Genomic DNA, 72089 nt, shown 5'->3' on the forward strand with positions numbered 1-72089 from the left:
TGAAGTTGCTTCTATTCCTCTTACTTCTTGAAGATCATCCAGCTCCAGCTCCAACTCAGAAATTTCTTCAATGTTAGCAATGATCAGATAGTCATCAGGATTTTCAGGTTCTTTTGGAGGTTTAGGAGGGTTAGCCATCCTCTTAGCCACAGACTTGACCTTCTTCTTTGGCTTGGAAGATTCTTGGACAAGAAAAGCTGGAATTGGAATATCTTCCAAGTCAATTGGCTCCTCCTTTGGCATTATTGGCTCATCATGGAAGTTGACATCTGGATGTACTACTGTGGTATCCTTGATTGGAGAAGAAGGCTTTGAGATAGGCTTTTCTGGCACTTCTTCTCTTCTCTTGGCTGCCTCAGGCATCTTAGTTTTAGATTTGACTCTCTTTTTCTTTGGAGAAGATTCAAGAGGCAATCCTTTCTCATTTAAAAGCTCAGCTGCCAACTCCTCTTCCAGCTCAATAGCAAACCTCTCATCCACCTCTATTTGATTTAAAGAGAGTTGGGATTCAAGCTCCTCTTTTTCACATTCTCTGGCCACCTCTTCAGCTTTTGCATATGAGTAATGAGGATGGCCAGTTCCAATAAACAGCTTCTGGCCTTCTCTGTAGATGATGGCAAAATGAGTCTTTAAGGCCACATCTGCACAATCTTTATAACTTTTGATTTCTTGGCCCAAAAGCTTGTATTCATTTTTGTCAGGCCTGGCTAATGGAAAGTAGATTGAGCTTGAGTCTTTTCCAGGCCTGGAGTAACCACAATTGTTTGGAAACAGAATTGGCTTGAACTCATTCAGAAATGATGGCTCACCCTTTTCTGTCTTGGAGGGAATAACAATCTCAGGTGTAATTACCCTGAGAATTGTGGTTGTGGTTGGAAAAGAGATTTGAGCTGTGGTGGCTGTAGAAGATGTAGATGATTTCTTGCCCAGTTGAGCCACTCTCTTTGCAATGGAGTCCAATTCTTTCATCCTTGCAATCTTCTGCTTTTCCCTTTCAGTGTGGAAAGGGGGAGGAATTTGACTGATCAATTCTGCAGGAGTTGGTAATTCTTTCTCCCCCTTTTTGTTAGCAGCAAGTGTAGATGGACTAGGAAGAGAAACACCAGAGGCAAGAAGAAGATGTTGAAGAAGTCCAGTCTGAATTCTTTGATGCTGCAACATCTCCTCCATTCTAGAGTTTAAGATATAGACATTTCCTTCCAGAGCATCCACTTGCTTCTCCAATTGTAGTTGTTTTTGCTCAGATGCAGAAAGAGCTGATTTGACCTGAGCTGGAAGCTTTTCATCAATTTGTTTGGTCAGATCAGTCTTAACAGAGCCAATAAGAAAACTGAGATGCTCTATCTCTTTCTGAAAGTGGAGAGATTGATATTTGTGAAGCTTGAGGTTTTCCAAAGCTTGACTGGCAATGGTGGCAGAGATGGCTTGAGAGGAGGATGAGCTTCCAGGTTGTGATTGAAGAATGGTGGAGGCTTGCCTTTCCAGCTCCATGCTGACAACCATTGCATTTGCAGACTGCATGGAGAGCCATGAAGGTAGAGAAGTGGTAGGTTGTTCACCAAGGGATTCCTCAAGAGCATCATTGAGGTCTTCATCACTATCATCATATTGAAAATCATCTCCAGCATTGGCAGGCAGAGCTGTAAATGCCTCCTTTGCTCTAAGCATAGAAGATGTAGTGTGAATTAGATTAAGGTGCCTCTCAGCTGCTTGATTGTCCAATCTGGCAAAATCTTGAATGGAAGACATTCCATGAGTAAAAGTCTCAGGGTCTAGTGAAACACCATCCAATATGGATCTGTATTCAGCTTGAAACTCTTGTTCACTAAACCCTTCACTGACACCTGCATTTCTCTCAATTTCTCTCTTTTCTTGCATCAAGGGCTCCCCTTGGCTCACCACACAACTCACCTCTCCCTCACTTACCCTTACTAAAGGGTCACTCTTATCCTCTCCTTTTTCCTGGCTAGAAGAAAATGCCAGACTCTCCACACCCTCTCCTTTTGCCAGCTCACTAGGCTGCCTCTCCACTCCATAGCTCACTCCACTCAACCCTAAAAGTGTTTGTGCTACCATGTGATCAACTGCTGTAGAAGAAGATAAAGTAATTGAAGTAGCAGCAGTTGTCAACTGATGAGAGACATCAGTTGAAACATGAGTAGAGGATGCATTCAACTGATGAGAGCTGTTAAGCAGATCAGTTGAAGGACAAACACTTGTCAACTGATGAGGAAGATCAGTTGAAGAAAATGAAGAAATAGGTTTAGAGGCTGTGATAGTTGAGTCTGTGGTGATTGATTTTAATGGTATATCCACAGAGCACACTGTCACAAAAGAAGGAATTGGAAGAGAAAGATCCAACAAATCATCAAAGTGATGATGATCAATCTCAGAGGGGGACTTCTCCATGAAATCTAAAGATGGAGAATTTACAAGTGTGGTGTGGATCAATTCCACATCCACAGAAGAGGTTGGGGATTGTGTTTGAGTTGTGGAAATAGTAAGATCATGAATATGGGTGATTGGTTGAGATGAAGAGAGGGGCTGTGACTCCACATTTATTGGAGTCACATCAATCTGACTTTGAGAAGTTAAAGGCATAAAATCCAGAATGGATGCCTATGTGTGTGCAGAGTGCTTCAGTTTGTCACTTCTTAGCTTCTTTCTCCCATAGGCTTTTATTGGTGAAGAAGTGGTGTCCCTCCCCCTTTTTGACTGTGTCCTTGGCTGAGGACTGTTTTCAATAACAACATCCTTTTGGGAGGATGCTGCTAGGGATGTGCTTAAATCCATATTAACATCTACAGTCTTTTGGGAGACTGCAGAGTGGCTAGGCTGGTTAGCACTCACCTCTCCATCCTTATCCTTAGGGTTTCTTTGATGATCACCCTTTCCCTCCCCCTCACTTCCTCCAATCACACTCCCCTCAGGCTTGTGTTTCTTAGTTTTTACAACAGATGCCTTTTGGGAGGCATCTGAGGTTGGTTTAGAGGACTTGTTTTTAGAAGGTTTTGCCACTTGTGTGGACTGTTGATGGGCCTCTTCAACAGCCCTGATGGCAGAAAGCAAAGAAGGTGAGGGTTGAGAAAGAGTAGTAGGAAAGCCATGTACCTCTTTGTGCTTTCCAGCCTCCATTATTGGCAGGTACACCACCTCCAAGGAGGGGTACAGATTCATCCTGAAGAGGTCTTTAAAGACTCTCTTTTCCTGCACAAAACTTGGAAGCTTGGCTTCCTTGTTAGTAATAACCAGCTTTTTGTTGAGATGCTTAGCTAACATCATAAGAAATCTGACATAATAAATATTCCTAGGTCTACCAGTTTTATCACCTAGTTTCTCCCCAATTTCTTGGATCATCAAACCACCAAAATTGTAATATTCATTAGTCAGATACATGTAAAGCATTTGTAAAATCTGGGAAGTGAGAGCATTGAAATTACTAATCTTACCAGAAAATGCCTTAATAAAAGCATCACATAAATAACTCCATTCTCTCCTAAGACCCCTTCTTTCTATTTTACCTAAGGCATCAGTTGGCAAAACATAATTCATGGCATAAAGTAAATTAACCAACTGATTATCACTAGGCAAAGATAAAACAGTATCTTCAGGAATCTTAAAGCATGCTTTCATAACATCAGCATTGACAGAATGAGTTTCATTTTTAATGGAGAAAGTTAGAGTTTCATGCTTACTATTAAACTCTGCAGAGGTCCACATTTCCTCCACTATTTCATGGTAGATGATAGGAGCTTCAGTCATAGCATAAGAGAGCTGGCTTGACTTGATGAACTCCATCATCCTGTGATACTCCTTTTCCTCCACCGCTTTAGTATCCACAAATGACGCAAAGTTGTTCTTCTCATAGATAAACCCACTTGGTGCAGTATACTTCTTCATGGGTGCCATTGTAGTTACAGAGAAAGCTTGAGGAAAAATTAGAGTTTGCTTTTGCACAGAGAGAGAGAAGAGAGCTTTGAGAATTCGAAAGAGTAAGATGAAAAGAAATGAAAATAGATTAAAACACTTAAATACTTTCTCAGAAAATTGCTGTGATTGGCTGAGAAATTACCGTTGAGAAGAAATTACTCTTATTTATCTCTACAAAAATTACACACACGATCGTGTGTATAAAGTAAGTGAGAGACAAAAGAAATTTCAACGGCTCAGATCTGATAATGCTTTCAACGGATGAGATAAGCGCCTCTTTAAACTTCCTATTCAACTGATGAAGATCAGTTGAAGGCGTCTTCAACTGGTGTCATCAGTTGAATGAAAAACAACGCAAGAGGATATTGTTTCAAGCATCAGTTGAAACAATTTCACTAGTTCATCAGTTGAAATATTATAGACTTTATCCAGAATTATAATTAATTCAATTTTGATAAATCAAAATTAATCAAATTCTGGCTGCCAAATTACAGAAAAATTCACTCTAAATTAGGAGAAATTTAACATACCTAATTTACTTACCAACCTTGTGAATGTGGATTCATCAAGAGGCTTTGTGAAAATATCTGCAATCTGTTCTTCACTTGGAACAAAATGCATTTCAACAGTACCAGCCATCACATGTTCTCTTATGAAGTGGTATTTGATGTCAATGTGCTTGGTTCTTGAGTGTTGTACTGGATTTTCAGTTATAGCAATAGCACTGGTGTTGTCACAAAATATTGGGATTTTTGAGAGATTTAATCCATAATCAAGTAATTGATTTCTCATCCACAATAATTGTGCACAACAGCTTCCAGCTGCAATGTACTCAGCCTCAGCTGTAGAGGTTGATACAGAGTTTTGCTTTTTGCTAAACCAAGAAATCAATCTGTCACCAAGAAATTGACAAGTGCCAGTTGTACTTTTTCTATCAATTTTGCATCCTACAAAATCAGCATCTGAATATCCAATTAGATCAAATCCAGAGTCTTTAGGGTACCAAATACCAAGATTTGGTGTTCCCTTAAGATATCTGAATATTCTTTTTATAGCAATAAGATGTGATTCTTTAGGATCAGATTGAAATCTAGCACAGAGGCATGTAGAAAACATAATATCTGGTCTACTAGCTGTCAAATACAAAAGAGAACCAACCATGCCTCTATAATTAGAGATGTCCACAGATTTCTCATTAGGACTTAACTCTAATTTGGTGGCTGTTGGCATGGGAGTCTTAGCTTCTTTGCAATCCAATAAATCAAACTTTTTAAGTAGATCATAGATGTACTTAGTTTGATTTATGAATATACCTTCCTTAACTTGTTTAACTTGTAAACCAAGAAAGTAGGTGAGCTCTCCCATCATGCTCATTTCATACTGACTTTTCATTAGATTAGCAAACTTCTTGCAAAGTTCCTCATCTGTAGAACCAAAAATTATATCATCTACATAAATTTGAACCAGAATAAAGGCACCATTTACATTTCTGTAAAATAGTGTTTTATCCACAGTTCCTCTGGAAAAATGATTATCTAACAAGAATTGAGATAGAGTGTCATACCATGCCCTTGGTGCTTGCTTTAGTCCATAGAGTGCTTTTAATAAAAAGTAAACATACTCTGGAAATTCTGGATCTTCAAAACCAGGAGGCTGACTGACATATACCTCCTCTTCCAGTTCACCATTTAGAAAAGCACTCTTGACATCCATTTGATAAACTTTAAAGTTTGCATGAGCAGCATAGGCCAGGAAGATTCTTATTGCTTCTAGTCTTGCAACTGGTGCAAAGGTCTCATCAAAATCAATTCCTTCAGATTGAGAATATCCTTTAGCAACAAGCCTTGCCTTGTTTCTGGTGACAACTCCATTCTCATCCACCTTGTTTCTGAATACCCACCTTGTTCCTACAATAGTTCTGTTTTTAGGTTTGGGTACCAGCTTCCATACATTGTTTCTCTCAAATTGATTTAATTCTTCTTGCATAGCAAGAACCCAATCAGCATCTTTGAGAGCATCTTCTATGACTTTAGGTTCATCCTGTGAAAGGAATGCACTGTACAAACACTCATCTTGAGTTGCTCTTCTTGTTTGTACAGATGCATTTGCATCTCCAATAATTAGCTCAAAAGGGTGATCCCTTGTCCACTTTCTTTGTGGTGGAAGTGATTGTCTTGATGATGTGGCTTCATTATTGAAGTTCAGGTTTCCATGTTGGAAAGCTCCCCCTAAATTTGACATCTCATTATTTCTAGACTGATTGAAACTTTGAGACATTCTTTCAACTGATGATCCTTGAGGTGTTTCAACTGATCCCTCCAATGTAGTTTCAACTGATGCTTCAGTTGAATTTCCAATTGCAGTTGTTTCTTGCACCAGAGAGTCATCAGTTGGAATATTAATTCCAGGATTAATTCCAACATTTTGAACAGTGTCATCATCATCATCACTATCATACAGATCACCTTCACCTTCATTCTCAAATCTGAGATTATCATGAAATCCTTCATCTGAGAATCCTTGAATCTTCTTATCATCAAAAACTACATGGATTGATTCCATAACAATGTTGGTTCTCAGATTATATACTCTAAATGATTTTCCATTAGAGTATCCAACAAAAATAGCTTCATCTGCCTTGGCCTCAAATTTTCCAAGATTTTCACCCTGATTTCTTAGAACATAACACTTGCATCCAAATACATGAAGAAAGCTAATTGTTGGCTTCTTTCCTTTGAAGAGTTGGAAGGGAGTTAGATTATGAGGTTTGGTAATTAGTGAAATGTTTTGAGTGAAGCAAGCAGTGTTCACAGCTTCAGCCCAAAAATAGGTTGGAAGTTGAGCTTCATTAATCATGGTTCTTGCAGCCTCAATAAGAGTTCTATTCTTCCTTTCAACAACACCATTTTGTTGTGGAGTTCTTGGTGCAGAGAACTCATGAGTAATTCCCTCTTCTTCACAAAATTCTTTCATCACAGAGTTCTTGAATTCTGTCCCATTGTCACTTCTTATCCTTCCAACTTTGACATCTGGATTGTTGTTTAATGCCTTGATATGATTGATGATGATTTTCCCAGCTTCATCCTTAGAATGCAGAAAGAAAGTCCAAGTGAATTTTGAAAAATCATCAACAATCACTAGGCAATATTTCTTCTTTGAAATAGACATGATGTTAACTGGTCCAAACAAATCCATATGCAAGAGCTGAAGGGGCTTCACAATTGATGAAAGAGTTTTGCTTTTGAAAGAGCTTCTCTTTTGCTTTCCTAGCTGACAAGCTCCACAAAGTCCATCTTTGGAGAATTCCAGCTTAGGTAGACCTCTTACCAAGTCCTTCTTTACTAACTCATTCAGGGTTTTGAAATTTAGATGAGACAATCTTTTATGCCATAGCCAACTGTCATCTGAGCTTGCTTTGCTGAGAAGGCAAGTGATAGATTCAGACTTTACAGAATTGAAGTCAGCTACATACACATTTCCTTTCCTTTGTCCAATCAGAACCACATTGTTGTCATCTTCTTTGGTGACAACACAGGCTGCAGGAGTGAAATTGACTTTGTAACCTTTGTCACAGAGCTGACTGATGCTAAGCAAGTTGTGCTTAAGACCAGACACCAATGCAACTTCATCAATGATGACATTCTCTTTTGCAATCAAGCCATATCCCATAGTATATCCTTTGCTGTCATCTCCAAAGGTAATGCTAGGGCCAGCTTTCTCCACAAACTTTGTGAGCAGGGAGGAATCACCAGTCATGTGCCTGGAGCATCCACTATCCAAGTACCACAAATTCTTCTTGTGGTTTCCCTGCACACATTTTACAAACAGATCAAGTTGATTTTGGTACCCAAATTGCTTTGGGTCCAGATTTGTTAGTCTTAGCAGCCTTTTCCACTTTCTCAACCTTTTCCTTGGATTGAATTGGTTCAATCTTTGGTTTTGGTTGAGAAATTGGAACATCAACTCTGTTTTCAAACACAGGTCTTTGAGACATGCATAAATTGTTCATTCCATGCAAGTTTGAATGAAATTGAGGCATGTTAAAGGCATTGAAATAAGGATTGAACATATGTGGCATGTTAGGCTGAGAATAAGGATTGTGAGGCAATAAACCAGGCATCATATTCATAGCAGATAAATTCATGTGAGGAACAGATGTCATAGGAATAGGCAAGGATAAATTAGGAGCAACCACAGTTTTACAATTAGCAGATAAATGATTTACACTACCACACTTACTGCAAGTTTTCCTAAGAGCACTAGCATTGGGAGTGTAATTGGTGTGCTTGTTAACTCCTATTTTGCCATTTCTATTTCCTTTCTTCTTTTTAGTCTCCTCAGATTTATGCTCACTAGTATCCAACTTCTTCTTGTTCTTGTTACTGGAATGAAGAGTGTTATTAACACTATTACTGGTCTCAGAAGAACTATTCTCACCTTTAACAAAATTCTTTTTAACAGAACCATATTTCTTGTTAAGCTTCTTGAGAACACTCTTGTCAACTGATAAGCTTTTGTTCAACTGATGACTCTTATCAGTTGAGACTTTGCCTTTCAACTGATGATCATCATCAGTATTCTCATCACCTGAACTGTTCTCAGATATCTCAAGCACTTTCTTATTCCTCTTCCATTCATTCTCCACAAAGGTTTCTCTGCCTTGCATGTTAATGATATTGGTGGAAACATCTCTACCAGATTTCCATTTGGCAATGATCTCTTGTTCCTTATCAAGCTGCTTTCTTATGATCTCTTCTCTCTTCAGAACAACCAAGAGATCATCCTTGGCTGTCTGACACTCAATCTTCAGCTTCTCAAATTCAATAAATTGAGCTTCTAAGGCACTGTTTCTATCACTAAGAAAGGTGTTAGCTTCCTTAATTCTACTGTTTTCCTTAGTAAGAGATTTTAAAGAAACATGCAAATGATACAGTTCAGTAGACATTTCATTAATGGTAGCATTGCATTCATCTTTAGTTAACTCAACTAGGTTTGTAGTGAATACCTGACTACTGCTTCCAGTGTTTTCTTCTTGATCTGTGGAGTTGGCCATTAGAGCTAGATTGACAAACTCCTCCTCTTCATCAGAATCATCTCCAGCTGCCCAATCATCCTTTGTGATGAATGCTCTTTCCTTTTGTTTGAGAAGTTCATAATATTTCTTTTTGTAGTCAATGTTTTCACTTGACTTCTTCTCAACTTTAGGCTTTCTGCACTCGTTTGCAAAGTGACCTGCATTCCCACAGTTGAAGCACTTGAATTTTGATCTGTCTACCATGCTTCTATCAGACTTGGGATTGCCTTTAAAAGATTTTGCAGAATTAAAATTCTTTTTGAATTTCAGTTTGGAGAATCTTCTTGACAGGAAGGCTAGATGCTCATCAATTCCATCACTTTCTTCACCAGAATCAGCTACTTCTTTCTCCTTTCTTCTTCCTTTGCTTGACTCTGAGCTCTCCTCTTTGACCAACTTCTCAGTTTCTTCAACTTGAGACTTTCCCTTGTCCTTGACAGTGTCCTCCAGAGATGCAACTAGAGCCACAGATGAATGCCCTTTCTTTTGGCTTTTCTCAATCTCTTCATCTTGTTCCATTTCAAGCTCATAAGTCTTTAAGGTTCCATACAGTCTCTCTAGAGTATAGTCTTTAAATTCTTGTGTATTTCTGAGAGAGACTGTCATGGGTTTCCAATCTTTAGGAAGAGCTCTTAAGAATTTCAGGTTTGAATCCTTAACTTGATATACTCTTCCAAAGAGCTTTAGACCATTTAACAGTTTTTGAAATCTGTTAAATGTATCACTCAAACTTTCACCAGCCTTGAAATGGAATGACTCATATTGTTGAATCAGAAGCTGCATCTTGTTTTCTCTCACTTGCTCATTCCCTTCACAGATAGTCCTGATGGTGTCCCAAACTTCTTTGGCACTTGTGCAGCTAATAACACTATCAATCATTTCTTGATCCAAACCATTGAACAGAAGGTTCATGGTTTTCTTGTCCTTGTGCACCTCCTCAGTATCTTCTTGAGAATATTCATGGACAGGTTTTGGAATCATCTTACCTACCATGTCTTCACCATCAGCTCCCATGCTTGTGCAGACCTTCATGGGGACATGAGGTCCTTTTTCAATGCAGTTCACATAGCTTTCATCAATGGACAACAGATGCAGATGCATTCTCACTTTCCAGTGAAAATAGTTGTCTTTGTCAAGAACAGGAATCTTCACTCCAGCATCCTTCTTTCCCATCTTTCTCTAGCAGTGTTGATCTTTTTCCCTGTTTGTTGGGAACCTGGCTCTGATACCAATTGTTATTTTACACCAACTATGAGAAAGATTGTAGAAGGGGGGGTTGAATACAATCTTTTACAAATTTAAAAGATTCAAGAATGATACACTAAAAACACAGTAAACAGAAAAACACCAAGTATTAAAAATACGGGTGGATTGAATGATCCACCCGTGAGATTTTATATAGAAGAATCTGTGGATTGTTTACAATTCGCACAGCTGCTGGTTCATCACTCAACAAGTTCTAACTCTCAGATTTTTCTCTCAAGTAATTTGAACAAGTTCAACTGATGCTACTAACTTGGTTATATACTCCAAGTTTTACAAAGCTTTTAGCTAGATTACAAAATGCACTCTAATCTAAAAACAATGCTGCACAACTTTGTCTTATGCATGCTTTCTGAGATGTCTTCATCTTTGACCATCATCTTGATTTGATCCAGATTGCACTGCATGAGATAAGTATGTTTCTGCTTCTTCTTTATTTTCCTAATTAGGCTTCCATGTCTATTTTAGTGTAATTCGATCCATGTGATTTGTCAGACTTAAGCTCTAGTCACTTTCAACTGCTCTTTGCTTCATCAGTTGAAAGTTCTGGTTACTTTCAACTGCTCTTGACTTCATCAGTTGAATGCCCGGCTCATCAGTTGAATGAATTACAAACTTCATCAGTTGAATGCTGTTCCAGTCTCATCAGTTGAATTCCTCAGCATCATCAGTTGAACACTTTGTCTTCAGTTGAATGCTTGATTTTCATCAGTTGAAACATCATCCAGTCTTCATCAGTTGAATAGTTACATCTCATCAGTTGAATATCCTTCACTTAGATAAAATTACATGGCATTGGATATTTACAATTAGCCATCCTATTCTACCCATCCGTTGATAATTCCCAAAGACAAGAAACATAACAATTACAACTGAAATTTGATAAAGGTTCTAAGTAAGACATGTTACAAAATGTTTATGTTATCATCAAAAATTATTGATTCCTAACAGTTTGGATTTGTCGACTCCCTGACAAACTCTTACTCTTATCAGTCAATCATATTTATTGTCATTCTTGCTAGATGTAACTCATTATTGTATTAGATGGAGAAGATAAATAGGCATAAAAAAATTGTTTATGTTAAATTTCATGATGTCCGACCTCAATTTATATGGGTTGATTTGAGAAAATACCAGCTTATCGAAAATATTTTTTGTTTTTGACATACACCTCCAAAAATATAGTCATAGTCTTGGAAGAAAAAAAAAGCTTTTTTCAGTATCAAGATAATTGAAAAGAAGATTCAAATTTTGTTGATATTTTTTTTTTTTGGATAAGCCTATATGTTAAGAAATAAACAAGGAAAATCTAGAAGGGAGGTGAGGTCGAGGACCCTCCCATACAGACTCTGAAAATAGAAAACAATGCATGCAACTCTTACCCAACTAACTGGAACTACAACTGCAATACCCACAACTACTGAAAATGACAAACAAACAACAACAGAATTAAATAAAAAATGACAAACAAACAACAGAACTACTACTAAATACCCACAACTACTGAAAATGACAAACAAACAACAACAAAACTTAATGAAAACTAAATCCCAAAGCTGCTCCCACATTCATACATTTTTCCTTTCCCCTTCCCCGAAGCTTTTGATTTGATATTTATTAATTACAGAAAATTAGAAAAATAGAACGGAGTTATCTGAGAGGCGCCAGGTACACGCCCCTCGCTTTTCTTTTATATAATTATATTAATGATTGTGCTTGACTAAAATAATTTTATTATTTGAAATTACGATCTTTTACTATTTTCAATTTTCAATTACTATATCTTTAAATATAAGTTTTATATTGTGGACAAATTTCATACATAAATTTTTATGAATTCTATCAAATAGAGATAACAAAGATATATATATTATTTAATTAATCAAAATACGTTTATTTATAATACAAATTAGACAATTTTTTCAATTAATGTTTTTCCCAAATTTACTAAAATATTCTGAGAACAAAATATTTTTCTAAAGTCTCATATGATTATAAGTCCAACTTAAATGTTTATCAATTTTTATTTTTGTTTTAAAATAAAAAAAAATTATATTTTCAGATAAAAGTAATATTTAAATTATTTTCACATCAGAAAATATAAATTTCAGATAGCTTAAAATGATGTAAATTCTACTAAAAGAAAATATGGATTATATCTAAAAATATAACATGTTTATATCTTTACATGTATATAATATATTATAATAAATAATAAAATATATTCTCTTTTATTATTTAATTTTAAAATAAAAATATAATTTTATAAAACTAAATTTTAGGTATTATTGGGCGGGAGATACATATAATATTGCCCGACAAATATAACGTTAGTGACAAACAATATATATCATAAACATAAAAGCAATATTGAGCTACTAAGTAAACCCATCCGAAGAATAGCGGCTGCGGGTTCCTACGTAAAATTAAAAAAAATATTGAGCTACTAATACATAACAAAAAATCAAAAATTTTAGTTATGCATTATATGATTCTGCAATAAAAGCAATACTATGAAAAAATATTTGCATGATAAAACTATATATTCAATAAAATTTTGGTTTTGATTTTCCAATAGAACAATAACAAATATCTACTTTATACTATAAACAACAAAATTGTCAAAATTATAAAGAAGACTATAAATAACAAATCAAAACGTAAAACTAAACATAATTCAAGCAACTTGTAACAACTCATATTAGTGCATCTATTAAGATTTTATTATACTCCCCCCGTCCCAATTTATTTGTCTTGTTTGACAGTAATTTATAACACGTTATATGGATTTCTATCAAAATTGTAACACAGATTTGTATGATAGAACTAGGTATTAAATAAAAAAAATTCAATTCTACAGTAAAATCATCAAACATACTTAATTTACACCGTAAGGAACAAAATTTTCAAAATCAGAATTAAACACAATTCAAATAAAAATAGCTAACAAGAATTGTAAACCAAACCTAAAAGAGACAAAACTATACAACACTGAAATTTCATATTATTAACACTCATAAATTGAAAGATCAAATTTTTAATTTGAATCTGATGAGGAATGAATGTCAATGAAATCACAAACTCTACATTGATTTGACGAACACAAAGGTTGACTTGAGAACAATAGAGTTTGATTCGACGAAGAAGTCATCTCCTAGTGCATGTAACCATCCCATGAGAGAGTATCCATCCTGAGAGAGATCGAGTAACAACGAGAGAGATGTGTTAAAGAGAGATTCAATGAAAGAGTTGGGCGAGAGATGTTCGGTGTGTATAAATCATGACACATAATAACGGTAACTGTAAAAAAAAATCATAGCTTACTAATGAGTTTTTAATATTAATTAGAATTTATTATCAGCAATAAAATATTATGAAGATCTAATGATCCAGATTAATGGAGATGATCTCGCTAGACTTCATGTAAAATGTAATTTTATGGACAAATAACCTATTTATGTGGAGTAATATTCAAAGAATATTTCTCTATTGTTATTAATATAGATACCATTGATGCAAATATTTCTTCATTTAAATTGATGGCTGAGAGATACAGATAATATATTTACCACAAATCGAAGATATGTATTTACTTGGGCCCAAAGTCTTTCTGTAACAAATTACTAAGTCCTACATCAATTCCAACATAAGATACGATGTTGTAACTGATAAACGGGAGACTACTATATATACAAGGAGGGTGAACCTAGTACGTATTAGTAAATATATACATATATCTCTTTCATTGATATTGCCTGAAGCCTAAATTCACGGCTTTTTACTCTTCTATCCCTCAACTGTTCACTGTATTTACAAAAAAATGCCCCTTGACCTGCTGACTTATACACTTTTATGTATTCTACGGATTATGTATATGTATCTTTGAATATAAAAAACACATCAATCACCAGGAAACAAAAGATGCTTGCCCCGATGCTATTCAAATTTCAGTTTTGAAATTCAAAATTACAGTGCATTATCTCTTCCTCTTTCTCTTTCTTTTTGTCATCTTTCTTTCTGTAATTTTTTATGAACTTGAATTGCAAACTAATAATTGTTAATTCCTGCAGATGATGACGGTGATACCTACGATGATACACACAGTCACACATAATACAACTGATTTTGTTTTTTTTACTATTTCTCTGTATTTTCGGTATACCTCAGGTTTTTGTTATCTGAAACTGATTACTAATTATGATTGTTCGATCTTTTTCAGATGATGATTAACGATATGCAGATGTTTGGATGTTGAGGGATAGCCACGGTCATTATTTTTGTGAAATCTTGGTTAGTTATTGATAACTTTCTTAAAACTCTTTATTAAGTTGTTATGATATGAAAGGTGGAAGTATAATTAGAATTTGTTTGAATGATGTATAGCTGGAGTAATTTGTGGAACTATGAATCAGTTGGGGTTACTGTGTAATTGAGTTGTACATGTGCTTTATAGGCCAACTGTTTGATTAAAGTCTTAAGAGAGTTTTATTTGTTTAGATGTAATTTATGGAAGTATGAATTAACTGGAGTGATTGTGTAATTGAGTTGTATGTGTGTGTTTGTATACTACCTGTTTGATTAAAGTCTTAGGAGAGTTTTATTTGTTTAGATGTGTAAACATGTGATCTACAGTTTTTTGCCACTTTACCAAGCTACTATGCACCGTATTTACAATTTTCTGTCACTTTTACCAAGCTGACTTTCAATATCTATTCTACTTGAAATCATGTGCTTTCTTAGTTTTAATCCCTAGAATTGAAAATTTATGTACATTGCATCTTTTTTTCACTTTTTTCTACTTGAATTGTAATCATCCCTGTTTTATTATACTTATATTCTTTTTCAATGATGATTGTATAATGACTATTAAATTTAACTAGCAGGTTGTATGAATATTTTTTTTGTCATCACTGATCCTAGGCTTCTGGACCCCATTGTAAGTCCTCTCTTTCAATTTTCAACTGTCTAATATATTTACAAATTCATGTGACATTTTCAATTATTTTTATAAATATTAATGTAGATGATACTAATTTGTCAAAAAAAACAGATTTTCGCATGTGATAGCTTCTTGGAGTTGATAGGGCATGGCCTGCGTGTAAAATATTTTTGACCTGGGGGTTACATATCAAAAGTTTTTATGATAAGACAATACCTACATAATTTGATGTGTTTTGATGTTGTTTTTGCCAGGTTTTGGATCCATGAATTCAAGAGATAAGTTTAAAGTACTTCAAGTACCAAAATCTTCTAAAAGAGTTTCTGAATCATGCAGAAAAGTGTGGAAAAGCAAAGCTCATTAATGAGAACGGAGAACCAAATATTACACTCATAGAATAGTACAAATTAAAATGCTTTCAACCTTTTCTATTTATATGCACAATCAGATAGAGGGCCAAGCATAGCTGCTATATCTGCATATCATGAATGGGATGCAGATTATTTGCTGAAATTGATGCAGATTAATCTAAACATGCATACTGTATTATATATTAATGGACACATTAATATATGATACAGTATGCATGTTTAGATTAATAAGTTTAGAAAAAAAAAATTAAACTTGGTTGGCCTTTAAACACATTATATCTTGATGCTCTTTTGATTGTTATATCTGTTTTTGACATATTTATACATTCTGAATGTAAATTGGGAGTCGTGAACAAAGCAGACATCTATAGGGTGCCTTTTGAGTTCTAATGCCTTAAGGGCTACACTCCAACTGTCCGCTCCTCACTATCCTTTTTCCTTTATCAACAGTGCATTAGTAACAGAATTTGCATATATTTTTCAATCCTGACCATTTTGTCCGATCACACCATAAGCTCAGAGCAAACATATATTTAAAGATTCTTTAACTGATCCTTTTTTCGCTGATAAAGCAGGAAACATATTAAATTTGATATGAAGTATTGTAACAGCTTTGCCAGTACACAGCAACTCTTCCATTCATATTTCAAGGTTCTTATTTGTCAATAATTTTTTTCCCGCTTTTTTTTGGTTGAGTTTAGTTCTTATATCATTTCTAGAACTCCAAATTTGTATATACTGAATTTTAATCGCTTTTTATTTCTCATTTTATTTTTCTGCAGGGTTATCAAACACTTTGAGTATTAAAATTTTACTCTACTCAGCTTCACGGTCGAAACTACCATTATCGTGAAAGAATACTTTTATATGTTGTAGTCGCATGTTGTATGCTCCATTTGAAGGAAAGTACATTAGTTGTTTATTTGCTGTTACAGAATATTTGATAATTTATTTTTTCGGTAGTTATGAACATGTCCGTTTAAATTTATGTGCATCATATACTCCTTCTGTCCCTTTTTAGTTGTCACCTTTGGTTTAGTGACAACTAAAAAGGGACGGAGGGAGTATTTTATAGTTAGTGGGTGATTATTGTCATCTTTTCTCAAAGATTTCTTTGTTCTTTGGTCATATAATATATACCTCTTTTGTGCGCAAAGAATATATATCTATTTTATGCCTTATATAGTTTACTTTAAAAGGAGAGAATAATTATTTAGCAAACAATCTATTAAATACTATTTGTTTTATAAATATATTTTGTTCTAACAAAATTTAATTAATTTCAAAATTTTAAAAAAAAAATTAATTTTTTATACCATGCGTAGCGGGCAAAAAATCCTAGTATATATATATGCACAATGGTTGTTGATTTGATCCCCCCTTCCTCATACTCCAAGGACATGATGAAGAAAAAGAGGGTATAAATAATGTTTATATGTATTTATGTTGGTTGTATAGTTATGTAATTTGACATAATTGATTAACATTGACTGTGTTTTTTACATAATTTTCAGAGCAAGAAAACAGATAGATTGAAGCAAAGCAAGCTTGACGCTCGTAAGAAACAATGGGTTTCACAAGATATTTTTTTTATCAGCAAGAATGTGATGGTTTATGATTTTTGAGGTTTTGGGAGGATATATTTAGTGGAGTTTGAATGATTTTGATTGGTTGATTTTCTTCGGTTTATGCAGTAAAGAATCATGTTAGATTATTTTAAATTTGTAGAAGCCAACGGAAGATGAAGCAGCATAACAATTTAGACTCTTGTAATTGAGGATTATTTTAGCATCACATTCAAAAAAAAATTCAATATCTTTCGCCTTGTAACTTGCAAGCCAACGGTACTAGATGCATGAGGCGATTTCCATTTAGCATCCAAATTTTTTGACATTGGAATGTAATAACGTCTTCCATTTGAACAAACTAAATACTTAGTATTTTTATTATTTTTATACGTAGGAATCCGCAGCCGCTACCCTTCGGGTGCGCATTGGGTAAACCCACAAGCTCACGTAATAGCCTGCAAACTACGTGAACTAGGTAAACCGCAATTAAGCGACAGGCTCTAGTCCAGGAGGCATAATCACGAATTCTGCTCCCTTTGGGAGTCGAACATGTGACCAAGAGGATACAAGTCCCCTCTTTTTAACCAGCTGAACCAACCCTTGCGGGCAAATACTTAGTATTAATAATACCTCTCTCGACTTTCTATGTTGACTTCCAAAGTCTAAATCCACCATGTCTTCAATAATCAGTGTAGAATTGAAAACATGATTCAATATCTTTAAATTGCATATCAGGTTATTGTTTCACTTTATCATTGGAGACTTTAGAAATCCACAATTCGTTGCGTTAACTATATGAATCAACAAATCCTTCTAACAAATATTCAACCATATCATTACTTGTTCAATCAGATGTAACTTCAAGAACATCACCATTTTCAATACATATAATATTGTCTGAAAAATATAATGTTAGTGACAAACAATATGTATCATAAACAGAAAACAATATTCAAACTACTAATACATAACTAAAGAATAAAAATTTTAGTTATGCATTATATGATTCTACAATGAAAGCAAAACTGTAAAAAATATTTGAATGATAAAGTTATATATTCAATAAAAATCTTGTTTTGATTTTACAATAGAACAATAAAAAATTCCTACTTTATACTATAAACAACAAAATTGTCAAAATTATAGAGAAAATTATAAATAACAAATCAAATAGCAAAACTAAACACAATTCAAGCAACTCGTAACAATTCATATTAGTACATCTATTTTGATTATATATGGAACCATTAAAATCAAAATCTTTAAAAAATAGAGTTTTCATAAGCAATACTTCACTATTTAGCAGTAATTTACAACACATTATATGATTCTACACTGAAATCAAAACTGTAACACAGATTTGCATGATAAAACCTGATAATAAATAAAATTCTTGTTTCGATTTTATAGTAGAACCATTAAACATACTTAATTGATATTGTAAACAACAAAATTTCCAAAATCATAGAGAAAATTATAAATAACAAATCAGATAGCAGAACTAAACACAATTCAAGAAAAAATAACTTAGAAGAATCGTAAATCAAAACTAAAATAGAGAAAATTATACAACATTGAAATTTCATATTAACACTCATAAATTGAAAGATCAAATTTTTAATTAGAATCTAATGAAGATTGAATGTCAACGAAATCACAAACTCTATGTTGATTTGATGAACATAGAGGTTGATTCGAGGAAAATAGAGTTTGATTTAATGAAGACACCATAACCTAGTGCCTGAATCCGGTGTGAGAGATCGAATAACAACGTGAGAGAGATGCGTTAAAGAGGGATGCTATGAAAGAGATTGTGCGGGAGATGTGCACTGTACATAATCAAGACACATAATAAAGAAAAAGAAACTACCAAAAAAATTTCATGGCTTACTAATAAATTTTTAATTTTAATTATGATTTATTATCATCAATAAAATATTATAAAGATCTAATGATCCAGATTAATGGAATTAATGAAGATGATCTCCGCTAAACTCTGTATAAAATATAATTTTATGGACCAATAACCTATTAATGTGGAGTAATATTTTATTCAAAAAAATATTTTTATACATATATAAATATAGATATACCATTGATGTAATTATTTCTTCATTTAATTTTGTGGTTGAGGGATACATATAATATATTTACTACTTCCTTCGTTTCAAATTATGTCCATTTTCAAAAAATCACACAGTTTAAGAAAAGTACTCCCTCCGTCCCTTTTTATCTGTCCATTTTGGGAAAAAAAACACATACCAAGGAATAATTGATTGTATGAACTTTTTCATTAAATACCTCTAATTAATATTTTGAAAATGGTGGAATACTCCTACTTTATGTCTTGAAAACATGAATTCAACCAAGTTTTAAATAAGTCAAGTCTTGAAAATTGAAATTATGGAGATATATTTGAAAAACTATCATTAAATTAGTTTTGAAAGTATAAATGGACAGATAAATAGGGACAAATTTTTACTTCCAAAGTGGACAAATAAATAGGGACGGAGGGAGTAGTTGTTTACAAATTAATTGTATTAAATGACCATAATATGTGGTATGAGGTTGATCTAGGAAATATAAATAAGAGATATGTGGAGTAGAATTGACTTTGGAAATATAATTTTGCATTGAAAGTTGAAGTGGACAACTAATTTGAAACAAATTTTTTTTTTCAAAAATGGACATGTAAATTGAAACGGAGGGAGTACTATATGACGATATGTATTTACTTGGGCCCATAAGAGGATACGGTGTTGTAACAGATACACGAGACTACTATATCTACAAGGAATACACAGGAGACTATTATATATACAAGGAGGATGAACCTAGTTAGAGATGGCAATTTGTACCGAACCGATGGATACCCGATCCGTACCGACCCGATTGGGTTTTACCGAACCCGCATATTTCGGGTTCGGGTTCGGGTTTGGATTTAATTTTTAAACCCGAACTATTTTCGGGTCGGGTTCGGGTTTATGGCATACCGTTTCGAACCCGACCCGAAAACCCGAAACCCGTTTCAAACCGAACCCGAATCCAAACCCGACCCGTGTGTATATATATATTATTAATATTTATTAGTAATATGTACATATGTAGTCTACCGTAATATTGCTAATATTTTTTTAATATTTGTTCTTTACAGATATTTAATAAATACTTGATATATTATTTATCAAGTCGTTGACTTAATTATAGTTTGATTAGTTTTGGTGTGGTGATCAGTTGTTTGTTTTGAGCCCTGCGAGATCACAAAACCTTATTTTCACGTAGGATATAATCACAGTATTTACAAGGATCATGGATTGGTAGCCATGGCTTGTAAGTTGTAATCTGGAAACATATATGCCAAGTGTAGCAGTCTAGCAGATGCCACACTCTGTACACCATTCTCCTTTTTCACAGGTCACTGTGAAAGAGTAAGTAATATTTTCGGGTTTCGGGTTAACCCGAACCCGAATAAAACCCAACGGGTTCGGGTTCGGTTTAACATAGTTCGGGTTTCTCGGGTTCGGGTTCGGGTTCGGGTTTACAATATAAATTCGGGTTCGGGTTTGGTTTTCACCAAACCCGTTTCGACGCACCCGTTTGCCATCCCTAAACCTAGTACATATATATTAGTATATCTATACATACATATACTCTCTCTGCCCTGAGAATATACATGCACCGTTGTTGATTCGATTTCCCCTTCCTCAAACTCCAAGGACATGATGAAGAAAAAGAGGGTATGTATAATGTTTATATGTATTTATGTTGCTTGTATAGTTGTGTAATTTAACATGATTAATATTGACTGTGTTTTTAAAAAAAAATTCAGAGCAAGAAAACAGCTAGATTGAAGCAAAGCAAGCTTGATGCTCGTAGGAAACAATGGGTTTCTCAAGGTTTTTTTTTTTTACTAGGCAAGAATGTGATGGTTTATGATATTTGAGGGTTTGGGAGAATATATTTAGTGGGGTTTGAATGATTTTGATTGGTTGATTTTCTTCGGTTTATGCAGTAAAGAATCATGGACCTAAAGGGGTTGATGATGAAGCTGTTGGGGTTTTAGAGATGACAGGAGAAAACAGAGAAACTGAGGGTTTGGTGCACAATTGCAGTGATTTTAATTTGTCCTCCAACTGTCAGGTTGAACTTGGTGCAGGAAGCAACTGCTCCGGAACTAATTTCAGTGGAAGCAGCAGGAGTACCAGTTGTACGTCGTATTCGGGATATTTGAGTGATGGAGAGGAGGATGGTGGTTTTGATGATTGGGAGGCTCTTGCTGATGCCTTAGCAGCTAGTGCTGACAAGCAAGAAGAAGATGATCACCAATTAAAATCACCTGTGGATTGTACAAATGTCACCCAATTGGACCCTGTACCTGAACTGGTTAACCAATCTGGTACCAGTGTGGTTCCTAAACCAAATCCAGGAAACAGACGGGCATGGAGACCTGATGATGCTTTTCGCCCTCGCTGCCTGCCTAATCTTGTACAGCAGGAAAGTTTCCCTACGAAACCAAATAGGATATGTGGCCATGAGGCTCTGGTATGGGTCTGTGAGGATGTAATTTCGGTGCCAACTCCATGTCCCATATGTTGTGAGGATATGGATATGACTGATTCAAGTTTCCTCCCTTGTTCATGCGGGTTTCAGCTCTGCCTTTTCTGCCACAAGAGGATTGTTGAGGATGATGGCCCCTGTCCAGGGTGCAGGAAGCCTTATGAAAGTGATGCTGTCAAGGGGGAGGAAGTTCAGATTGAGGTGGAAGTTGTGTAACACTTCAGCCAGCTCATTCTTGTAGCACGATCTGAAGGTCAGAGAAAAGTGTTCTCTGCTTATAAATGGCGGGGTTTCCTTCTGTGCCTCTTTTTAAAGACAGACTCCGAATTGTTTATAGAGTTGTATTATGTAGCACTAGTTGTCTAAGCTTTAAATAGTGCATGTGCTGATGTAGATAAAATAACAGTAGCTAAATATATAATGCAGTATAGTTCTGAAATATATTCAGGTTTTCTCAGTTATGTTTGTCTTTGCTCTGTCTATATTTACATATCAGATTTCAAACAGACTTTTACCATATAGATTTCAGAACTCAAAAAGATTTTGAATCAATTATATTTAGCCTTTGGTTGTCATAGTAGACAAGTTTTAATCCTGGTTGAAGTTGCTTTAGTTGGAGCTTTAAAGTGACTCAATTCTGCTACTAGTGTTTACTAAATGTTCTTTCTGTATCATGGCCCAACTTTAGAAATAAGTAAAATTTCCTGAATTAGTTTTATCGAATCATGCATCAACATGAAAGGATAATAGCCATAAGTTTACAGTAATTTTCATGTTGTACTGTAGTCTTCTGTGGCCTAGTACCAGAAATGTTAATGAAACAGATAGACGATGACCTATTCAGTAGATTTGTAACTCATTTTGGTTGTATGCTTAAATGGTATCTCGTTTTTGTAGTACAGAGTTTTAATATGCTAGCTCACAGTAAGCATTTGTTGGGTTTAAGATTTACTTCTTGACTGAAATAATCTTATCTAACTTACTTAGCCTGGCATATTCAAGAAGCTGGAAGCTTTTGCATCTCCGTGAGTATAGTTTTTTGTTATAATGATCTTTTAATCAGTATACCCCCTCTGTCCCATTTAATTCTATACGTTTCTTTTTCACTGCTCGACACGCACTTCAATGATCTTGTCAAATATAGTTCCATAACTTATTTTTAAAATTTTCTTTTTCTGAATAAAAATATAACATTCAAACTTTTATTCAGAAAAGAAAAATCTTAAAAATAAATTATAAAACTATACTTTACAAGAGCATTAAAGTCCGTGCCGCGTCCCTGTCCGCCAATGTATGCAACTCTGGGGGCGGAGGGAGTATTATTTATTGTTGTCTTTGGATTAGTATATCATTTAATGGATATAAAACCACAAACATTGGACTTGGATTACAATATTAAAAAAACTCTATTGCTCTATAGATCTTCTTCATTTCCATCCCTAATATTAAACGTTTGCTACGAACTTTTATGTTAGATTATTTTGCAGGTAATGATTCATAGTTTGAATATACAGTTCTTGATAGTATTCTTATCTTCGGGGCTCTGAATCTCCAAACTACATGCCTTAAGATCTAGGTAATTGTAAAAGAAATGCCCAGATCACCTGATTTGAAGCTGTAATTATATATACAAATCTCTTGTTTTCTCAGTTCTGTGTTAATTCTCTTGAGAATGCAGTCTGCAAAAGTGTTTAAATATCTAGTTTTTTTTAATGCTTTTTAGCTCATACGGTTTTCTTTGATACCGATATTACCATGATTATATATTCATACTGACATTACACTGGATGCATTAATGAAACAGTACAAGAGATTCTTTGACTATCTTGTCTTTCCTACATGCAGGCTAATAGTGGGAAAAGAAAGTTTGATTATGTTAGGACAGACAACTTTCAGGACAGATAATTCTATATTATTAATCAATTTTAATCTGTCTACAAGTCTTTCCTGTTATTTCAGCAGAATGAGTTTGTTTGGTCATATTAGTTAAAATTTTGAAAAATGTCTTTTATATTGGCTGATGTATTTTCTGTATAGCTCTCTGTCAAGATGCCACCTTTCAGACTATTTTCTCTCGATGGTTTTGAGTGTGCCAGAACTGATGCCAGTTCGTCTAGGTAGTTGCTCTTTGGAAATGTAAAAGAGGTGTTGGTCATATATGATATATCTACTCGTTCTCTGTGTGACCTTTGTAGGGGTGGTAAATAAAGGGATCTGATGCTTTAGAGATGGAGAGGTCTGGAGCACTGGCATGGTAATACCATTGATTTTCTAAATTTATGACATAAATAATTTAATTGAGATCATTTGTGTTACAGTTTCTGTCAGCAAATTTTTATTGAAGAGCTTTTTTTTATAATTCTCTTATTCAATAGGCTCACCGCTTCAATCAGTCACTTGTGCCTTGTTTTGTATACTTGCTCAGACTAGGAAGCCTTATTGTTCATGTTTTTCCATTCAGGAGTCATTGTCCTGTTGTTTATCAGTTTCCTGGTGTGATTTTTAGGTCAGAGGGCTGTATTTCTTTTGGAAATTGATAGTATTGTTACCTATCCAACACCATAGTTCTGGTAAGATCCTAGTTAAAGTCTTAAAATGAAAGGGTATTTATTCAAAATTTAGCAATAATTTTTTAAAGCTAGATCATTGCATGACCTAGGTTATAAAATCTTATAGAGTGTAGTCAGCACTGGACGATTCTGCTACATTTTTGGGTTCATGACCTAGGTTTTTGATGGTTTAAGGTTATTCTTTATCTGCAAACCTAAAACGTGGCTGCATCTTACTACTTTTTAGAGTAATTCCTATCATGCTTTGTGGCTAGCCCTGACCCATGATTCTTAATTTGGTGAAAGAATTAGGGGACTGACTTCTAAGATTTTCTGCACCAAAAAGTTATTAGGTACTTTGCGGCATTGCGCACCACTTAATGAAGCATGATGGTGGATTTACTATAATTAATTGGTTGTATCTAATATGTACTGTTATGAATTTTATAAATCAAAGAATTTCATCTGGCTGTCAGCATTTCTCCAAATAGACACCAATAGATAATTTTGTACTAGAAATAGTGTGTGCTCACAACATCAACGAAGAAACTAGTCATTGTATGGATTCTCCATGTTGTGATGTTACTAGATATCACTGAGATATCACAACGGCACATTATCAATCAGTGTCTGTTATAATCTATCTCGTGGACCTGGCTGTGCTGGCACCAGTTTATTAAAGGGTCAAATCATGTCCCCTCTTTAAAATTAAGGAAGTAGTTATACTTGTTTGAACGTACAGGACACAGGAGATTTTACTATGGAATTTGCAGATAGAAAAGAAGATTGTAACTTAAAAGAAACAAGGCGATAGAAAGAGGGATTCAAACACACCAAAATTGAACAGAAAAGAAACTAAGCAAAGAGTGAGTTCTTCTTTGCTGTTTTAATTGTTGTTGGTATGGCTATATGTGAATCTCTTTGCTAAATGGTTTTACACCCAGCCCCAGTAAGGTAAGATGTTGTTCTGTTCACCAATTAGCAAAGGTAAATCCATCAGAAAATACATGTTGGCATTTCCTTCGCCAGTCCATCATACCATTTATTTCTCTAGATCATTTAATTTTTAAATCTTTAGACATCACGTTTTGAAGCTCCTCCACCTCTTGACCTTATTTCTGTCTTGGAAGCATTTTTATACCATCTTAAGGTGCATTATGTTCATATGACTCTAGGCCTTGTATAAATTGTTATGTCATATGAAGACTGGTTCTTGTTATTTACAAGTGAAAGGTGAAGGTTACATGCTCACTATATTGGACAGGAGATATATCTCTTGGCTCTTCAATGTTTATGTACATGTAATAATGTACATGTAATAATGTAGAGTGTGTGTATATACACACACTCTACATTATTACATGTACATAAACATTGAAGAGCCAAGAGGTCCTGTTTAGAATTTTTACTAGATCAGATTTTTCCTTCCCTGCCTTATTAATTTCTGCAGATACCCTTCCACTTCTGAGTCTTGATAGAATATATGTTGTAAAGTTCAAAAAACCCAATTTCAAAAAGTCATAACCAGAAATTAAAAGTTCCTCTACAGATATGGTAAACGACTAAATCAAGTCCAGATTTATTTCCCTTGGATCTTCATCCACCTAATCAAGTTCAGAGGTTCTAGGTGCGTAAACGTCTGGTTAGTGGCATCATTGGGTCTGCAATTTTTGTGTTGTGTCTAATTACCTATCACTTGGTATTACTAACATCATTCATGTAACAGCCTTGTAATGATGAAAAAGAAGAGTACGGCTGTGTACATCCAGACCTTCCCCAGACACTAGCGAGGTGGAGCCACTTTGCACAGGTACAACCTTGTTTAAAACTGAGATACATCTGTTGTGAAAAGCTCACTATATTATCATGTACTGTGCTCAATATACTTAAAGGATTATCTACTGCAACAATTCGTGTTTAGAGAAGATAAAAAATGTACAAAACAAATAACACAAACTCACATAAATAAGTATTCTAAGTTTCCATCTCCCCCCTCTCCTACTTTTTTGCATTACAGATCACCTATTAGCTAGCTTGGGTGAACTCTTAGAAATCATCTTCTGATCCGCTAGAAGATGTCGAGCCAGACTTCTCAGCTTGAAAATCCTGTTGCAAGCTTTGGAACATTACTGCTGCCCTGGTTGATGTCGATGGTGAAAGTGGTGGTGATGATTCCACTGCCCTTACGCTCTTCTTTCGTTGTTTTCTTATGATGTCAACACATGTTTGATCAACCATGTCAAGAAATTCTTTCACGAAGATAAATATTTGGAGTGGGTTTGCCCCTTTATCCTTGGAAATTCCTGCTTGGTAAAATTTTGTTGTTCTCAGCACTAGATGCATAATTCTTGTTTCTTCCTCCCTTACTACATTAAGCTCCTCTTCACATTTCTCTATAAACCCCTTCATTTCCTTTTCAAAATCACCCTTTTCATAGTTGCCACATTGGGTCACTGCCTTCTTAATTTCAGCAACCCGGAGCGTGAGACTTGAACAACCATTAATAAATGTATCGGGGTCTATAGTAGCTGCTTTCTTCACATTAGAGAATTTATTGCCGAGGTCACTTAAAACTGGTAAGCCTAACATCAGATGATCTTTATATGTATCTTCCAGGTCTATTGGACAGCATGAATCTTGAACATTATCTTCAGAATCTCGAGTGCTACTGCTTTCAGATCCATGGTCTCTTTTGATTGCAACATGTTTTCCCTCAGCTCGAGCAACTTGCTCTACCACAAAGTGAAGCAGAGTGGTAACCCCATCAGAACTCTTCAAGTAGGAAAGTTTTCGCAAAGCATTCAAGTTAAAGCCTTGTGCATTTCCTCTCTCAGTGCCAGCATTCATACGATTACCAGCCTTCAGTATGGCTTCAAGAAGTTTATAGAATACCCCTCCGGCTCTAAGTTCCTTGCATCCATATTCAAGTGTCTGCAGCGAATCCTTCAGATGTAAGATATCTGGATCATAATTGGATCGGAAAAGCATGGCATTGAAGCGGATAAATGCAGTAGGAACGTTTGTTAGTATTTGATACAAGAAAGATTCAGCATAAGCTAGTTGTGTTGAATTTCCATTGAATTTGAGGATTTTGGCTTGGTCTTCTGGTGTTGGAGAAATTTTTGTTAGCTTCTCTAAGGTATCTGCACTGAGACCACACCCCTCTAGCAGGGCATCGATAATTTCTTTGCTGGAAATTGCAAGAGATTTCAGCACAATAGCTGTGTTCTGAGACTTTCGAGGATCGAGTATGAAAATCTGAGCAGGTGGAGTTGAAATTGAACTTCCGGAGCTTGACAGGAGGTTCTTCGGTTCAAGCAAATTGTTGTTTGCAGCATGGTAACCAAATAGAGCTTCGATGACTTCATCATCAAATCTAACAAGCACATAATTACAAGTAAGCTAGATGTCGGATATTAATCGTTTAAAAGTTAAAGACTGTAAGACTTTACCTTAAAGAACCATCATTGATCTCTTTCCAAACCAGTGAATGATCAACATCTGCATTGACTTTCTCCCAGTGCAGTGGCTTCATCTTCTTGTGGATTCCGCTTTTGGTTGTTGAGCTGCCTTGTGTTAAAGCCTCTGCTCTGCCCTTATTATGGACTTGAAATCTTGGTGCAGTAGGGGGTTTTAATGGTGAAACCAAAGCACCTGGGCTTTGTCTTGGAGGTGGCTCAGAAGGGTCTCTTTTGGCTAGAATTCTTGGTGGCGGTGGTGGTGGTGGCGCCCTTGAAATTGCTTTCATGAGTGGGGGTGGAGGTGGCGGAGGAGGTGGAGTTAACAGTGGCGGAGTTTCCCTCTCAGGCTGAGAATTCTGCTGAAGAGTACTCAGACCAGAACCTGGCAGTTCCATGTGCTTATCTTGGAGTGGCTCAGATATTTGCAATTTATTCTCCCTCTTCTCTGCTTCATCCAAAGGATTGAACCAAATTGTAGAAAAACATCTAAGTTGTCCTCCTTCAACTTTTTGCATATACACCACTTCCTTCCCATTAGCATCAACAACTATCTTTTCCAAAGTTCTAACACCCTGAATGCAGTTCATGTGCTCCACATCCACTTCTCGTCGAAAGCTTGAAGCAGATTTATTTTTCTCACGTTCTCGAGCAATAGCACGTCTGAATACCACATAGAAGATGATACCAGCAACAAGTAAAGTGCATGCCGTTGTTGCAGCTATGATTTCAACATGCGATAAAGGTGATGAAGATACCTTATCTGCAGACATTTCTTTGTTAGCTTGGAGAAAGTTTCTGGTTTAACAGATGAGAGATGAATCAAGGAACTTGTGCTGGTTGGAATTATGTGTTTGGAGTTGCTGAAAGTTTCATACAGGGGATGCTTGTTTGTTTGTGTTGGTTGGATTTTTTAAAGCCTTGTTCAACTCCTGCTTAAAGGCTTCATCTAGTAGCTAAGGGGTTTATTGTTATTTATTGTGTACCCTATTGTTATTAGGGATTTTCTATGGTGTGCCCAAGGCACACAATAGTCCCTAACTCCAATAAAAATAGCCCTTTTTGATTGGTGGATGAATAATAAATGATAATGGCCCCCCTGCATTCACATCAACTCCATCAATCAGAATAAGACATTTTTATAGAATTTAGTGATTATTGTGTGCTTTTGGGCACACATTAGAAAGACCGTTGTTATTGTAGCTAACATGCCGATTCATTTTATTGTATATACTGTCACCACTCCTTTAAGAGACATATGTATTAATTGTGTGTTATCTTGCTCTACATATTTTAGTAATGCTCCAGCTACCATATTAACTTTTGTGATTGTACAGCTTTAGACTACGTACTGCTGTATTGATCGATAGTCCTTCTCTCCCTTTTCTTTTCTTTTCTTTTCTTAATTATTCACTTATACTCCCTCCGTCTCGGTAAAATAATATATATTGGGTTTGGACAAGAAAATATGTAAAATGAGCAAAGTCAGATGAAAGGTGGATAAAACGACGAGACCAATTTATATTTAATAATACAAAAAAAATAATGAATGTAATAGTATTTTATATTGTATAAAATAGAGATGGAGAATAAAATAGTGGACGTGATAGCCTTTCACATTATTAAAAATTGAAACACCAATACATGCAGTTGTATCATTGAGAAATATTTTTTTAAAAAAATTGAAACACCAATGCATGATAAATACTAGTTATAAGTATTAGTCAAACTACTGTTAAAATCTCAAATGAAATAAATATATCAATGTGCACCTGTTGTGACTTCAAGTTACTGATAGTGTATACCTAAATTATTATGAATGCATATTATGTTTAATAATAAAATGAAATAGTGAATACAAAGAGTATTGTTGGATATGAACAGACGATAAATTATTAAGAACTAATATTTTATAATATATTTGTAAAACTCAGAATCTATTGAAGATACTATTATAATCATCTGAACAAGACAAGCTTTGTTGTTTTTTTGACACAAAGAAAAAGAGTTAAATATCAAGTTGGTCACTGAATTTGCCTTAACGTATCAAGTTGGTCACTGAACTCAAAACGGTATCAAGATGGTCACTAAAGTCACCATAAATATCAAACAAGTACTTTGAAATATGAGTTCAAAAAGTAAAAATATTATTTATAAAGTTTTACACATTATTTGTAAATGTTACCACAACCAACTAAAAGGTTATGACTTCTAGTATTTAAAATAATATATTTATGTTTTATCAAGTTTATTTATTATTTATATTTTATTATATAGTTATTTTTTTGTTTTAATTAAAAATAAATAATAAATAAACTTAATAAAATCTAAATATATTATCATAAATATTAGAAGCATAACATTTTACTTGGTTTTGGTAACATTCAAAAATAATGTGTAAAAGTTTATAGACAATATTTTTACTGCTTAAACTTATATTTCAAGGTACTTGTTTGATATTTATGACCACTTTAGTGATCATCTTGATACCGTTTTGAGTTCAGTGACCAATTTGATTCTGTTAGGTCCAGATACGATTGTAGAAGGGGGGGTTGGATACAATCGTTACCAAATTATCGCGGAAGTGAATCTGATTTATATATAACTTGTTAATCAGATTATAATTAATTAATATAACAATGTTTGAAGTCGTTATATAATTAATATGGTTCAGTTTTAATGTCCACTAAAGTTCGTAGAATAGGTTCGACAGGGTATACTCTAGATTTAGTGATTAAAACAACCGGGTTATCAAAGCACAGAAAACTATGGATATAATGATCAAGCAAGTTACGAACAACTTGAAAGCTTTACAAATGCTTTGAATTACAAAGTGATGAACACTTAGAAATGAAGAAACTAAGCCATATTTATAGGCAAAGCTTTGTACATGAAAGACAATCACTAGACAAGACAATTACAAGCTTGGAAAGACAAATACAAAGCAAGTATGACAATCTAGGCTTGGGCAAGACAACATAAGGCAAGACAATTTTAGATTGTCTACCAAGCTTTAAACTTACCAGCAAGACAATTGCATAAAGGGAAAGACAATTCAAAGGGAAGGGAAGACAATTCGAATGGCAGAAAGACAATCAGAATTGTCTTGATCATCTAGTACATTCGGCAAGACAAACAGATTGTCTTGCAGCCCTTCAAACATTCGGCAAGACAATCAGAATGTCTTGTAGTGGTGAGACCTTCGGCAAGACAATTGAATTGAATTGTCTTGCTGCTTCATTAAACCATTCGGCAAGACAATTCAATTCAATTGTCTTGCACACCACTGATTCATTCGGCAAGACAATTCAATTGAATTGTCTTTCACACCCCTTTCATCCCTTGAAGCAGGTTCAGTAAGACAATCATGGATTGTCTTGCTGAGCTTGTTTTGGTGATTATAAATGGAATATAAAAGCATATATAAAATAGAAATTTTTTAACTTTAATTAAGTTAATCATATAAATTCATAAATTAAATTAATTCGAGAGTGAATTAATTTAATAAATAAATTACATAATTAATATAATTATTTGAGAAGTGAGATAATAGTCTATTAAATATTTAATCACCCAATCTTCAGTAGAACTGCTTTCGGTCTTCTTTAAACTTTAATAACTTCTTCTTTCTTTGTCGAACGAACGAACTACCACTTTTGCTTGACTTCAAATATTTAATTTGAATAACTGATACACGGATGTACTGTCTGGTTCATCTGTATCTAGTTAAATCAAATATTCTTCGTCAAATAAACAATAAGAATTTGGTTTGTTCGTCGAGTCTTCGTCTTGTAAGTACTTCTTCATTAAATGGAATCTTCTGATAAAATAAAGTATAGAAACTTTATATCTTCTGAACTCCTGAACGTGCCACAAAAGATTATTTGTGCACCGATGCTTGAAAATATTAATGAACTTCTTTCAGTGGTGTGCAGCAGCATCCTGGAATTTATCTGACATATAATTCTCATAAATCATTTGACGTTCTTCGTACGGATTCTGATGACTTTCTATTTACTGAGCTTTCTCATCTGAGTTGAGTTGTACCTCATTAAATACAAATAGGCTGAACATATGCCTTTCAATCTCCCCCTATTTGTTTGTTAACATAACATGCAAATTTCCTAGAGGATAACTCAACTAACAGATAAGACAAAGATTTAAACATTGGAATTAAAATAGCAAAAGTTTATGGTTTTGCATTAAACATTAAACCATGATCATTAATAGATTACAAAAGGATGTTCCTCGAACATATCTAACAAATATCCTAATCAATCTATTTTACTCAGAACGAGTGACTTCTCCTTCTTCTATATCTGATACATGAATGATTGGAGTAGAAGGTTCATTCTGAAAAGGCTCTTCAGCAGGAGTGGATTCTCCACGCTTCTTTCTTTCACGAGCCAGAGCCAGCTGGTGAAGTACTTCCAGTTCCACAGGGTCTTCACGGAAGTCAGATGGCTGAGATTTTGTTACACCCTTCATCCTACGAAAGTATTGAGAAATATTTTTTCGGGTGCAGTAGGATGAGATTACATCATCAGCATCAGACTTGGCTTTAGAAGCAAAGCCCTTAGTCCTTAGTAAAGTGGATGCTAGAGCCAGATGTTTGGCAGGGTACTTTGGCAAAGCCTCTTCGTTTAGATAGACAGTGCAGAAGATTTCCTTATGAACGAACTTGACACAGTATGGGTTCTTGACAACCTGAGGACTGTTGAAAACAGCACAATCCAACAGTTTGTCACGAAGAAGTTCATTCAAGTTGGAGCAACGCTTGACTTTGTTGCGAAGTACCCAGAGCTCAGATACAGAGAATGATTTGAGAAATTCAACAGATAGTCTGAATGAACCATTCCTCTGTGTGTAGACAATCCGCTCCCATTCTTCTAGCAAACCCTTAACAGCAGCAGTTACATATTGCAGCTCTAAAGCAAAGGCATGCATAAAAACATCCTCATCAGGGTTTACCTCTCGGAGATCATAGATCAGAGATAAGAACTTTCTATCATCGAAAGTTTCCCTTTGAGGTCCATTGAATATTCTTCTTGCAATGTCCCAGCTTTTTCCTTCTTTTCTTTTAATCTCAAGATTCTTCTGCTTGATCGCAGCATCATAGATTTTCTGTTTTTCAATCTTGATTTTTTCCTCTATGATTCAACTTGTCCTCCAGAAGTTTCTGATAATCACGAAGCTTACGCTTCCTTGCCTCATTTTCTGCTTTGAACTTCCGGACATTCTCCTCGTGTTCAAGATCAACAGGTTCTTCCTAAAACAAGTAACTTTCGTCAAATTTACCTTCTTCTTCAGCCTGACGATAGGTAGCATCGAAGACGTCATCATCATCCATGTCTTTGAGATAATCATCATAATTGTCAGTGTTGAAGACATTATCAGATTGATGTAACGGTTCTTTGCATTTAGACCTTTCATAGATTTTATCAGCTTCAGAAGATTCTTTGCCACTTGCTCCTTCTCCACCCTTGTCACTCCTATCAGCATTTCCACCCTTATCACTCCTATTTGCAGCATCAGCATTGCTGTTATCATCTTTGTCTTCCTTGTCCTTCTCCCCCTTAGTTGAGGGATCTTCTGGAGTAGACTGAGATGTAGACTGATTAATCTTCAAGTGTTGAACAACTTGAGCCAAAGTTTGCTCCAAGTTGTCAAGCTTTGTCATACAGAGCTCCTGGTTTCTGTCAAACTTGTCCATCCTAGAGTGAATACCCTTGACATGATCGTCCAATTCCTTTTTCAGAGAAGTAAAGGAAGTATCAGCAACTTTCTCCTGTAGAGTTACCAGTTCTCCACTCCTGAATCTAGCATTCTCAGCATTCAACCTTTCAATTTCAGCTTTCAGAGCAACCATTTGTTCCTGTATCAGATCTGTGTTGGTGTGTGCACTCACCTCACGAACACTCAAAGATTTGTCACTATCCTCTCGTGCATGTGGTTCGCTCGATGTTTGCCTGATTTCACTCGTATTTTTCACACCGTCACCGGAACCTGTATAGACAACCATAGTTCCCTGAGATGGAACTGTAGGATGTGAAGGAACAAATTGTCCTTCTGATGCCTGTGAAGGCAGATGTACTTGCAGGTTGCCAAGTAGATCCTGATCCAAAAAGAAAGAGTGATCAGAAAATTTTTCATATGACATGTTTTGAAATTCTGTGCTCTCTCTATGTGAAGAATCAAAAGACAAAGGTTCAGTGTTTACTAGCGTGAGTGCTAGTTGTGTGCTTGACTCTTTACAGGATACCGCGGTCGGACGGCCAATTTCAATAAACGCATTCTGTGGAGAGAATGAATCTAGAGACTGTATATTTACCATTTCAATGTCCAAATCCTTTTGGGAGGAAATGGATGCGGCTGCAGTTGTCTCTGGAAACCCTAGAATCCGGTTAACATCATCAACAGTTATGACAATCTTTCGTCCATTTGGCATTGGAATAGAAGTCGTACAGTGGTTGCACTTGGATTGGAATATCAGCAGTTAGTGCTGTACTGACGAGACTTTGTTGAGTAAGGAATCTGATCCACTTTTTGAATCTATCAGAGCAATCCTCAAAATTCAGATTAGCACAATAATTGGTCTCAGCAATCTCAAATTCTCCGGCCATTTCTAATAATTAACAATTGAATTAAGCGAGAAGTTTTCAAATAAAATGTTAATTCTCAAATGTCTCGCAAAGTTCAATTAATAATTAAAATTGATTAATTAATTAATAATTCGAAATATTTCAATAATATCGAATTAAAATTTAATTAATTTAAATGGCACTTCCAAATCAAATAATCCAAACACGCCTTTAACTTAAACTCTTCAAATTAACAGGTATAAGCTAGCCAAACGTGTCCTTAGGTCCAAAACAACTCCAAATTTCATAAACCAAACGAGCCCTTAAATCAGTCCAAAACCCTAACCCCAAATTTGATCAAATCAAGTCGCAGGAGCAGAGTAAACGAATCAAAAGCAAACCACAGCAAGAAAACCCAGTCGAAAAGCTTGAAAACCCGACTAAAATCCGACAGAGGTTCGACTTAATTTCGGCGATTTTAACCAAACCAGCAAGCGTATAGCTTGAATACACAGATACCAGCAAGTTTTTAACTCTAAAACTTGAAAAACGAGAGGTCGAGTTCGTGTGGGTGAAGATGATCGGAGTATGCAGATGGAGAAGATGAAGTGCAGTCAGCAAGACAATCGTAATTGTCTTGTTGAGCTGTGGTCGAGGGTATAAATAAGACAGACAAAAGAAAATTGTCTTGGAAGCCTATTGTAGTCTCGGTAAGACAATTTTGAATTGTCTTGCCGAGTTTACACACATAGCAGATAAATGATGTGTCAGTAAGACAATTGGATTGTTTTACTGATACACGCGGAGACTTATAGCAGACTCGGTAAGACAATGTAATTGTCTTGCCGAGTTTGATGGAAGGACAGCTTAGAAAGACAAAAGAAAAACCGGTTTAGCAAGACAAAATCATTGTCTTACCGAGCCAGACAGAAGAAAAATACATTGTCTTACTGAAATAAAGTAATAATAATATGATTTTTGATTATTTTAAGATAAAACATTTTGCAATTAAAATCAAAAACCTATAATAAAACAATACTATATATTACACGAATATTTTGTAACTTTCAAATTTAATTAAATATAAATACTTATGAATTTAACTTTAATTCAGTAAAATGAATTAACTTAAATTCAAATATTTATGCTTAATTAATTTTGAAAAATACAAAATAAATACAAATAATTATCTAAATGCTTAGAGAATATTACAGGGGAGTATATGAGCACTTAGAAAATTACAGACTAATATAAAAACATGCATAACTACTCAGAATATCATCAGATAATATACAGAATATCATATAAAATCTAATAATTTAGAAATAATTACACAGAAAATTCACAAAAATATACAAAAACATATAATACATATGAAAAATATATATACAAGAGAACTATGTCATATTTAACATCCCTAACTCACAAACCAGCTTAGAGAAAGTGGATTCATCCAGTGGTTTCGTGAAGATGTCAGCAATTTGCTCAGTCGTGGGTACAAAATGTAACTGTTAGGTCCAAAGTATCGTAGAAGGGGGGGTTGAATACGATACTCACTACAATTTAAAATTCTTTCGAATCTTGCGGATAAATAAATTGCAGTCCTGTAATGGGTTTCGTGTTCCGGATATTTATTGGGTCGGTTTCTGAGGATATGAAAATATTAAACCAACACACAATATTTTCCAAGGTATATCTGTATATTGATAAATACCTCGAAGGGTGCTATAAATCCAAACCCGAAGGTTGGCTACAATGGCTATTACTACTTACACTCACAAACCCTAGCTTCTAAATATATATATAATACAAAACTAAGCTAGAGTTTATTTGTGTGTAGTAGTGTGCAAGGCACAAAGCCATTCCACCATAAAGGTGGTGGAGAGTGTTACAAATGAGAACAAAATCCATGGGTATTTATAGGCTTTTCATAAACTAACCATGGTTAACGAGTTCGTCCTGGACGAATTGAGTTCGTCCTGGACGAATTGAGTTCGTCCCAAGTGCTTCCAATGTGTATGTATGTAGAAATCCCATGCCTTAGAATATTTTCAAGCTTTAAGCATCCATAGGGCACCAATGGAGCGCAACTTGGGCGCTAGTGGCGCTAACACCCTCACAGGGCATCACTAAGGCGCACACAAGGCGCAACTTGGGCGCTAACAGGCGCAACCTCAAGGGGCGCAACTTCAAGGCGCAACAAGGGCGCTTCCCAGGCGCTCTAAGGCGCAACTTCCAGGCGCAACTTCAAGGCGCTTCCCAGGCGCTCTAAGGCGCAACTTCCAGGCGCAACTTCAAGGCGCTTCCCAGGCGCTCTAAGGCGCAACTTCGAGGGCGCAACTTCGAGCGCAACTCGAGCACTGTAAGGCGCAACTTCAGGCGCATCTACAAGGCGCAACTAAGGCGCTTCCAGGGCACTATAAGGCGCAACTTCCAGCCTTAGTTTCTGAGCAAGGATGTTCATGTACTCAGCAAGGGCGCCACTGGAGATTACTAGGCGCAACTTGGGATTTGCATAGCTAGCTTCCAAGTAGACACGTGACATCATCATTTATGCACATAATATAATATATATATATACACTTAAATATATATATGTTTATGTAAAATATAAATACATATACTATATACATACATATATTTATTTAAATATATATACATATAAATATACATATACATATGTTTAAAAACATATATACATATATATTATATATATTATATTTAATTAAATATACGTATATACATATATATATATAAATATATTTGTACATATACAAATATATAAGTGCACACATATATAAATTAGGCCACTTCCCGATATGACGGTTGAGCAGTAGTTGCATGGAACTATATCAGCTGACTCTGGAGATATTCTGAAGGCTTGACTTGAAATAGATGACTTGATAACTTGATCAATTTCTTCGATTGATAAATACTCTGCATAACTTCATACGTGATGACGCTTAGTGCACTGGTCTGGTTCACAAGCGACTAACACTGAAGTCAAACATTGTACCGTCTTTGTCAGCAAACATTGATCAGTCGGTTCCGGGTTAGTTTATGCTTCAGTTTGTTGATTATAAATAACCAACCAAGATATATAGAAATATCTTGCTTCAGGGGTTGCACTGAAATCTTTCGAGTACTTGGACAACATCTTCATTGCTTCCACAATCTTGAATACTTCAATCTTTATTCTTCACTGAGGCATGAACATATTAATGAACTTCTTCCAGTGAACTTATTCCTTCAAGACTGTAGATGACTTCTTCAACCTTTGTCTTCGTATCTTCCGATTCCGGTGCAGGCGTAGTGTTATTTACTTGTCCTGTTCTATTGTTGAGTTATCATCCCTATGTAACAGATAGGGTTGTCTTTACATTTAGACTTACAATCTCCCCCTATTTGTTTGTTAACCACAACAAGCAAATCCTCTGGAGGATAACTCAACTAACACTAGAAAAAGTAAAGTCTTGGACTAGTAAATAATGCTACAAAGTTTCTGGATCATATAATACATTTCCAGATTTCATGAATAGAAATAACAAATGTGCATATCACCTTTATTTCTCTTGTTTTTGCTTACCTGCCTGAAAATCCTCATAGTCTGTCTTGAAGGGAATTCAAAACATTCCATTATGCAAAGAACAATCAGCAGCTTCATTGAATTCTTCAGTGGTAATGAATAAGTTCCTTTCTACCACTTACTGAAGAATAATTGTATCACCTTATACTTCTCCTCCCGTTACCTTGATCAGGTTCCCCTTAGTGATAAGTAGTTGTCTCTCCTTAGATGAAAGATCAATCCTCCTCTTTAATTGAAGAAGAATCTCCCCCTCAGTAGTACACAGCTAAAGGGTAGTTTAATCCTCCTTAGTTGTAGACAATAGAAGAAAGCTAACTTACTTTTTCTTCCCCCTTTCATATATTCTCCATACATTCTCCCCCTAAATATATTCTCCCCCTTAGTTGTGGAATCCTCCGAGGATATGTGGTATCAAATATGGTCAAGGAACGTGTCCAATACATCCTGTACCAAAAGATAATATCCCCGTAGAGAACTAAACAACGCTAAAGCTGGGGTCGAAGAAAGAGTTCAGAAGAAGGGTTTATTTTGATTGGGTTGGTTCCTATGCTGAAAGAATAGGTTCCAAACGGAAAAGTAATGAGTAAAACTGACATTCTAGTAACAACATCCACTTTGTCTTTAGGTATAAATTTGGTAATTAGTAGGTGTCTCACTAAAATGTTCTGCAGGTGTATCACTCAACACTCAATTTTCTCTCGGTTTTTGGGTAAGGGTGTCACTCACGAGTTCTGTAAGTGTATCCCTCCACACAAATAGTGAGCTTCCAAAATGCTGAGTACCTGCAAAAAAATCACCTTAGCCACCCTTAAAGGGGGTCACCGGTGGTGCAATGGGAGTTCGTAATTCCCAGTCCCTGCAGACTCATCGGATAAATCCGAATCATGGTCCACAAGTTGCCAACCATTAAGTGGCTTATCCAATTAAGGATCCAGAGTTGTTTGCTCTGGGAGGTTAGACAAAGGCTTAATTATGGCAAAGGCCTAAGTCCTCCTCAATGTCTGTGAAGACACTTGATTCAAGAGAATCATCAACCATAAGTTCACACCGTGAAATGGAATGAACCGTAGTTGCTTCTGTCAATTCTTTCAATAGCTTGTGAGCTTTCAATACCAATTATTATTATATGTATCTCACAAGTGTTTCACTCTTCTCAAAATCCTATGTGTTTGCACTCACTCATGCTCACATATTTCTCATTCTGATATCTCACTGGTCCTTCTCAGAATCTCACCAAGTGTTTAACTCTCAGTGTTTGGCTCACAGTGTTTCCCTCAGCACTCAAAGTATGGTCTTCTGTACCTGCATGAGAAAATCACCATAGCCCCTTCAAGAGAGGTCACTGGCAGTGCAATGGGGTTTCGTAAATCCCCGATCCTCAACTGACTCATCAATAAATTGACTCATAGTCAGAGAGTTGCCGATCTCCTATAAATAGGAAATTTATTCCGATTGGATCCAGATCTGTTCTTATCTGGGGAGGGAGACGAGAATCCTGAAGATTTGGCAATTGAGATCCTCGTTTCCTCCTTACACCTGTAAAGGCATCAACCATCTTATCTACCGTAAAATGGTAAATGAAGAAGTTGCTTCTGGAACAAAACCTTTAACTTCACTGTGCACTCTCTTGTATTGTGTCCATAAGATTTTTTGTTTAGGCTCTTCATCAGAGTGATTACTGATGATGTGCTTGACTTAATACAAGATGCTCTGGCTGACGAGCGAATTTCAATGGACTCATCCTGTTGAGAGAATGATTCCAGAGACTGTTTTATTGCCTTTTCAGCTCTATATTCTTTTGAGAGAATATAGATGAGCAACAGTTACCTCAATTTAGAAAACACCTTTTCTCCTTGAGAGGTAGAGCTGTGGGTACACTATCCCTCACATCCTTATTTGCTGCAACAAGTACAGTATCTCCCTCATTGACCTTTAGTCTAATAAGTTCCTTATCACTCCAGGGGGAAAGTTGGGATGTGTTCTGAATTTGGTTTTATAGTCTGGGATAAAGATTGTTGGTTTTCAACCTTATGACTATCTATGAAAGCCAAGAGGCTGATTAAGTTCCGAAGAACAGATGGAGATATAAATGCATTTTTTAGAAAATCTATGATTTTGAATGAGAGCAATTGCATTTAATCTTTTGAGGAAAAATGAATCAGTTGTGATTGTAAAAATGATTTTCATAAAGAATGACAATCACAACCGATGAAAGAATCAAAGTTTTCCATTAAAAACTGGTTTGAGTACAAAGTCTGAATCTATGTATAAAAGGTTTAAATGAACTTGTCTTTGAAAAAGACACAGACTCCTGTTTCTCACTACAATTTAAAAAGGAAACAAGAAAATTTATGCGCTACAGTGTATAAAGCACTCGCCACAATAATTAGTGAAAAGGCATCATACTAGCACATCGTCAAAACAGACGCTGCAAGTGACAAAGATTACCAAGTACACAAATACAAGATAATCAATGTCTCGTCTTAGGACGCTTCATGTATAGATGCAAAATATTCTAAGAAGTATTTATGAAATTGAGTAGTGGATACCAATTGTTGAAATCAATTGATAAGAAAATTTCTTTGAAGAAACTCACCACTCCAGAACATAAATATGAGACAGAATAAAAATTATGTTGTCTCCCTTGTACTCAGAATATTAAACACCTAAAATATATTAGCACCAGTGGTTTTAAGAAATATGCAACAATATTTTACCAGTGCCAATACATCACAATCAATTCACAAATAAAACATCAATAAAGCATCAGAAATAGATACCAATTAAATATTTCGAAAATGAATTAATCATGCTTCTATTATTCTATCAAAGTCAATCATGAAACAAATAGGCATATAATTGTGGATCACAATTTAACTAGGATAAAATAATAATTACCTACGCAATATCATATAATTATCAGATCAGCATATAACAACTAAAATCATGACAATCATACAAAGATATACGCAAGCCCGAGGGAAAGTTGAAGAAAAGTTCACGAGTCTTACACAGATAATCATTAAACACAAGTGAACTCACACAACTCCTCGCAGAAAATATTATTACTTAATATTAGTGATCTACATATAAGCATGCAAAAATATCACTAACACTATAAGTATCACAACTAATGCAGTTAGACATGAAACAAAATATCAATTAATAAATCATCAAATATCCAACACAAAAAGTTATGCTTCAAGTATATACACTAATATAAATGGATTCAGCCTAGAGAGAATCTAAGTAACTCCACAAATACTAGTATATCATGACTAAATTTTAACTAGATTCAAACTAGATACCAATTACTATACAAGTCACAAGTCTAGAAACGAATAAGTCATGCTTCAGATTTTATACCTATAAAAATGAATTCAACCTAGAAAATAATCCTAAGTATGTTCACAAATACAGATATATCACAACTAGATTATGACAAATTTTCTCTACTAGATACCAATTGTTAAAGAGGTATAGATCAAGAAAAATAACATAATTAAGTCATGCTTCATGTCATCTCTAATCATTTAAATCATGAACAAATAAGTCACTTAATTGTCATGCAACATAATTTAAATAATTGAAATAACAAACGCTCATGCTAAAACATATAATCACCATCTAAGCATGCAAAGCAATAAACATGGCAATCACATAGAATAACAAAAAGCACGAGGTACTGGATTTTAAATAAATTCTCAAGTCCTATGTATAGACAATTTAATACTCATGAATTCATTCAAGAAATACGATAGACATGCTCATGAAAGAAGTAATACCTTATAGAAAGTATAGTATGTGATCCACTTGCAGTTAAGTAAAGTGATAAGTTGAATACCTCTGAGACTTGACATTTCAGTTGATGTTACTTTCTTGTACTGATGAAGTCCAGTGGTTGTTGGCATAAGTCTTGGCAGGTCTAGAATCTTCCAAAATGCGCATATTCAAAAGATCCTTGACTTCCTTTTATTGCCATCATTCTTTAGGCTAACTAGTAGACCATAAAGAATTGCAACTTTCCAACAAACTCATCATATCACTAATCTGCATTCACTTAGCAATTATCTTGCACAAGTGACGTTAGTCCACATATAATATAATCATGGTATTACAGCACAAATAGTTGTATTGTGTGTGCCTTATATCATGAGAGGTAATAATTTGGATACCAAACATGACTCTAGCAAACAGATATTAAAATAATATGCTAGTCAGAAGTCATACCATGTCCGTGACGATCATCAGGTGTTGGAGAGTAACTCATAGAGAGCTGGTGAAGAAAGAGATATACAAATTCCGTTGGATCTGCAACTGCAAAGTCCTTGAAATGTTGCATGAAGCTTTATCTTCTAGCTCACTGTAATATCCTGAGCCAACGTCTCGTCAATGGTGCTTTAGTTAAATCATGAAGGTCGTTGAGTCCCCTAAGATGTAGAGTCCTGAACTTGAAGATTCTATTTCCATCATCTTCATAACCTTCTCCTTTGTAATAACTCTGAGCAACCAAATTGGCTTGTCCCTCGTAACAGAGCCAAAAACATCCAGTTGGAATCTAAATACCCGACAAATACCAAGTACTGAATTGTCATTAGGTCAGGGTATCAGACTCCGCATAATCTGCTTTCAAACTGACTGAGATCATCTTGCTGTGCAATCACTCAATCTGGATCCCATTAAGAGCTTTTGAATCTTCCCCAAGTTTCACTTTAGATTGAAACCCAAAGAAATAACATCCTTTCACCATAGCTCTCCTAGTCTTCACTTCACCATTAGGAACATTTAAGAACTAGAACCCGAGAATGATATTGATTTCAAACCTTTTGTCTAAGCAGATACGTTCTTCATATGTCCAGTTCATCTTCAATTTGGTGTTGAGTTTGACTAGTGGATCCACCAAATGCTCCCCCTAAGCTGTTGCTGGGATTTTTTTTTAATAATCCTTATCCTTGCAAAGAGATTCTGCTTGGATCTGAATTATTATTATACCACTAATATCACCTTTAACAGCTTGGAGCAAAGTGTCGTTCAATGTCCTGTCCAGACTTACAATCACCTTCTGTTGAATAATCATAATCACCCTGTAGACTATAGACTCCATTGAGTAGCCGAGGAAAATATTCTTTGAGCTTTAGATGCAAGACTTGCAAAGATGCATTTTCCTCCAAACACATACCAAAAGATAGTGTTTGCTACTGATTGGCTACTGGAAAGAATGGTGTCTTTCTGGATTTATCAATGATCAGGGTTCATCTTGATCAACCTTCATTTGTGACATCTTGTCCTTCGAACGCATACGAACAACACAAAAGACTCTAGAGTAGTCAATGATCATCACAAAAAGATATCTGGCTTTGTTGTAGATATAACATTAACTGATTCGTAGAAATCCATACGTATCATCTGAAGCGGCTCAGTAACGTTGATCATATCTTTGTTTCTGTGCGATGCTCCTTCGACTTCCCTATTTTGACATAACTCATATCCTTCATCCAATTTGAATTCCAGACGAGGTAGTCCTCTCAGCAATTCTCTTCTTACGAATAGAAAGAGCTCCTTGTTTTGTCATACAAGTGCGAGAGCTTCAGATGCCATAGCTAACACTTATCTGATGAAGTTTCACTATCAAAACAGCTCACTCCATCTTCAGTTGAAGTTCCATATTAGCTATGAGCAAAATTCACATCCATCCTGATTTGAGATAAAACACTATTCCATGAGCCGACATACTGTCATTTGTTAGAGAACAGTCTGATACTAGGAATTTGTGTGCTTTGACTCTTCCAAGAAAGATATGCTTCCATGATGACATTCCAGGAAAACAGGCATGTCCCGCAAGAGAATCTTTGTTGTCATCTTTCAAAGATTATTGACGGAACTGCTCACATGATCACATTTGCTAACAGGGTACTTTTTGTGAATCATATGCTTTCAGCTACTCAGCAAACAGAGTGCACCAAAAATCATATGAAACATATGTAACCCGCAATAACAAATGGAAAGAGTTTTATGGTCCCCAATCATAACTGGGTCCGGATGGATTAGAGATTTTTCTTTAACAGTGGTAACAACAGAAGCAACCTTAACATGCTAATTCTTATCTAGACATTGCCCTAATGTGATTCTCAAACATGCTTTTCTAAAATCAATGCAAGTACAAAGACATGCATTCATGACATGAAAATAAGCAGACATGATGTTGAATACACATGGCAAACAATCAAAGATAAGACAATAGCAAGACAGGCAGTTATGCAATTCAGAAGATTCAGTACTCTCTACTTAAACCAATTAACACAAGTGTAACAGGTAGAAAGCAGAATTACGGATATTCAATAATCCCCTAAAAGCATAATGATCATAGACAAATTAATAATCACATTATAAATTCATACTAATCCCACTCTATTGATATATGGCATTATACTATCTCTATAACCTAAGTCAGTTTTAGATCTAACATGAAGTTCTAAAATTTCTACTGACACAAGGTAGACATTCCATCATAGAACAAATAAATTCCTTAACATACAATTCTAGATAAATAAGCAAGTCTAATTGTACTAGGGAATCTGAAACAAAGTGTTTTTACAAAGTTATACATGCTAGGATCATAACCCCTAAAACTAAGAGTCGTGTTCCAAAGGAAAGCTTCTAATCTCACCATTGCAAATAATCAAATCCTAAATATTCATACACATGTTAAGAATCTGCTAAAGACACATGCACAAGATTATCATCAATCCTAGTTACCAGAACAGTGATCTAGCATACTGGTCCAATCATTATCTATTGTGATGCTATCATGCTTGTGCTTGTGTGTTAAACAATTCTACTCAGAGATTTATAACATGCTTTGAATATAAAGAAATATGTATTGCATAGTTAGAAAGAATTCGTACCTGAGATGTGCGAGTTGAGTCATCTTCAGAGAATGCTAGGATAGCCATATAACCATAATCATCCTTCTCATCAGCAACTGATCCAGCTCACACCTTTCCTAAAATAGCATAAGAACTTGTTGTGATGTTTCTTTCAAAACATCCACTTGAATTTCAGACAAGCCCTATCATCCTTGTTTGTCGAGGCTTCAATATATATAGCAACCCACCTTTGCTAAAGATACCAAACAATGTTGTGTGTATTGACCAACTCAGTTTTGAAAACAACCTCCTTGAACTGAACCCTGAAGAGTCACCACTTGAAACCAATGGATTCCATCTGAATCTGACATGACTAAACCTCTCAGACAGTTTTATGCTAATCCTTGAAGTTCATTCCTCGCATTCTTCAAAAGTGTTAACTTTCGTCGACTTGAGCTTCCTCAAATTCAGCAGTTACAAACTCTTCTGTTCAATCCTATGGTTCTGACATAAATGCACGCAACTGATTTGGTGCGGTAGTAACTCGATAATTATATCCTTAAACCTCCACAGTTCTCTGTCTTTGGTTCAGTTGACTCTGGATGGATTTAGCATTGATACAATTCACTGTGTAATTGTATATCCCTGAATCACTGAGTTAGATTGAAATCCCTTGAAGATTCGTCCATAAAAACTTCACTTTTCCTACTACCAGTGGTGCCATTCAAATTTGACATTCCGAGCCCTGGAAAGATGCTTCACTGCATATGTAGCAAATTCCCATCCTGATCTGGTGATCTCATAATCAAGTCGGAGTAATTACTCAGATCAAGGCCTGAAATATCTTTTTCAAAATTCACTGTCAGTAGTGTCCAATCAGTCTTCAATAGAATCTTCTTCGAATCACAATCAGCTTTGTCGAACATAGAAAACTGCTTCCAATAATCCTTTGAGAAATCAATTGGATTGGGTCATCAATGTACTTCCATTACCGGTTCTGAGAATCTGGTATTTGAAAGCCCGGTGTTTGTCTTGTAATCTGTCATCCTGATCTGTCTCAACTAAATATCAATCTGATTTGTCTTGGAGTAGAATAATCAAAAAGGTTACGGGACACTTGATTATTTAAACTAAGTTTAAATTATAAAGAAAATAAATTTAAAAATAAGTTTTAAAAGATGAAAGAAAATAAAGTATAAAATAAACTTAGTTAAATCTATAAAGTAAATTTAATTATATTTAAAAAAATAAATTCAAATAAATTCATAATAAACTGAATAAGTTTAGAATAAATTTATTTCAAATTCATTTAGTAAATATATTAAAATTTATTAAATAAATTTAATTTTTTAAAAATATTCAAGTGTCTCGTCTCCAATTAAATCATAGCTTCCAGAACAAACTAAATTGAACCCTTGAACTTGAACTTATATCCATAATCAGTTAAATCCTCTTAAATTTATATTTTATATTTTAACTTAAATTTAAATCATAAACTATACAAATTTAAATAATAAATTTATAAAAATTTATGATAAACTTGATAAAGTCTAAGAGTAAACTTTACAAGTCTAAAATAAATTTAAGCAAATTTATTAAATGAATTTAGTAAAGTTTATAAAGTAAATTTAATAAAGTTTATAAGATAAATTTAATTAATTCATAATAAACTCAATTAATAAGTTTAAAATAAATTAATTCAAATTTATAAAATAAACTTATTAAAATTTAAAGTATAAATTTATAAGTCCCGGTCCAAAGTTCAGTATCCGACGGATAATCCTTACTTAGGCCTACGGACAAATTCAGCAACACAAACCGGAAGAACATTTCCCCTAATCAAATATCAAAAGCTAGGTTCTTGATTTTCCGTACGATAAGGATCCTGATTTGTATATCAATCAGCCTGGCTCTGATGCCAATTGTTAGGTCCAAAGTATCGTAGAAGGGGGGGTTGAATACGATACTCACTACAATTTAAAATTCTTTCGAATCTTGCGGATAAATAAATTGCAGTCCTGTAATGGGTTTCGTGTTCCGGATATTTATTGGGTCGGTTTCTGAGGATATGAAAATATTAAACCAACACACAATATTTTCCAAGGTATATCTGTATATTGATAAATACCTCGAAGGGTGCTATAAATCCAAACCCGAAGGTTGGCTACAATGGCTATTACTACTTACACTCACAAACCCTAGCTTCTAAATATATATATAATACAAAACTAAGCTAGAGTTTATTTGTGTGTAGTAGTGTGCAAGGCACAAAGCCATTCCACCATAAAGGTGGTGGAGAGTGTTACAAATGAGAACAAAATCCATGGGTATTTATAGGCTTTTCATAAACTAACCATGGTTAACGAGTTCGTCCTGGACGAATTGAGTTCGTCCTGGACGAATTGAGTTCGTCCCAAGTGCTTCCAATGTGTATGTATGTAGAAATCCCATGCCTTAGAATATTTTCAAGCTTTAAGCATCCATAGGGCACCAATGGAGCGCAACTTGGGCGCTAGTGGCGCTAACACCCTCACAGGGCATCACTAAGGCGCACACAAGGCGCAACTTGGGCGCTAACAGGCGCAACCTCAAGGGGCGCAACTTCAAGGCGCAACAAGGGCGCTTCCCAGGCGCTCTAAGGCGCAACTTCCAGGCGCAACTTCAAGGCGCTTCCCAGGCGCTCTAAGGCGCAACTTCCAGGCGCAACTTCAAGGCGCTTCCCAGGCGCTCTAAGGCGCAACTTCGAGGGCGCAACTTCGAGCGCAACTCGAGCACTGTAAGGCGCAACTTCAGGCGCATCTACAAGGCGCAACTAAGGCGCTTCCAGGGCACTATAAGGCGCAACTTCCAGCCTTAGTTTCTGAGCAAGGATGTTCATGTACTCAGCAAGGGCGCCACTGGAGATTACTAGGCGCAACTTGGGATTTGCATAGCTAGCTTCCAAGTAGACACGTGACATCATCATTTATGCACATAATATAATATATATATATACACTTAAATATATATATGTTTATGTAAAATATAAATACATATACTATATACATACATATATTTATTTAAATATATATACATATAAATATACATATACATATGTTTAAAAACATATATACATATATATTATATATATTATATTTAATTAAATATACGTATATACATATATATATATAAATATATTTGTACATATACAAATATATAAGTGCACACATATATAAATTAGGCCACTTCCCGATATGACGGTTGAGCAGTAGTTGCATGGAACTATATCAGCTGACTCTGGAGATATTCTGAAGGCTTGACTTGAAATAGATGACTTGATAACTTGATCAATTTCTTCGATTGATAAATACTCTGCATAACTTCATACGTGATGACGCTTAGTGCACTGGTCTGGTTCACAAGCGACTAACACTGAAGTCAAACATTGTACCGTCTTTGTCAGCAAACATTGATCAGTCGGTTCCGGGTTAGTTTATGCTTCAGTTTGTTGATTATAAATAACCAACCAAGATATATAGAAATATCTTGCTTCAGGGGTTGCACTGAAATCTTTCGAGTACTTGGACAACATCTTCATTGCTTCCACAATCTTGAATACTTCAATCTTTATTCTTCACTGAGGCATGAACATATTAATGAACTTCTTCCAGTGAACTTATTCCTTCAAGACTGTAGATGACTTCTTCAACCTTTGTCTTCGTATCTTCCGATTCCGGTGCAGGCGTAGTGTTATTTACTTGTCCTGTTCTATTGTTGAGTTATCATCCCTATGTAACAGATAGGGTTGTCTTTACATTTAGACTTACAGTAACACCACTGTACCATTCATGACATGTTCTCGAATGAAATGATACCTGATATCAATGTGCTTGGTTCTTGAATGTTGAACCGGATTGTTGGAAATGGCTATGGCACTTGTATTATCACAAAATATAGGAATTTTGTTTACTACAACACCATAATCATTCAGTTGATTCTTGATCCACAAGATCTGAGTACATCAGCTTCCAACAGATATATACTCAGCTTCAGCAGTAGAAGTAGACACGGAGTGCTGCTTCTTGCTATACCAGGAAACCAACCGACGTCCTAGAAATTGACAGCTTCCAGACGTACTCTTCCTATCAATCCTGCATCCTGCATAATCAGAATCTGTATAGCCGGTTAAGTCAAAACTAGTATTCTTAGGGTACCAAATACCTAATCCAAGTGTACCCTTAAGATATCTAAAGATTCTTTTGACGGCTATAAGATGTGATTCTTTAGGATCAGCTTGGAACCTAGCACACAAACATGTTGCAAACATGATATTTGGTCTACTTGTAGTAAGATAAAGTAAAGAGCCAATCATACCTCGATAGCTTGTGATATCAACTTTCTTACCAGATTTATCCTGGTCAAGCTTTGTGGCAGTGGCCATGGGTGTCTTTGCCGGTGAAGAGTCTTCTAGATTGTACTTTCGAAGAAGATCTCCAACATACTTGGATTGGCAAATGAATATTCCATCTTCCTTTTGGCTTACTTGAAGACCAAGGAAGTAGGACAGCTCACCCATCATACTCATCTCATAGTTACTCTGCATCAACTTAGCAAATCTCTTGCACAAGTTAACGTTAGTAGAACCAAATATAATATCATCAACATATATTTGTACAAATATCATATCCTTATCATGCAATTTGTAAAAGAGAGTTTTGTCTATGACATCTCTAGTAAAATTGTTTTCAATTAAAAACTCAAAGAGAGTGTCATACCATGTCCTTGGTGACTGCTTGAGTCCATAGACAACTTTGAATAGGAAGTATACAAAATCAGCAAACTCTGGATTTTCAAAGCCAGGGGGCTGTTCCAGATATACTTCTTCTTCCAGCTTTCCATTCAGAAATGCACTTTTCACATCCATTTGATAAACCTTGAAGTTGGAGTGTGCAGCAAATGCAAGAAATATTCTGAAGGCTTCAAGACGAGCAACTGGAGCATAGGTTTCATCGTAATCAATTCCTTCTTCTTGTGAATAACCTTTTGCAACCAGTCTGGCTTTGTTTCTCACAACAATGCCATCACCATCTAACTTGTTATGGAAGACCCATCGAGCTCCAATTATTGATTTGCCTTTTGGCCTTGGAACCAGGGCCCAGACTTCTTGTCTCTCAAATTGATTGAGTTCTTCTTGCATGGCAAGAACCCAATCAGGATCAGCAAGTGCTTCTTCTATTTTCTTTGGTTCTAGTTGAGATAGAAACCCAGAGAATAGGCATTCATTTGTCGTAGCACTTCTAGTCTTAACACCAGCATCAGGATTACCAATAATTAAATCAAAGGGATGATCTCTGCTCCATATCCTTTCCCTTGGAAGATGTGTCCTTGATGATTCAGCAGTATTATCATTAAGCTGAATTGAGTGACTAGTTGATCCATCAGCTCCCCCTGAGTTGTTGCCAGGTTGACTTGATGATCCACCACTAGCATTAGTGGAATCTCCAGTGTTTCCACCATTTCCTCCACCATTGCCTGGATCATCACCATCATTGTTGTCATCTCCTGTTGCAACATCAGGTGGCATATCATCATCTGAATCAGAATCTGGATAGTTGTCAAACTTCAGAGACTCAGATGGATCTGCAGATTGTAGACTTGGAAGTTTAGTGTCATCAAATGTAACATTGACACTAACTTTCACTGACAGAGTGTCAATCACAAAAACTCTTTAAGCAATTTTGGTATAACCAACAAAGATTGCTTCATATGCCTTTGGCTCAAACTTACTTAAATTCTCTTCACCATCTTTAAGAACAAAGCATTTGGCTCCAAAGACATGAAGATGTTTGACATATGGTTTCTTGTTGTTATACAATTGAAAGGGAGTTTTCATGTGATCCTTATTGATCAAAGTTCTATTCTGGGTGTAACAGGCAGTGCTCACAGCTTTAGCCCAAAAGTACAGAGGAAGCTTTGCTTCAGCAATCATTGTTCTAGCAGCTTCAATCAGTGTACGATTCTTTCTTTCGACAACTCCATTCTGTTGTGGAGTCCTTGGTGCTGAGTACTGTATGTTGATTCCCTTGTCAGAGTAAAAGTTGATTAAGGTTTGATTCTTGAACTCCGTGCCATTATCTGATCTTACAGCTTTCACTGGCACACCTTTATCCAATTCAACTTGCTTGATATGATCAATTACTGTTAGGGGAGTTTCATCCTTGGAAGCTAGGAAGTAAACCCAAGTAAACTTTGAGAAATCATCCACACTGACCAAAGCATATCTTCCTCCATCAATTGACATAATATTCACTGGGCCAAATAAATCCATGTGCAACAGGTGCAATGGTTCAGTGATACTATTGATGGTCTTGCTTTTGTGAGATGCTCTCTTCGCTTTTCCTTTCTGACAAGCTTCACAGAGATCATCAGATGTAAATTCCAGGGAAGGCAAACCTCTCACCAAATCTCTCTTGACCAGAGAGTTTATAGTTTTGAAGTTGAGGTGTGAGAGTTTCTTATGCCATAACTGACTATCTTCAGAAGATGCTTTTGCATAGAAACAGTGATATTCATTTCCTTGTCCAGTAGATAAATCAGCTACGAATATGTTGCCTTTCCTGATGCCACATAGTGAAGGACGTTTATCCTTGGTATGTTTGATTATACATATTTCCTTTTCAAAGTGAACATAATAACCTTTGTCACAAAACTGGCTGACACTAAGGAGATTATGTTGTAGTCCTTCAACTAGTGCAATTTCTTCTATGATGATCCTTCCAACTTTGTACTTGCCATATCCAACAGTACGACCCTTGCTATTATCAGCAAAAGTAACTGTAGGTCCAGTTGCTTCTCTAACTTCTGTCAGCAGGGATCTATTGCCAGTCATGTGCCTTGACGCTCCACTGTCAAGCACCCAAACAACTCGAACAACTCCACTGGCACCCTGCAAAAGACAACTTGATTAAACATTCTTTGGGACCCACACTTGATTGGGTCCAGCAAACTTAAAGAACTGATTTCTATCAGGTGTAACAACAGAGCCTCTTGGACTGATACTTGGTTCAGACTTGACTGAACTTACTTCCTTAACAACAGCCTTATAAACCTTAGTTTTAGGCTTTGGAACATAAGTCTCCTTCCTAACACGAGGAGGACTAGCAGTCTTTGCCCTAGCATACTTTTTGTTTGTGTGTTGTCTTGGTGACGTGTTTTCATTTTTAGCATGCAAATTCTTAAAATAAGCAGACATAGTATTGAAAGCACAAACCATACAATTATCAACACCACAAAGTTTATGGCATGCATCAAATATAGGGACAACAGGAGTATCAGTCACAATAGTAGGAACATCAACAGATTCTACTCTAACATTATTAGCAGTTTTAAAATTCTCAGTAGAATGGCATCTATTGTCTCTGTTCTTACTATTCACAAAGTTATTAGGCTTGTTGAACTTGGTTCTTTCTGAGTTGACACCTAAACCAGCTTTAGGCAACCTAACATTGCCTTTCACTTTGATTGGTTTAAGGTTTGTCAGAATCTCATCTCTCTTCTCATTACTCTCTTTCAATTTATGGTCTTCCTGTTTGAGTTCATATTTAATGACAACAGGAGTTTCTAAAAGAGGTTCAGCTACTGATGATTTAAACAAAGGGTGAGGAGAATCTTTCAAAACAAAAGAAATTCCTCTCTCCACAGCACTCTTCTTAAAGGGAGTAATGTTACTAGCCTTACCTACAGATTTGTTATAGTCAAAGCCTATTCCAACAGTTCTCTTGATCTCTTGTTTATCATTAAGCTCTTTGACTATAGTGGAGGCATCCTTAAAGGCTTTACATTTCACTTTTTCTTCGTCTAGCTGAAGTCTTAAAGCATTCTCACCTTTTTTCTAGAACTCTGACTTTAGCAACTTGTAATCCTAAATCTATAGTCAGTTGTTCAATTTTAGGTTTCAATACGTTCATCTCATTCATCTTATAAGCATGAATATCTAAGACTAACGTATCAATTTTAAGATTGGCAGCTTTCAACTTTTTAATAGCATCATCTCTTTCAAGTCCTAATTGCATAAACAGTTTTAGGCATGTAGGATCTACCTGAAAGCTTCCAGCAGGAGGAGGTGAAGATGATCCAGTATTAGCCATGAAAGCAACATTCCCTAGCTGCTCCTCTTCATCACTATCTGTATCATCCCAAGCTTTTGCCTTCTGCCAGATAAGATTTGCTTTTGAAGTTTTGACCTCCAGAAGTACCCTGATGCTTTCTCACTAATGCGTCATACTTCAGCTTCAGCTCATCGTACGAATCCTTTCTCTTTCCTTGAACCTTGGGCTGCTTGCACTCAGTTGCAAAGTGTCCCGGTTCACCACAGTTGAAACATTTAAACTTGCTTCGATCCACCATCCCAGTCTTGTATCCTCCTTTGCTTGTAGAAGATGAATAACCTCCCTTCTGAAACTTACTAGCAGTAGGTTTGTATTTGTAGGAAGGGTTCTTCCGGAATCTCATGTTTCCAAATTTCTTGGCAAACAGTGATAGAGATTGATCTTCTAACAGTTCTAGCTCTTCCATTGTATAGAACTCATCATCACCACTGGAAGAAGCAGTCTGACCCATCTCAGGTACAACAAAATCCTGAGTGGTTTTAGAAGGAACAACAACATCCTTCTTTTCTTCCGGTGTAGGTGATTCAACAACTAGAGCTCTTGAGTGGTTCTGTGTTTTACCCCATCCATATCTCTGCTTTGTCTGAACCTGTTCCAGTTGATAAGTTTTCAGAACTCCGTAGAGTCTTTCCAGAGATATCTCATTCAGATCTCTGCTTTCCCTGATTACAGTGATTCTGTGTTCCAGATGTTTAGGAAGGGTTAAGAGAAACTTCATGTTGACTTCTTTATTGTCGTAGTATTTCCCATTCAGATTTAAGTTGTTAATCAGATTATTAAGTCTGATGAATACATCTGAAATCCCTTCTCCGGGATTGGAACCAAACTGTTCATACTGAGCCATCAGTATCTCTTTCTTGTTTTCTCTTACTTCTTCTGAGCCTTCATTAATGATCTCTAGCGTATCCCAGATTTGCTTCGCATTCGTACAATTAACAACATCATTGTACATGACAGGATCTAGGGATTCAACTAAGATCAGTTGGAGAGTATCATCTAGGTTCATCTGTTCACTCTCTTCATCTGTGTACTCAAAAAGTTCTTTCGAAACAGTTTTATGAGGCATTAACACACCATCCTCTTCGTGTGCTATTATAAGCTTCATCGGAGTAGAAACACCCTTGTTTAATATCCCGATATATTTCCTGTTCGCAAGGCGGAGGAATAGTAAAATGTGCCTCTTCCATAGGCCGAAGTGTTCTTTGCTGAACAGTGGGATTTTAATGCTACTAATCTTTTGTGTACTCATTTTTAAGGATTTAAAGTGAATAGTGTTTGGATGAGATTTGGACTACTGAAAGAAAAATATTTTAAATTAGAATTAATTTTTGGAATAAAATTAATTCGAATAAAAAATATTTGAAACGTTACAGAGTGTGTATAGGATCTAATACGGTGTATTCGTATTAACCGCTCTGATACCAATTGTTAGGTCCAGATACGATTGTAGAAGGGGGGTTTGAATACAATCGTTACCAAATTATCGCGGAAGTGAATCTGATTTAAATATAACTTGTTGATCAGATTATAATTAATTAATATAACAATGTTTGAAGTCGTTATATAATTAATATGGTTCAGTTTTAATGTCCACTAAAGTTCGTAGAATAGGTTCGACAGGGTATATTCTAGATTTAGTGATTAAAACAACCAGGTTATCAAAGCACAGAAAACTGTGGATATAACGATCAAGCAAGTTACGAACAACTTGAAAGCTTTACAAATGCTTTGAATTACAAAGTGATGAACACTTAGAAATGAAGAAACTAAGCCATATTTATAGGCAAAGCTTTGTACATGAAAGACAATCACTAGACAAGACAATTACAAGCTTGGAAAGACAAATACAAAGCAAGTATGACAATCTAGGCTTGGGCAAGACAACATAAGGCAAGGTAAGACAATTTTAGATTGTCTACCAAGCTTTAAACTTACCAGCAAGACCATTGCATAAAGGGAAAGACAATTCAAAGGGAAGGGAAGACAATTCAAAGGGAAGGGAAGACAATCAGAATTGTCTTGATCATCTAGTACATTCGGCAAGACAAACAGATTGTCTTGCAGCCCTTCAAACATTCGGCAAGACAATCAGAATGTCTTGTAGTGGTGAGACCTTCGGAAAGACAATTGAATTGAATTGTCTTGCTGCTTCATTAAACCATTCGGCAAGACAATTCAATTCAATTGTCTTGCACACCACTGATTCATTCGGCAAGACAATTCAATTGAATTGTCTTGCACACCCCTTTCATCCCTTGAAGCAGGTTCAATAAGACAATCATGGATTGTCTTGCTGAGCTTGTTTTGGTGATTATAAATGGAATATAAAAGCATATATAAAATAGAAAATTATTCACTTTAATTAAGTTAATCATATAAATTCATAAATTAAATTAATTCGAGAGTGAATTAATTTAATAAATAAATTACATAATTAATATAATTATTTGAGAAGTGAAATAATAGTCTATTAAATATTTAATCACCCAATCTTCAGTAGAACTGTTTTTGGTCTTCTTTAAACTTTAATAACTTCTTCTTTCTTTGTCGAACGAACGAACTACCACTCCTGATTGACTTCAAATATTTAATTTGAATAACTGATACACAGATGTACTGTCTGGTTCATCTGTATCTAGTTAAATCAAATATTCTTCGTCAAATAAACAATAAGAATTTGGTTTGTTCGTCGAGTCTTCGTCTTGTAAGTACTTCTTCATTAAATGGAATCTTCTGATAAAATAAAGTATAGAAACTTTATATCTTCTGAACTCCTGGACGTGCCACAAAATATTATTTGTGCACTGAGGCTTGAACATATTAATGAACTTCTTTCAGTGGTGTGCAGCAGCATCCTGGAATTTATCTGACATATAATTCCCATAAATCATTTGACGTTCTTCGTACGGATTCCGATGACTTGCTATTTACTGAGCTTTCTTATCTGAGTTGAGTTGTACCTCATTAAATACAAATAGGCTGAACATATGCCTTTCAGATTCATTAAGCCCACTTCAGTGACCAACTAGATAATTGACCCCAAAGAGAAGCAATTTCATTAATCATAACATAATACAATCGGGACAAACCCAAAACTGACCATACAATCAGGTTGGAAAACAAATATCACACTAAAAACAATTAGCTGATTTGTTTCCTGATCGTTTGACACATAGAATTTAAAAATTCTTAGAGCTAAAAATGAAATCAAAGATCTTCCATGCGATCCAAATTGCACCAACATCCCAAAAGGCAGCAACATCACAATTGACCTTATCACATAAAAGCCGGTGTTAGAACAGTGTTCGAAAACCCTAATCTCATAAACTGAAATTGGAGGAGCGGCACCCCAGCTATCTATATGCCGGATACCAGCTATAGACATGCCGAAAGTGTAAACCCCAAACAGATGAACAATCCTAGGTTGTAAAAGGTGAGTTCTTGCCATAATTACCACTAGCTGATATTTGACGCGGGCTTTCCAGATCCCAAAAACATCAATGAAATCATTCTTCATAGATCCAACATCGGATGAATCCAAACATAACTAAACATAAACATAACAAAACACTCTAAAAGGAGAGACACACAACCACCCAAAAAATTGGGTTTTATTGAAAGAAAATCAAAGAAGATGAAAGAAAACAAAGGGATTGGGGCTTTCCACCGGAGAAGGAACCGATGGAAGCCCCTCAAGTGGAATATTTTGTTTTTTTAACAAGTTTCTTATGTCTACTAAAAATAATAATAATAAATTAAAGTGTAGTCTTCCGCTTTGAAATATTTGTGTGCTCCTCCCCTTCAAATATAGGTCACTCGATACACATTTAGAAGTTTATTGAATGCATAACTAAAGTCATAATTTTTGTAATTTTTTTTCATATTATTAGTCACAATTTTTGTTTAAAAAAGATAAAAATAATAATTTCAAATATGCCATCAAATGACTCAGAAATAAGTGCCAAAAAACTCAAACAATGTAACACCCATTATTTGGAGCTAATAATTTTTGGTACTCAATTTTCCAATTCATTTGAGTTTATCATGTTTGTCCGGAATATCCGCTTCCGGAAATATATTAAGATGATACTATAAGGTACTCCCTCTTTTTTGAAATATAAGTCGTTTGACTTTTTGGCACACAATTCTAAGTCTTTTGACGGCATAGTTAAAATCATTATTTTTGAATAAAAATATGTAATTAATATTTTAATTAAGAATTTTTTAATGATCAAGTCTTTCCTGCATTAATGTGAAATCAACGCTTTCCAGCAAGTTCATTTACAATCCAACTAGTCTTGGGTATGCATTTACAATCCAACTAGTACAAGTGGGGAACAAAAGATTGGGCTATCATTCTCCATCTACCTATCAGAAAAAAAAACAATGCAAGACATGGCATTCAATCCCACCAGGACTAATATCATACTACTAGTACATATTGTTAACGGAGGAATTTGATAGTTAACAAAATTTGAGGTTCGTAGCCGGAATCAAGATCTATGACGGTGGCTGAGCGGTGGTGATGAATAATAAGGGGTGGCTGAGATTAGGGTTTCGAGTTGCCTCCAGATGCTCCCAACTCGTGTCCCCCTAATTTGCCTACGTACCCCTATATTTATAGGGGATCAAGCCAGTACGTAGTTCTTTTCTCCTTAGGAAACCTAAACCTAATAGGATTAGGCTTCCCGTTCTGCTATCTTCCTCCTGAAAGGGGCCCAATACGATGAGGCCTAGTCTTGGGCCTTGTAGACTCTCGAGCACCCAAGACTTACCCCAAATGCAAGGACGCTTCTCTACTCCCCGACAGGGACAACCCGCCAGACTACAGAGATAGAGCCTTCCAGGGTGTATCTTCGAGAAGGTTCCACAAGCTCCCCGACAAGGACAACTCGCCAGACTACAGAGCAAGGCTTCCTCTAATCTTCATTCTCTATCTCCCAAGGAGGACAACTCCTCAGACTACAAGGTAGAGTCTTCGACAAATTAACAGTAGGATCTATACACACCCAAGGGCGTCCCCCTAGGTAAAATATGTCCCCTTCTGCCCTTCAAATGACGATCTTTCTCTGTAAGCTTCAACTTGGCGCGCCCTGAAGATAAGGCGCGCCCAATCTTCTTGAAGTAGTCTCTTCTGACTGACATGGCTAGCTTGGGCTTGGTCCATTCCTGAGCCCATCATAGTCTTCTTTTATGGGCCGGGTCTTCATGGTGATTTTTGCGTATAACAACTACCCCCCAGATCTTGGTGGCATTGAAGATGTCGACGAGATCTTGATGTCCTTCATCCCCTGAGATGTCCTATCTTGGTTGTTCTTTGTTGATGCAGAAGATGTTGACGTTCTTTAACTAGGCGCGCCATATGTTGAAGAAATTCCTTTTGAAGCCGATGTTGAAGAAGTTGTTTGAAGATGACGATGATTCTGCCTAACGGAGGTGAAGGCAGTGTTTGCTTGAGAGAGACAATGGCGATGTTGCTGAGGAAGAGGCCGCGGAAGCCGAGGCTGAGTTGATGAAGATGAGGCCGCGGAAGCCGAGGCTGAAGGAGAGGCCGCGGAAGCCAAGATTGAGTTGATGAAGATGAGGCCGTGGAAGCCGAGGCTGAAGGAGAGGCCGCGGAAGCCAAGATTGAGTTGATGAAGATGAGGCCGTGGAAGCCGAGGCTGAAGGAGAGGCCGCGGAAGCCAAGATTGAAGGAGGAATGAGGCCGCGGAAGCCGATGATGAAGTAGAAGAACGTGCCTTCTACCATGTCTTAGATGAGGATGAGGCGCGCCCTTCTTATCTAAATCCTTCTTCTAATCTGTATGATCACCCCCCAGTTTCGGAGTATGAGCTTGACTTGAGGATGCAGGTTGGAGAAGACAGTGTTGCAAAGATGTGTTGTGACATATATTAACTCTGAATCTTGAAGACTGAAGTGTTGGACGTGTCTCTGTATACAATTATATTTAGCAAAATAATAAGGTTAGTATTTACCTCAAGACGCGCCTTGTTAGGGGAAGGCGCGCCCCATTTTCTCTCCTTCGCATTATCCCTAGCTCCTTCCTTTACTTTCAGCCAAAGATTTTGTTCCATTTCCTTATATGCATCAGCTTTGAGACCTTATGGTGTGCCTTGTTAGGCTAGACATTGTTTCCTGGAAAAAGTTTCCAAGAGAGTACGTCCGCGACGTGTCCTCTTGAAAATCTTGTCCCTGCAAAATACTTAATTGAAACCATTAATACCCTAAAAATTAGGTAGCACTTTGATAGTCATTTTTAGTTAAAAACAACTTAATAAAACAAAAACATGAGGAGTTAAATAAGAAACGAATGAGATATATTAATTATAACAACCATCTACATCAACAATATAATAAAAACATTTATAATATAATAATACATTTATATATTATAGAAAATAAGAAAGACTTATCTCTGTTAGTGATATGGCTCATTAAATATTGCAAAGAGACCTTTGAATATAACTCCCATGTACCCTGATCACCTGATTTATGTCCACCTAAATAGATTTTCTAAACTACACAATAAATACTCAAATACAAAATTATGAGCATGGACGCATATACTACATAATAAAAACAAATATATAATATGAATATTAGTTGAAGTAGATGCGGCAAACAATAGAAATTAGAAAACTTATCTCAAGATTAATTGAATAAGTTGACCACACTGGCTTGATTGTTCTCTTTTCCTGATAACTTGTTTTGCTCCTGCATGCATGCTACTGTTTCTCGAGACCACCCACTCACCCAGCGACAAGCAAACTTCTTTTCACCTGTAATGTAGTGATTCCCCTATTTGCCACCTATTTGAACTGCTTAGGAATCAAGTCAATCACATGCATATATATATTCCAACAAACAAATTTTGAATAATATCATGATAATGCCATGACAATAGTTTATGAATGATAATAAATATAATGATCTAAAATGTATGAAATATGCGCATCTTGGGTAATGTAATAGGAAGTATATGTCGTATGAATTTTTATATAACTAAATATTACAAAATATTAATATGAAAATAATGCATAAAATATATCAAGGGCCGCTAGAATTCTAACCCGTGATAGATCCTAACCCGTGATAGCTTAGTTTTTCATGTGTTTAACCCTGCTTCTTGCATCAATTCGGCTCGACGATATTTTATTATAACTTCATAAATATATCACATAATAAACATGCAGAATATATACAGAGCATAATTTATGAACATTTATATAATAAAAAATTAAATAAAAAGTGATCACTTATCTCGATTATTCTTTCTGAATTTCAATGTTTCTATCCTTTTATCTTTCTTGGTTCTCCTTCTTGTCCACGCAGCTCCTCTGTTTTGCTTAATTCGGCACCAAGACCCCAGGAATTAATAGACCAAAGTGGAGATTTTCTTATTGGTTTGTAGTGTGGACAAACAAGCCATTCATCCTGCAGCACAGGTCCCATTAAAGTAGGTCTGCCATCCTTGTGTAGCTTTTGATGCAATACATGATCACATTCTTTTGACATAGCTGCGTTCCCGAACAGTCGCTGATATTAACAATGCCCCGACAATCTTTGGCTTTCTTCTTCTTTTTAATCGCCCAGACGTTCCACCATACGCAGACGTCTCATGTCTTCATAATTTATCTACTCCTGTACTTCTGGCTGTTGCTTCGTGCAACAACAAGTATTAGTAATAAATCTGAAGATTATACTTATCTAATGCATAATATGTATTGTCAACTTGAATGTTCCTTCCCTTTCTTTGCTCTATCTTCTACCAATTCATCAAGTACCCGACTCTGGACCTGTTCCTGGCGAGTGTTTGCAATGCTTCGAAACATGTATATAAACCTTTGCTTTGCTGTTATATATTCTGATGCCCAACACCTTATTCATTGTTTCAGACCATGTCCAGTACTTTTACAAAACCTTGAGACATCTTTATGCATGAATGCCTCACACCTGTTCATTCTATTATGGCTAGACATGTTTCAAGCATACCAATACAGATTTTCAATGATGAATATGTATAGACATATTGGTAATACTAATAGTTAAGAATTAATAAAAGAGAGAAAAGAGAACACTTATCTTTTTCGTTAGCACTTCTGGAACTTACAGAAGCATAAGTTTCTGTTACTAGCCACCTGAACAAGCTTCGATGTTGATGATGATCTGGAAATTAATGACATGTATTTTGATCTTCTGAACTAATGGGAAACACCAATAAAATCGGTAACCAGCAACTTTCAACACCACGTCGATCTATTTGCAAGTTTTGATTGTCCTCCATAATAAAAAAGAGCATATAAAAGCTTCAAAGCTTGCATCAAAATTCTTGTATGCTGGTGGATCCATGAAGTCGAACTCTGACACGCCACTAATTGGTTCTCTGAATCTCTGGTACAGTACTATCTTCCATGTCATGATGATAGTTTGTGGAGAGTGTAGAGTCGAAAGCAATTCCCAGGCCATATTCGACCAGACGGGCCAGACCTATGATTTGCAGATGCTTTGGAGATAGGCGTTACCAATAAGGATTCTAAGCATTGAGGTTTCCTTCGTTATGTCAGCCATCATACATAAATCTGAACAACTTTTTAGTGTCCATTGATTGCAAACTTTCGCCAGAGAATCGGTTTTCTGTCCCATGCCTCTCGGTGCAACTTCGTTTTCTTGTTTCTTCGTCGTTAGCAGTAAGATCAAATCGCAAGTATCTTCTAAACTCATATATTCATCATCTCTTTAACGAGCCGAAACGGAGGCGGGTGAAGACCGTATACCCTCGCTGGATCCTACTACCTTCGTAGCCATACACATGGGTTGGTACCCATATGCAATCTAACGATAAGATGATGTGAGGATCTTCTTAACTTTCTGGTGCTCATATACGTCTGGTTGGAGTTCAGAAGCACCGAACCGCGCCGCCACCCACGCTGATATCATGTTTTTAGTATAATAACAACACAACTGTTGTTTATCTCCTGGATATATAATCGTTTGTCCTCCCCAAACGAAAGATCTAAAGGGCCCTCCTTCTAGCGCCAATTTGTTAACGGAGGAATTTGATAGTTAACAAAATTTGAGGTTGAAAGGCATATGTTTAGCCTATTTGTATTTAAAGAGGTACAACTCAATTCAGATAAGAAAGCTCAGTAAATAGCAAGTCACCGGAATCCATACGAAGAACGTCAAATGATTTATCGGAATTTTATATCAGAAAAATTCCAGGATGCTGCTGCAGTCCACTGAGAGAAGTTCATTAATATGTTCAAGCCTCAGTGCACAAATAATCTTTTGTGGCACGTCCAGGAGTTCAGAAGGTATGAAGTTTCTATACTTTATTTATTCAGATGATTCCAATTTGTGAAGAAGAACTTACAAGACGAAGACTCGACGAACAAGCCACAGCTTAATTGTTTTAATGACGAGGAATATTTTATTCAGCTAGATACAGATGAACCAGACAGTACATTTGTGTATCAGCTACAAGGATTAAATATTCTACGTCAAACAAAGGTGGTAGTTCAATTGATTGACAATTCAAGACGAAGATATTAAAGTTTCAAAGAAGACAGAAGCTCTATTAAAGAAGGAAAGTGATTAAATATTAAATAGATTATATATATTCACTTCTAATATAATTATATTAGTAGTATATTTTATTTAGTAAATTGATTCACTCTTGAATTAATTTATCTAATGAATATACTCAACTAATTTAATTAAGTGGATTATATTCTATTTATTATTTACTAAACAAATCACTTTAAAGCTTTCTACATCTAGTTAGACAAAGAAATGCTTTGTCTAGCTCCTTTTAAGACACTCCAAGACATTGAAAAGCTTTGTCCTACCTTGTTATTAAAGCACATGGTCAAGACAACTCTTTTCTTTGCAAAGACAAGCTAGCACACACCAAGTACAAGACTTGGCATGTCTTTCCACATGCTTCCATGCTTTAATCATTATAATCGATGGCATGCTTTCTTGGAAAGTGACAAGTTGACATGTGTTAGTTTGCTTTGTCTTTCCTTTCTTTACTTTGTCATGACTAGCATAAAGTAGTCATACTTTGCTTTATTATGTCTTACCTTGTCTTGTTTTGTCATGGCAAAGCTAGTATATTGTCATACCTTGCTTAGCTTTGTCATGTCTTGCTTTAGTTGTCAAACCTTTAGGTTGTCTTGTTAGTTCAAATGGTTTTGCCTATAAATATGGCCACCATTCTTCATTTGTAAGTGTTCATTCACTTTGACAAACACAAGCACTTGTAAAAGCTTTCAAGTTTTGCTAAAACTTGCTATTGTTACATCCACAGTTTTACTGTGCTTTGTTACCGGTTGTTTTAATCACTAATCTAGAATATACCATGTCGAATTTATTCTATGAACATTAGTGGACATTAAAACTGAACCAATTTAATTATATAACGACTTCAAACATTGTTATATTAATTAATTAAAATCTGATTAAAAAATTATATTCCAATCAGATTTACTTCCGCGATTATTTTGTGACGATTGTATTCAACCCCCCCTTCTACAATCGCTTCCGGACCTAACAATTGGTATCAGAGCGGTTAATACGAATATACCGTGTTAGATCCTATACACACTCTGAAACGTCCAAATAATATTTTATTCGAATTAATTTTATTCCAAAAATTAATTTTAATATTATATTATTTTTCTTTCAATTTCTATATCTCATCCAAACACTATACACTTTCAAATCTTCAAAATGAGTACACAAAAGATCAGTAGCATTAAAATCCCACCGTTCAGTCAGGAACACTTTGGCCTATGGAAAAGGCACATGTTCCTATTCCTCCGAACAGCAAACAGAAAATACATCGGGATTTTGGACAAAGGTGTTACTACTCCGATGAATGTCATATTAGCACACGAAGAGGATGGTGTGTTAATACCTCATCAGGTCATTCCGAAAGAACTTTCTGAGTACACAGATGAAGAGAGTGAACAGATGAACTTAGATGACGCTCTTCAACTAATTTTGGTTGAATCTCTAAATCCTGTCATGTACAATGCTGTTGTGAACTGTACAAATGCAAAACAAATGTGGGATACACTAGAGATCATAAACGAAGGCTCAGAAGAAGTTAGGGAAAACAAGAAAGAAATACTGATGGCTCAGTATGAACAGTTTGGTTCCAATCCCGGAGAAGGGATTTCAGAAGTGTTTATCAGACTTAATAATTTGATAAATAATTTAAATCTGAATGGGAAATTCTATGACAAGAAAGAGGTCAACATGAAGTTTCTCTTAACACTTCCTGAACATCTGGAACACAGAATCACTGCCATCAGGGAAAGCAGAGATCTGAATGAGATATCTCTGGAGAGACTCTACGGAGTTTTGAAAACTTATGAACTCGAGCAAGTTCAAAGCAAGCAGAGATATGGCTGGGGTAAAACACAGAACCATTCGAGAGCTCTAGTTGTTGAGTCACCTATACCGGAAGAGAAGAAGGATGTTGTTGTTCCTTCTAAAACCACTCAGGAATTTGTTGTACCTGAGATGGGTCAGACTGCTTCTTCCAGTGGTGACGAAGAGTTCTATACAATGGAAGAGCTTGAACAGTTAGAAGATCAATCTCTATCTCTGTTTGCCAAGAAGTTTGGAAACATGAGATTCAGGAAGAATCCCTCCTACAAGTACAAACCTTCTGTAAACAAGTTTCAAAAAGGAGGTTACTCATCTTCTACAAGCAAAGGAGGATACAAGACTGGGATGGTGGATAGAAGCAAGTTTAAATGCTTCAACTGTGGTGAACCTGGACACTTTGCAACTGAGTGCAAGCAGCCCAAGGTTCAAGGGAAAAGAAAAGATTCGTACGATGAGCTGAAGCAGAAGTATGATGCATTGGTTAGAAAGCATCATGGTACTTCTGGAGGTCAAAGCTTCAAGAGCAAATCATATCTAGCAGAAGGGAAAAGCTGGGATGATACAGATAGTGATGAAGAAGAGCAGATTGGGAATGTTGCTCTCATGGCTAATGCTGGATCATCTTCACCTCCTCCTGCTGGAATCTTTCAGGTAGATCCTACATGCCCTAAACTGTTTATGCAATTAGGACTTGAAAGAGATGATGCTATTAAAAAGATGAAAGCTGCCAATCTTAAAATTGATACTTTAGTCTTAGAAATTCATGCTTATAAGATGAATGAGATGAAAGTATTAAAACCTAAAATAGAACAATTGACTATGGATTTAGGATTACAATGTGCTAAAGTCAAAGTTCTAGAGAAAGGTGAGATTGCTTTAAGACTTCAGCTAGACGAAGAGAAAGTTAAGTGTAAAGCCTTTAAGGATGCCTCCACTATAGTCAAAGAACTTAATGATAAACAAGAGATCAAGAGAACTGTTGGAATAGGTTTTGACTATAACAAATCCGTAGGTAAGGCTAGTAACATTACTCCTTTTAAGAAGAGTGCTGAGGAAAGAGGGATTCCTTTTGTTTTGAAAGATTCCCTTAAACCTCTGTTTAAATCCTCAGAAGCTGAACCCCTGTTAGAGACACCTATTGTCATTAACTATGAACTCAAACAGGAAGACCTTAAACTGAAAGAGAGTAATGAGAAGAGAGATGAGATCCTGACATCACTAAAACCAATAAAAGTGAAAGGCAATGTTAGGTTGCCTAATGCTGGTTTAGGTGTCAACTCAGAAAGAACAAAATTCAACAAGCCTAATAATTTTGTGAATAGTAAGAACATAAACAATAGATGCCATTCTACTGAGAACTTCAAATCTGTCAACAAAGTTAGAGTAGAATCTATTGATGTTCCTACTGTTGTGAATGATATTCCTGTTGCCCATGTTTTTGATGCATGTCATAAATATTGTGGTGTTGATAACTGTATGCTTTGTGCTTTCAATACTATGTCTGCTTATTTTAGAAATTTGCATGCTAAAAATGAAAACACATCCCCAAGACAACACACAAACTGCAAGCATGCTAGGGCAAAGACTGCTAGTCCTCCTCGTGTTAGGAAGGAGACTTATGTTCCAAAGCCTAAAACGAAAGTTTACAAGGCTGTTGTTAAGGAAGTAAGTTCAGTCAAGTCAGAATCGAATGTCAGTCCAAAAGGCTCTGTTGTCTTGCCAGATACAAATCAATTCTTTAAGTATGCTGGACCCAATCAAGTGTGGGTCCCAAAGATTGTTTAATCAGTTGTCTTGTGCAGGGTGCCAGAGGAATTGTACGAGTTGTTTGGGTGCTTGACAGTGGAGCGTCAAGGCACATGACTGGCATGAATTCCCTGCTGACAGAAGTAAGAGAGGCAACTGGCCCTTCAGTTACTTTTGCTGACAATAGCAAAGGTCGAACTGTAGGATATGGCAAGTACAAAGTTGGAAAGATCATCATAGAAGAGATTGCTATAGTTGAAGGACTTGAACATAATCTCCTCAGTATCAGTCAGTTCTGTGACAAGGGATACTCTGTTCATTTTGAAAAGGAGACATGTACAATCAGACATATCAAGAATGAACGTCCTTCACTATTTGGCATAAGGAAAGGTGATATCTATGTAGCTGACTTATCTTCTGGACCAGGAAATGCAATACAATGTTTTTATGCAAAGGCATCTACTGAAGAAAGTTGGTTATGGCATAAGAAGCTCTCACATCTCAACTTTAAAACTATGAACTCTCTGGTCAAGAGAGATCTAGTGAGAGGCTTACCTTCCCTGGAATTTACAACTGATGATCTCTGTGAAGCTTGTCAGAAAGGAAAAGCAAAGAGAGCATCTCACAAAAGCAAGACCATCAATAGCATCACTGATCCATTGCAGCTATTGCATATGGATTTGTTTGGCCCAGTGAATGTTATGTCAATTGATGGAGGAAGATTTGCTTTGGTTATTGTGGATGACTTCTCTAAATTTACTTGGGTTTACTTCCTATCTTCCAAGGATGAAACTCCCCTGACAGTAATTGATCATATCAAGAAAGTTGAATTAGAAAAGGGTGTTCCTGTGAAAGCTATAAGGTCAGATAATGGTACGGAGTTCAAGAATCAAACTTTAGTCAACTATTACTCTGAGAAAGGAATTAATAGACAGTACTCAGCACCAAGGACTCCTCAACAGAATGGAGTCGTCGAAAGAAAGAATCGTACATTGATTGAAGCTGCAAGGACAATGATTGCTGAAGCAAAGCTTCCTCTGTACTTTTGGGCTGAAGCTGTGAGCACTGCCTGTTACACCCAAAATCGAACTTTGATCAATAAGGATCACATGAAAACTCCATTTCAGCTGTTTAACAACAAGAAACCACATGTCAAACATCTTCATGTCTTTGGAGCTAAATGCTATGTTCTCAAGGATGGAGAAGAGCATTTGAACAAGTTTGAACCAAAGGCATATGAAGCCATCTTTGTTGGTTACACCAATACAGCTTATAAAGTTTTTGTGATTGACACTCTGTCAGTGAAAGTTAGTGTCAATGTAACATTTGATGACACTAAACTACCAAGTCTACAATCTGCTGATTCATCTGAGTCTCTGAAATTTGACAACTATCCAGATTCAGATTCAGATGATGATTTGCCACCTGAGGTTGCAACAGGAGATGACAACAATGATGGTGTTAGGAATCAATAATTTTTGATGATAACATAAACATTTTTGTAACATGTCTTACTTAGAATCTTTATCAAATTTCAGTTGTAATTGTTACATTTCTTGTCTTTGGGAATTATCAACGGATGGGTAGAATAGGATGGCTAATTGTAAATATCCAATGCCATGTAATTTTATCTAAGTGAAGGATATTCAACTGATGAGATGTAACTGTTCAACTGATAAAGACTGGATGATGTTTCAACTGATGAAAATCAAGCATTCAACTGAAGACAAAGTGTTCAACGGATAATGCTGAGGAATTCAACTGATGAGACTGGAACAGCATTCAACTGATGGAGTTTGTAATTCATTCAACTGATGAGCCAGGCATTCAACTGATAAAGTCAATAGCAGTTGAAAGCAACCAGAACCTTCAACTGATGAAGCAAAGAGCAGTTGAAAGTGACTAGAGCTTAAGTCTGACAAATCACATGGATCGAATTACACTAAAATAGACATGGAAGCCTAATTAGGAAAATAAAGAAGAAGCAGAAACATACTTATCTCATGCAGTGCAATCTGGATCAAATCAAGATGATGGTCAAAGATGAAGACATCTCAGAAAGCATGCATAAGACAAAGTTGTGCAGCATTGTTTTTAGATTAGAGTGCATTTTGTAATCTAGCTAAAAGCTTTGTAAAACTTGGAGTATATAACCAAGTTAGTAGCATCAGTTGAACTTGTTCAAATTACTTGAGAGAAAAATCTAAGAGTTAGAACTTGTTTGAGTGATGAACCAGCAGCTGTGCGAATTGTAAAACAATCCACAGATTCTTCTATATAAAATCTCACGGGTGGATCATTCAATCCACCCGTATTTTTAATACTTGGTGTTTTTCTGTTTATTGTGTTCTTAGTGTATTGTTCTTGAATCTTTTAAAATTATAAAAGATTGTATTCAACCCCCCCTTCTACAATCTTTCTCATAGTTGGTGTAAAATAACAATTGGTATCAGAGCGAGGTTCCCAACAAACAGGGAAAAAGATCAACACTGCTAGAGAAAGATGGGAAAGAAGGATGCTGGAGTGAAGATTCCTGTTCTTGACAAAGACAACTATTTTCACTGGAAAGTGAGAATGCATCTGCATCTGTTGTCCATTGATGAAAGCTATGTGAACTGCATTGAAAAAGGACCTCATGTCCCCATGAAGGTCTGCACAAGTATGGGAGCTGATGGTGAAGACATGGTAGGTAAGATGATTCCAAAACCTATCCATGAATATTCTCAAGAAGATACTGAAGAAGTGCACAAGGACAAGAAAACCATGAATCTTCTGTTCAATGGTCTGGATCAAGAAATGATTGATAGTGTTATTAGCTGCACAAGTGCCAAAGAAGTTTGGGACACCATCAGGACCATCTGTGAAGGGAATGAGCAAGTGAGAGAGAACAAGATGCAGCTTCTGATTCAACAATATGAGTCATTCCATTTCAAGGCTGGTGAAAGTTTGAGTGATACATTTAACAGATTTCAAAAACTGTTAAATGGTCTAAAGCTCTTTGGAAGAGTATATCAAGTTAAGGATTCAAACTTGAAATTCTTAAGAGCTCTTCCTAAAGAATGGAAGCCCATGACAGTCTCTCTCAGAAATACACAAGAGTTTAAAGACTATACTCTAGAGAGACTGTATGGAACCTTAAAAACTTATGAGCTTGAAATGGAGCAAGATGAAGAAATTGAGAAAAGCCAAAAGAAAGGGCATTCATCTGTGGCTCTAGTTGCATCTCTGGAGGATACTGTCAAGGACAAGGGAAAGTCTCAAGTTGAAGAAACTGAGAAGTTGGTCAAAGAGGAGAGCTCAGAGTCAAGCAAAGGAAGAAGAAAGGAGAAAGAAGTAGCTGATTCTGGTGAAGAAAGTGATGGAATTGATGAACATCTAGCCTTCCTGTCAAGAAGATTCTCCAAACTGAAATTCAAAAAGAATTTTAATTCTGCAAAATCTTTTAAAGGCAATCCCAAGTCTGATAGAAGCATGGTAGACAGATCAAAATTCAAGTGCTTCAACTGTGGGAATGCAGGTCACTTTGCAAATGAGTGCAGAAAGCCTAAAGTTGAGAAGAAGTCAAGTGAAAACATTGACTACAAAAAGAAATATTATGAACTTCTCAAACAAAAAGAAAGAGCATTCATCACAAAGGATGATTGGGCAGCTGGAGATGATTCTGATGAAGAGGAGGAGTTTGTCAATCTAGCTCTAATGGCCAACTCCACAGATCAAGAAGAAAACACTGGAAGCAGTAGTCAGGGAAACCACAAGAAGAATTTGTGGTACTTGGATAGTGGATGCTCCAGGCACATGACTGGTGATTCCTCCCTGCTCACAAAGTTTGTGGAGAAAGCTGGCCCTAGCATTACCTTTGGAGATGACAGCAAAGGATATACTATGGGATATGGCTTGATTGCAAAAGAGAATGTCATCATTGATGAAGTTGCATTGGTGTCTGGTCTTAAGCACAATTTGCTTAGCATCAGTCAGCTCTGTGACAAAGGTTACAAAGTTAATTTCACTCCTGCAGCCTGTGTTGTCACCAAAGGAGATGACAACAATGTGGTTCTGATTGGACAAAGGAAAGGAAATGTGTATGTAGCTGACTTCAATTCTGTCAAGTCTGAATCTATCACTTGCCTTCTCAGCAAAGCAAGCTCAGATGACAGTTGGCTATGGCATAAGAGATTGTCACATCTAAATTTCAAAACCTTGAATGAGTTAGTAAAGAAGGACTTGGTAAGAGGTCTACCAAAGCTGGAATTCTCAAAAGATGGACTTTGTGGAGCCTGTCAGCTAGGAAAGCAAAAGAGAAGCTCTTTCAAAAGCAAGACTCTTTCATCAATTGTGAAGCCCCTTCAGCTCTTGCATATGGATTTATTTGGACCAGTCAACATAATGTCCATTTCAAAGAAGAAATATTGCTTAGTGATTGTTGATGATTTTTCAAAATTTACTTGGACTTTCTTCCTACATTCTAAGGATGAAGCTAGGAAAATCATCATCAATCATATCAAGGCATTAAACAACAATCCAGATGTCAAAGTTGGTAGGATAAGAAGTGACAATGGAACAGAATTCAAGAACTCTGTGATGAAAGAATTTTGTGAAGAAGAGGGAATTATTCATGAGTTCTCTGCACCAAGAACTCCACAACAAAATGGTGTTGTTGAAAGAAAGAATAGAACTCTTATTGAGGCTGCAAGAACCATGATTAATGAAGCTCAACTTCCAACCTATTTTTGGGCTGAAGCTGTGAACACTGCTTGTTTCACTCAAAACATCTCACTAATTACCAAACCTCATAATCTAACTCCCTTTCAACTCTTCAAAGGAAAGAAGCCAACAATTAGCTTTCTTCATGTATTTGGATGCAAGTGTTATGTTCTAAGAAATCAAGGTGAAAATCTTGGAAAATTTGAGGCCAAGGCAGATGAAGCTATTTTTGTTGGATACTCTGATGGAAAATCATTTAGAGTATATAATCTGAGAACCAACATTGTTATGGAATCAATCCATATAGTTTTTGATGATAAGAAGATTCAAGGATTCTCAGATGAAGGATTTCATGATAATCTCAGATTTGAGAATGAAGGTGAAGGTGATCTGTATGACAGTGATGATGATGATGACATTATTCAAAATGTTGGAATCAATCCTGGAATTAATATTCCAACTGATGACTCTCTGGTGCAAGAAACAACTGCTATTGGAAACTCAACTGAAGCATCAGTTGAAACTACATTGGAAGGATCAGTTGAAACATCTCAAGGATCATCAGTTGAAAGAATGTCTCAAAGTTTCAATCAGTCTAGAAATAATGAGATGTCAAATTTAGGGGGAGCTTTCCAACATGGAAACCTGAACTTCAATAATGAAGCCACATCATCAAGACAATCACTTCCACCACAAAGAAAGTGGACAAGGGATCATCCTTTTGAGCTAATTATTGGAGATGCAAATGCATCTGTACAAACAAGAAGAGCAACTCAAGATGAGTGTTTGTATAGTGCATTCCTCTCACAGGATGAACCTAAAGTCATAGAAGATGCTCTCAAAGATGCTGATTGGGTTCTTGCTATGCAAGAAGAATTAAATCAATTTGAGAGAAACAATGTATGGAAGCTGGTACCCAAACCTAAAAACAGAACTATTGTAGGAACAAGGTGGGTATTCAGAAACAAGGTGGATGAGAATGGAGTTGTCACCAGAAACAAGGCAAGGCTTGTTGCTAAAGGATACTCTCAATCTGAAGGAATTGATTTTGATGAGACCTTTGCACCAGTTGCAAGACTGGAAGCAATAAGAATCTTCCTGGCCTATGCTGCTCATGCAAATTTTAAAGTTTATCAAATGGATGTCAAGAGTGCTTTTCTAAATGGTGAACTGGAAGAGGAGGTATATGTCAGTCAGCCTCCTGGTTTTGAAGATCCAGAATTTCCAGAGTATGTTTACTTTTTATTAAAAGCACTCTATGGACTAAAGCAAGCACCAGGGGCATGGTATGACACTCTGTCTCAATTCTTGTTAGATAATCATTTTTCTAGAGGAACTGTGGATAAAACA

The 72089-nt window shown here is 35.9% G+C and overlaps 2 protein-coding genes and 2 long non-coding RNA genes across 7 annotated transcripts; 3 read left to right on the top strand and 1 right to left on the bottom strand.

Moving 5' to 3' along the window:
* Positions 1-14106: 14106 nt before the first annotated feature.
* On the top strand, positions 14107-15718 carry LOC108204102 (uncharacterized). Of its 2 annotated transcripts, XR_001803626.2 has the most exons (4): positions 14107-14238; positions 14338-14557; positions 15151-15203; positions 15318-15718. It is a non-coding gene; the product is annotated as an uncharacterized LOC108204102 (long non-coding RNA). The 2 variants fall into 2 exon arrangements; XR_001803625.2 differs by having other exon boundaries at positions 14107-14557.
* Positions 15719-20713: 4995 nt separating this feature from the next.
* On the top strand, positions 20714-22163 carry LOC108192337 (uncharacterized). Of its 2 annotated transcripts, XM_017373397.2 has the most exons (3): positions 20714-20882; positions 20975-21041; positions 21158-22163. In XM_017373397.2, exons 1-3 carry the CDS (start codon positions 20865-20867, stop codon positions 21916-21918), a joined length of 846 nt encoding a protein of 281 aa, XP_017228886.1. In that variant the 5' UTR covers positions 20714-20864; the 3' UTR covers positions 21919-22163. The 2 variants fall into 2 exon arrangements, with proteins under 2 accessions (XP_017228886.1, XP_017228887.1); XM_017373398.2 differs by lacking the exon at positions 20975-21041.
* Positions 22164-25642: 3479 nt separating this feature from the next.
* Positions 25643-27003, top strand: LOC108204100 (uncharacterized). 2 transcript variants are annotated; one of them, XR_001803624.2, is made up of 3 exons: positions 25643-25893; positions 25978-26061; positions 26868-27003. It is a non-coding gene; the product is annotated as an uncharacterized LOC108204100 (long non-coding RNA). The 2 variants fall into 2 exon arrangements; XR_010290936.1 differs by having other exon boundaries at positions 25643-25878.
* Positions 26199-28726, bottom strand: LOC108192267 (formin-like protein 8). Its single transcript, XM_017373393.2, has 2 exons — positions 27704-28726; positions 26199-27627 (listed from the first exon to the last, which is right to left on the bottom strand). The coding sequence occupies exons 1-2, from the start codon at positions 28480-28482 to the stop codon at positions 26298-26300; spliced, it is 2109 nt and encodes a 702-aa protein (XP_017228882.1). The 5' UTR covers positions 28483-28726; the 3' UTR covers positions 26199-26297.
* Positions 28727-72089: the final 43363 nt, after the last annotated feature.

Source organism: Daucus carota, chromosome 4 (assembly GCF_001625215.2).
Source record: "Daucus carota subsp. sativus chromosome 4, DH1 v3.0, whole genome shotgun sequence".
NCBI classification, from domain to species: Eukaryota; Viridiplantae; Streptophyta; class Magnoliopsida; order Apiales; family Apiaceae; genus Daucus; species Daucus carota.

Coding starts and splice junctions, on each gene's coding strand:
- LOC108192337 (XM_017373397.2), top strand. Junction 21,042..21,157: donor GAAACAATGGGTTTCTCAAG/GTTTTTTTTTTT, acceptor CGGTTTATGCAG/TAAAGAATCATGGACCTAAA.
- LOC108192267 (XM_017373393.2), bottom strand. CDS start 28,482: ATGTCTGCAGATAAGGTATCTTCATCACCTTTATCGCATGTTGAAATC. Junction 27,628..27,703: donor ATCAATGATGGTTCTTTAAG/GTAAAGTCTTAC, acceptor TGTGCTTGTTAG/ATTTGATGATGAAGTCATCG.